Source organism: Myripristis murdjan, chromosome 24, assembly GCF_902150065.1.
Source record: "Myripristis murdjan chromosome 24, fMyrMur1.1, whole genome shotgun sequence".
Lineage (NCBI taxonomy): Eukaryota > Metazoa > Chordata > Actinopteri > Holocentriformes > Holocentridae > Myripristis > Myripristis murdjan.
In genome coordinates, this window is record NC_044003.1 from 4,555,813 (window position 1) to 4,627,901 (window position 72,089).

The 72,089-nt window shown below is 41.3% G+C and overlaps 2 protein-coding genes across 2 annotated transcripts; one reads left to right on the forward strand and one right to left on the reverse strand.

Annotated features, from left to right (window-relative positions):
• Window positions 1-339: 339 nt before the first annotated feature.
• xrn2 (5'-3' exoribonuclease 2) lies at window positions 340-49,536 on the forward strand. Its single transcript, XM_030047264.1, has 31 exons — window positions 340-547; window positions 878-1,005; window positions 2,221-2,332; window positions 3,155-3,266; window positions 3,593-3,651; window positions 4,927-5,016; window positions 5,782-5,854; window positions 6,617-6,667; window positions 6,926-7,083; window positions 8,437-8,511; window positions 8,905-9,038; window positions 9,783-9,840; window positions 11,087-11,194; window positions 11,364-11,408; window positions 11,786-11,929; window positions 12,192-12,236; window positions 13,770-13,864; window positions 17,924-18,059; window positions 25,302-25,409; window positions 26,801-26,890; window positions 27,175-27,247; window positions 27,695-27,778; window positions 28,550-28,647; window positions 30,886-30,965; window positions 31,139-31,195; window positions 33,391-33,459; window positions 34,629-34,757; window positions 37,992-38,119; window positions 44,779-44,839; window positions 47,014-47,218; window positions 49,292-49,536. Exons 1-31 carry the CDS (start codon window positions 473-475, stop codon window positions 49,352-49,354), a joined length of 2,943 nt encoding a protein of 980 aa, XP_029903124.1. The 5' UTR covers window positions 340-472; the 3' UTR covers window positions 49,355-49,536.
• Window positions 49,537-50,787: 1,251 nt separating this feature from the next.
• On the reverse strand, window positions 50,788-52,690 carry nkx2.4b (NK2 homeobox 4b). Its single transcript, XM_030047265.1, has 2 exons — window positions 52,252-52,690; window positions 50,788-51,569 (listed from the first exon to the last, which is right to left on the reverse strand). Exons 1-2 carry the CDS (start codon window positions 52,688-52,690, stop codon window positions 50,917-50,919), a joined length of 1,092 nt encoding a protein of 363 aa, XP_029903125.1. The 3' UTR covers window positions 50,788-50,916.
• Window positions 52,691-72,089: the final 19,399 nt, after the last annotated feature.

The following is a 72,089-nucleotide window of genomic DNA, read 5'->3' on the forward strand; positions in this document are numbered from 1 at the left end:
ATCAAACACCTGATGTGAATTTTGCCGTTAAACTCCTTGTTAGAGAACAGCAACTTGTGCAAAAAGTACTGAAACACTGAACAGTTGGACATGTGCATTCAAAAGTTTACAGAAGGTCACATTAAGTTCACCTGTAAAGGTTAGAATGCATTTTAGGTTCATCCGGAAATTTCACCCGAAAGCCGAATATCCCTAACTTTTTGTGAGTAGCGTATATGTACATTTGAACTATTTAAATGTATTAAAACTAAAAGTACCGTTTCCGACCGGAGGGGCGCTGTGGGCTGACGCGGCTGACCGAAAACCAGCGGAAACACACGACGTGACCCGGAAGTACACTCTGGCCAATGGCACAGCATGTAGCCAAATTTCCAGGGTAACCCACGACTCGTGTTTTAATTTAGCCGTTTTAAACGTTTCGTACGCGTTCACAGTTTTTTAAAAACTGATCATTTCCTGATCCGTGCCGGAGATGGGAGTCCCGGCGTTTTTCCGTTGGCTCAGTCGGAAGTATTCGTCAATTATTGTGCATTGTGTTGAAGAGCGGGTGAGTAACAGGCCTTCAAACAAGCTAACGCTCCGACGTTAGCCCGGCTAGCGTGCTAATGCTAACAGGGAGCGTTATGCAATATAGTTTTCTGAATTCGTCATGTTTTCGGTAGACAATCATGAAATTGTCACATTACATTGTTGTTGTTGTGTTTTTATCGTACAAAGGGCTTGGTGGTGTTTGCCGCTGAGTCGTGACGGTAGCGGGTCACGCGGTGTGGCGCACGGAGCCTCGGCTTGTAAACAAAGCGGCGTGGACACGGAGTCGGACACGAACATGTGCACAAAATACCGATTTTCTCTTTTATTTTTTTCCCCGTTTTCACAGTCCAAGGAATGCAATGGAGTCCGTATTCCTGTCGACACCAGCAAGCCGAACCCTAACGAGGTGGAGTTCGACAATTTGTACTTGGACATGAACGGGATCATCCATCCATGCACACACCCCGAAGACAAGTGAGTCCCCTTCCTGTTCGGTGTTGTTTTATCCTGGATTTTGTGTCTTTGTGTGGCAAAATGTGTTGAATTTTCTTGCCATAATTTGTAAGAAGTAAGAATTAAATTGCTGGTGAGGTTTCAGACTGTCATGCTTGTGCCGCACCGTTCTCCCCTGCCTGGAGAAAGGATTGTGCCAAACTCCATTTAAAAACCGAGCATTTAATGCGCCCCTCTTTAAGTCCACATTTCTACTAAAACTTAACTCACGGCCATGATTAACTCATTTTGGGCTTTCTTGTGATTTCGGCATATGTATGATCCACCAAAAAGTTTGTTTACAGTTTAAATTTTTGTTAACTGACCAAACCTGCTCACTACTGCCCATATGTTGATTGTTTTTGCGCTGCAATGTTGTAACCCTAGGAGTTCTGCTGTGTCTTATATTGAAAGTTGGTGATAAATTGAGCCCATTGCCACTTGGCTAATTGGACAAATGCCCAACTGAAGAGTAGCTTCTAATTAAAAAAAAAACTTTGAAAAAACAATTACTTTCTGCATATGTTGGAAGCAACAACCTTGTTTCCTGTTTGTCTAAAACCTAAAAGGGCTTAAATAGACCAATTAATTAAATATGGCCTATGCGGTCCCAAAATTTCAGTTCTAAAATTCTTAACTCCACTCAAATGAAATCTACAATATCAAAAGCATACCAAGCATGACACTTAGACACTTGACAGTGACTCTTTCCGTGATACTCCTTGCTGTGGGTGGTCCTGGGTGAGGGAGGGGAGGGGAGGTAGCTCGCTGCAGTGTCCGTCTATCCTTGGACACAGTAGTGAAACTACCAGTTTTCTTTTTTCTTTTCTTTTTCTTTGTAGTCCTTGTGCACAATATGAAACTTGTACCTTGCACTGTATAAATTCTGTACATGTCATGTTTACTTGTGGTTTCCCCACTAAAAAGCAGCTTTTGCAGCTTATTGGGGCCTTTTCCATTTCATATATATGGACTGTAGTGTAACACAACTATGTAACTGTATTATGTTGATGTTTCCCTCTATATATGAATAAAAACACATCGTATCGTATCGTATCGATGTTCTTTCCACATAAGCAAGAGTCCCTGGTTTAGGTTTACATAAATAATATTTGTGGCTTTGAACAGAAGCTTCACATTTGAGCATGCACTCCCTCTGCGCTCGCCTCGCTCTGAACACACATTTCTCATCCGCAGACCTGCACCCAAAAATGAGGATGAGATGATGGTTGCCATTTTTGAGTACATTGATCGTCTCTTCAATATCGTGCGGCCCAGGAGAGTCCTCTACATGGCCATCGATGGAGTGGTAAGCAAGCCTGCAAGCAGTGAACCTTTTATTGACAGAAAAGTACAGTTTTAGGACCTGGTGTATCTCCATAGGATGTGTTTTTTTTTTTTTTTTTTTCATCTACAAGCCACCTCATCTGATGTATGGCAGAATATACCAGCCATGTCAAATATTCTACATGTCAGGTAATATTTAAAGTGGATGGTTTTAAGAAGGGTAAAAAATAGCTCCTGACACAGAAGCTTGTGTATTTCTTTGAAGAAAGTCTGCTCACAGTTTTTTGGCTGGTGTTAATTCCCAGTGAAACCTAGTATCACTATGGAAAAATCTGAAGAATCATCCTTTGAAAGCAAGTTAACAGAGCCTGAAACAGCTCACAGTAAGACAGGTGGGAGACCGGAAAGCTGCTTCGCTTCTGACGCCTGAGGCAAATGTGTCCCGTTATTGTGACACAAAAATAAATCCAAAGCACCTTTCCATACTGTGAAGTTAGGTAGCCTTTATTTTATTTGCCTTATCATCATGAAAATCTATATCATGTTTTCAAAGGATTGTTAAGTTATTCCTGAGTTAATTGGATCTCTTTTTCCCTCATAATTTGCACTAAACAGGAATAGATTTTTACATGGCTCAGCATATCCAAGCAGTTCAAGTTCACTTATACATACAAGCCTGTTGCAAAGGACTCTACAGAGAATGAGCTTACATGGATCTAATCGAAACAAAGCTAATCAGAGCAGGGGATTTGTCTGGTTACTGTAGACAAGATGTGGTGTAAAAAAAAAAAAAACATGAAATACCACCGAGTGGAAGAAGACACCCTGTTTTACTCGTACCCAGGCTCCCCGCGCCAAAATGAACCAGCAGCGCTCCCGGCGGTTTCGTGCTTCCAAAGAAGGGGCAGAGCTGACCGAGGAGAAACAGAGGATGAGGGAGGAGATCATCCAGAGAGGTGTGTGTTGCTTTAAATCATCATCCATATTGACATGCACAGACCACAAAGCAACACTGCATGCAGTTTTTCCAGAAAATACAGAGACTGCATTAGGCCTCTGACATAGTGTGTGCATGAGCTTCACATCACATTGCACACACAACATACACTCTTTGGACTGGAGCTCACATGCAGTACAATAAAGACCAGTAGATTTTCTTCAGGATATCATTTAGTTAGAGATGAGATGACGCAGTATTGTTTTGCTTAAGTCATTTTGCATTTGGATGGTCATGTGTGCCTTTTTGTTTCTCTAAATGCGTATCATCCCTGACTGTTTCCAGGAGGTTATCTTCCACCAGAGGAGATTAAGGAGAGGTTTGACAGCAACTGCATCACTCCAGTAAGTAAAATCAACTTCAGGAAGCTGCTGTAAAATGCTTTATTCAGGTGACACTCCCTGAAAAAAATTGGTATTTCACCTGGAGGGGCGTGGTTTTGCAGGACGTAGCAGTGCACGTGCTCTAATTTTCATGATAACCTGCGTGCACCTTAGAAAAAAAATCCTGAGTTATGGTTTGATGAAAATGAGAAGTTGGGCTGTGTGGCAAAATATGGGCTAGTTTTAGTTTTAAATCTGGGAAAATTGGGTAAACTAGACTGAATAATACAATATGAGATCAGTTTGTTTGATGCATGTCAAGTATTTTTTGTTTTGTTTCGTTTTTGTTTTGTTTTGTTTTTTTTGTACTGTTTATTCCGAATATGCAAATAGTACAAATAATACAAGGCTTCCTGATTGCTACTAAACAAATTCTTTGCACAACATAATATAGAAATGAAAATTGAGGAAGCAAAATACTAATAAAAGAAAATACAGAAAATAAATGACATATTCGAAAAGGAGTGAGAAGAAGCATAGCTTATTAGCTCTCACCCCTTTGTCTAAATAAAAAATATATATATATATATATATATATATATATAGTATGAAGGCATACAGAGTATACTTTTCTTGTTTTCTTATAATTCGTATATTTGGTCTCGCATATATTCATGGAAACTGATAGTCTGCCTTATAAGTCCATAATTTTGTCCATTTAATGTGAATATATTTTTTAGTTGTGCATATTTTCCAGTATAACATTGTCATGCTTAATTTGAGAATTTATCAACAGTCAGGTAAAAGTCATTTGAAAAATCTGCAGGGAAGTCTGGTCATGTAGCAGAACAAGGAGCAAAAATCTGAGTGTATCTCTGTAGATTGATGATCACAAAACAAAAAAAAAAAAAATAATCTCTCTCTGCGATTACAGTTAGGCGTGATGCCTCCTGTGGGTTCAGTCTTGGGGTTAGGACAAAGGTTAGGTTAATAAACAATTTTTTAGGTTTTGCAAGCTTAAAGAAAAAGAGATGAAACGACACACACATCAGGGCACACCCCGGATCAAATACCAAGTTTTTACCAAGTCCAGTATTCAGGTGCAGCTGTGACTGTTTGACATGACTGCCACGACAGCCTCGTTCGTGATATATATATATATATATATATATTTTTTTTTTTTTACTTGTAGTTGTGAAAGAATTGGAGAGAATAGGATTCATGTTTAGATGTAAATGTTTAGACAACATTTCCCGGTGAAATGTCTTTGTCGTGACGCTTCCTTTTCTTTTCCAGGGAACAGAGTTCATGGACAACCTCGCACACTGTCTTCGTTACTACGTCGCAGACAGACTCAGCAACGACCCGGGGTGGAGGAACATCACAGTGAGTCGAGCTGTGCTCCTCCGGCTCTCAGAAACCCTTTAAATACTCAAAAATCTCCCGACAGAGACCCGCAGGACAGACGTTAATGTTCTCGGCAGACTGCATGATGTCTTTCACTGCAATTATATTGTTCTTTAAACCAAAGCGTAACACTCCTTACTTAAGCATTGCCATCAACGTTCAGGGAAATTGCACCATCATACAAGTAGAATCCACACACTGAGGGAGGCCTGTTTCATTGGACGCTTGTTTTCAGTGTGCAGTTTCTACTTTGTCCCCAGTGTTTGATAATTCTCTGCACCTGACTGAAGCCTATTTTTTTTTTTTTTTTTTAATTTATTTGCTTTATTTTTCTTTACCTTGGTGCATGGTGTCACATTCAGCGTACCATTTAGTCTAACAGCACGTCACTGTTTAGTTTGGCAAATGTGGGTAAAATGTGTCTGCTTTATTCTGATGTTAGTTTTCAAACATGATTTGCTGTGTTCATACGGGAGTGAGCGAGTTTCAAAATTAAAGTCTAAATCTGGCAATAAATCCTTCAATAAAGACAGTCACATGGTGTACAAAGTAGTTAACAAAATGGATTGGTAGACGCATGAATATGAAACCAGTTCCGGCTAAAAAAAAATATATATATTTTTGGATGTTAAATTTTTTTGTTTTACCGGTTTGTGGCCAAAAATGTAATTCCACACAGTGTCTGTGTTTCTCTGTGGAAAATGCCCACAGTCGTTGATTTGTTGTGTTTTCTGTTGTGTTCAGGTCTTCCTGTCTGACGCCAGCGTTCCCGGTGAAGGCGAGCACAAGATCATGGACTTCATCAGGAGACAGAGAGGTTCGCCTGTTCTACCCTGCAGTCACATACACATACAGATTAGTCTGTAATATGTGTTAGTGTAGTTCTGTCGCTCTAAACAAGGGCTGGCTACTGAACTTTGATGCTTTAATGGCACCAACCAAATTGCTTCAATACTACTGGGTATCGAAAGATGCCATGGTATCGAAATTTGGTACTGAATGTCATTCGGTGCCAAATTTCAATACCTCAGGAGTAATGCTCATCAGCATCAGTGAGCCAATCAGCATGCAGCGTTCTTGTACTAAGATCTATATAATAATGCTGGGGATTAGTTGTGTAACGTTACACATCATAGAGGCACGCAGGAAGAACACTACGTTACGCCCAGAGACGCCATAAAACTGATTTTCTAACAGGGTTTCATAAAATTGGTATCGAAAAAAATATTTTTCAGGGCCTGTTGGCGAATTCCAGGTATTGGCACAGAAAAATTCAGAATTCAGAGTGATAATCAGCCCTAATCTGAACTACAGACACAAAGATCCTGTAGCTGAACCTCAGAGACTTGAACCTGATCAGTTTTGTCACTGATTATGGATTTACTTTCATTCTCCTTGCAGCTTGAATTCACTCATGACATGTTTTCACTAGGAATGAAATTCTTGATTGAAACAGTCCCAGTTAACAAATTCTGGCTAATTCAAATCGAATGTTCCCGAAAAAGAAAAACCTGACCCTCGACACTAACTTTTGATGTTTTGTTCCATAGACTTACTGTGATTTATTGTTTTATTGCAGCTCAACCCAACCATGATCCCAACACACACCACTGTCTGTGTGGAGCTGATGGTAAGCCTTTCACCGCAACGCAAGACAAAAAAACCAAAAACTATGCACGATGAACTTGTATTTCTCACGCTGCTGCAAATTTCATACACGTCTCTGTTAATGTGCAAGATTTTTTTGTTTGAATGTTTTTTTTTCCTCCATTATTCACATGAAGCTGACCTCAGGATCCAGCACAGACTTTGTCTTGTTGTTTCACAACCAATTCAGCCTATTTGCTCTAAGATCTGTTTCTTTTCTCTCTGACTGGTTATTGATCAGCTGACCTGATCATGCTGGGCCTGGCCACCCACGAGCCGAACTTCACCATCATCAGAGAGGAGTTCAAACCCAACAAACCCAGACCGTGTGCGCTCTGCGGCCAGATGGGCCACGAGATCAAAGACTGTCAGGGAACGGCCCGAGAGAAGCAGGGAGAGGTGAGTCGGTTTGGTTAAACACCTGGGATTTCACTTTAATGCAGGGCTCGAGACTGCAACCAAGAATTCAGCCAGTGCAGCAAAATATTTTCTTCAGTGGCGCTGGTGTGACAGGAACAATCTGCCTTTAAAAAAAAAAATTATATATATATATATTATTGAATTATAATGATTTTCTGTTGCTTTATTTTGGCATTTCTGTGTCTGTCTGGCCTTTGCCTGTGTGTAAAGAGGAGACTGCTTTACTGTCTAGTCCATGGAAGTACAGTGGTTTACTCAGTGTGTGAACTATACCATGCCTTTCAGGGGAGCTCACTATCCATAATGACATACTACACACTAGAGTTCTCATCGGGCCTGAAAATTAAGACCCGACCCGACCCGGGCCCAACTGGGCCAGCCCAAGGCCCGGCCCGACCCGACTAATTAGCCGAACTTTAGGCCCGACAGCCTGATAAAGCCCCCCCAAAAAAATAAATAAAATCGCCAAATTCGCCATTATTTAGCAGCGCCGGCCGGCCGCGGCACCGGGGCACTATCAGTTGGCATCAGGCGAGCCGGCCGCCGCACCGGCCAGCATCAGGCAACTCACCTGTCAGATCCGGCAGACCTGACCGGGTGGGAGCGGTATCGGTGCTGCGGCCGGCCCGCCTGATGCCAACTGATGGTGCCGCGGCATGTGCGGGTCAATATTGTAGTCTAGAAAACTGGCGATTTTTTTTTTTCTCGTGCGCCCCCAAGTAGATTGCGCCCTGGGCAGTTGCACTGCCCATAGCAAAAACCGTCCCTGCTGCCGAGTCTGCCAGCACAGCGGGATACTGCTGCAACTCTCTCTCACTTGTTTGCGCTGCGCACGCACAGCTGGTTGTCTGTCTGTCACTGAAAGTTTAGCCTCCAAATCCAATCCAGTCTCTCACTCTCTCCACCAGTCACATAAAAATGAAACGTCATAATCAATAACAGAACACATAATTCTATTTTTTTATAAAAAAAAAAATCCCCCACAGAACCCGAAGCCCGACCCAACCCGCCCAATTCACGTAAATTTTAGGCCCGACCCGACCCGAAAATGTCGGGTCGGGTCGGGTTCGGGCAGAATATGAGAACTCTACTACACACACACACACACTCACTCTGCCTCCTGTAATATTCCTATAGTAATTCGTCAGTCGTGTTCTGTGCACAAATGCATGGAAATTAATTTGTCTGATGGAAAATTAACATTTTAGGCTAGCCGTTGCCCTTTTTTTGGTGCACCCAAATTATGTGCCGGTGTGCCTGAATGAATGACACACGTGCACTAAACGCCTTGAAGTAAAGTTAAGAGTGAACCGTTTGTTTTTCTCCTTTCAGCACGATCAGTTTGCAGACACGATGCCGGTCGCCGAGCAAGAGTTCATTTTCATCAGGCTCTGCGTTCTGCGGGAGGTACGGGATTGCAAATTTCATTCTAATTACACTTAACCTGTCATTCTTTGGCATTTTACAAATGTACAGTATGTCACACTGCTGTCTGGTGAGCAGTTTGTATTTATAGCATGTGATCTCATCAGTGCGTAATGTGTCCAAGAGGAATTGTTTTGAAGAGTTGCATAGGAATATAATAGAGAAACTAACTATTGATATAAAGTATGTTAAGAATTGCCATAAGTCTTTCTTTGTCGGCCTGCAATTACAGCATAATTATATATTTTGAATTAAATATCCATCTAAAGAGCCATTCTTCAACTGCAACAGCAATTGGAAAAGGTTCATGATTGAACCTGGACCTCAGAAATAAATTAAATGTAGAGGAACCACTTTCCTCCTCCTTGTCTTTAGTACCTGGAGAGAGAGCTGACCATGGCCAGCCTGCCGTTTCCCTTCGACTTCGAGCGGAGCGTCGACGACTGGGTCTTCATGTGCTTCTTCGTCGGCAACGACTTCCTGCCACACCTACCGTCCTTAGAAATCAGGTGAGCTCGGTTTCATCCTGGAAGTTTCATACCTGCCATAAATAACGTCAGTGGAGAAATTTATCTGTCAGTTAGTAATTCAGACTTCATCCTACTGCTTTACTGAACAACTTGACTTCATTAATTTAGTCATTTATTCATTCATTCAGCCAGTTTTTCCTTGTGCTGGTGTTTAACTTGCATACAGTTAATAAAAACAAACTATGATTATTAATTAATCTTAGATATGAAAGTTTGTTGCTCATATATAATTTTGTTTGTTTAAATTAATGTCATGTTTTATTGGTGATAAATTACCACATTTTGCACTAAAAAAACGATTGAAATCTCTTTCCATTCACTGTTTATTTGAAAAGAGATGGAAAAGTCCCTCAAAACACAGTAATTTTGCCTACAAATTCTGTACAAATCTGTTAATGGGGATGATAGAATATAATAAAGCAGTTGGCATTGTCATTCTGTTTTTTTGACCACTGGAACAGGCTTTTGACTGGTGGAGAGGCACTGACTTCTTTTATTCTATTATACAGTTTTTTAAAATAAAGAATAAAATAGGGCTCTAAATGTTGTTTGGTCCGCTGCCAGAGTAGCTGGCACGGCAGCCAAATTTTGCTGCCACAGCCAACGATAAAGCAGCTTTTTGGCTGGTGTCTGGTGTCAATTTCCCACCTCGATTATCATTTAAATCTGCACTGAATGAGTTGTCGTTTCATTATTCAGTTCTGTTGTTTCTGTGTCTTTCAGAGAGGGAGCAATAGATCGACTGGTCGGCATTTACAAAGATGTTGTACACAAAACTGGAGTAAGTAACTGTCCAAACCTAGAATATATAGGCTTTTATCTATATATACTGTATACTTCCCTGTCTGTTGTATGTCTTTTGTCTCTTTTAGAGTGCATATAAGATCCTTTTCTCCATCTAAAATGTATGTGTTGATGCATTCATGTGCATCAAGACAAATTACTATGCATTTGTCCATGATAGTTGAAGGAAAAATCCCCCCTAAAACACTAAATGTTGTGAAAAATGACTCTTTGTGATGCATTTTATATTCATGGTGTGATTCTATAGTTTGGTGTATGTTTATTCTGGCCAGTTGTAGCCAAGTTGATGTCAGCTCCAGTTGAGTTTGATGTCAGAAAATGTTTCAGCAATTTAAAACATTAATATTCAAAGTCTTTTGTTGTCCCTCACAGTCAAAGAATGAGGCCCTCTTTCTAGAGCCGCCATTTTATACCGATTTTCAACAGTCCTACAGGGAGAAATAGGTCAGAATGCAATGGTGTGTTTTGAGGAAATGCAGGAAGTCACTACCTGCAGTAGAGAGGGAGACGAGGCAGGAAGAGGGAAAGTGGGTTCACAAAAAAGTGAATTAGTGCCCTTGAGGGGTTCCCCAGGGATCCAATTTGGGACCTCTCTTATTCATTCCCTATGAGCTCCCATTAGACAAAATTTTATAAAAGAATGGAGTAGCCTACCGTAATTACACAGATGACACTCAGATCTACTTAACATCAACACCAGGCGTCTGTGGACCTGTTGATACACTCGTAATCCTGGACTCAGAGTTAAATTTCAGTAGCCACAACAAATCACTAAGTTAAAGTTCAGGTTTATTCAGAGCCCAGTATCACTGTTTGCATGACCTCATGAGATTATTACCATCTAAAAATATTGTTAGCTCAGAGGATTCATGTCCAAGCAAGACCTAGGAAGGCCTACTTGTGCCTTTGTTTCCAGAAACTAAGAAATACTCACTGGCTTGACTATAAAATGATGCTTCTTGCCTACAATCCCTCAGCGGTTTTGGGCCCAAATATATCTCTGACATGCTTGTGTCATGTGAACCTTCAAGTACTCTCACTGCAAGTACTGTATTTTTATTATTATGTAAAACACTTTAAATTGCCTGTGTATGAAATGTGCAGTATAAATAAAGCTGCCTTGGCTGGCCACTTCATCACAAAATATCAGAAGGTGAATTTTCCTTTAAATTGATGCCGCCTTTGAGTGTCATAAACCCGACCTGGCCTGTTTTCCTGCACAGGGTTATCTGACACAGAACGGCTTTGTCAACCTGGAGCGCGTTGAGATGATCATGCACGCTGTCGGCGTGGCCGAGGACAACATCTTCAAAAAACGCAAAGAGGATGACGTAAGTTTTTATCACGGCTAATTTAGCACAATTCATGCGACGAGGACCTTCTTTGTTCTTCATGCTTTTCATTTGCTGATATCTTACCCTCTATTTTTAACTGCCGTTTTTCAGTGACCAGTGGAGTGTTTGTTTTCAGTGGTTGAACGTTTTCATTTTTTCTTTTTAGGAAAACTTCAAGAGAAGAATGAAGGAGAAAAAGAAGAGAATGAAAGTGAGTAAAGCAAGAGGTGGATGTTGATAAGAGTGGACCAATGAAAACTCGCCATCAGTCATCTGGATTATGTCATCTGTTCCTGACCCGAACCCTCCAGCACTGTAGTATTTCAGTGTCAACAGGTTGCTTATTCCAGCTTAAACCTGATTAAGACTTTTAGCACACTGTGGGTAGTACCCAGATTACTTTGTAGATGGATAAATGAAGCCACTAATGCAAAGACATAACAAGTTACTGAGATTTAAAACACACACTGACCGATGACATCAGCACCTCACAATGCAAACCATAGAGTCTTCACATCAGTCAACATCCATATATTTGGTATTCAAAAGGATTTTTTTTGGTCATTATTTTTACCCTTGTGTCTGCAGGCAGAGCATCAGGCTCCGGCCTACCTGACCACAGGTCAGTTTGCCCCTCAGGCTCTGGGCGGCAGAGACCGACCTCAGCCCGTTCACAACGCTCGGCATCAGGCCTTCGACATGAGGATGCAGAGCAGAGACCATAACAACAGGGTGAGTCTGGACAGCTGTGGAAGAAACTGGAAATCGCGAGCAAATGTTTAGTAAATCGTCAAGCTTTACAGTTGTACTTGGTCGTAATGATCAGCTGACAGCATCTTAAACACTGATCAGGATCTTCAAATCCAGTCAAGCTGATAAGGTTTGGAGAAAGGAAGAAATTTGAGATGTAAAATGGCATTGAATCCATGCTACCGGATCACAGTCAGTGATGAAATTAATGAAACTGTCTGTGTTTTGTTTTTTTTCCCTGAAGGAGGCTGCACAGTCCCTGAAGGCCATGATGAGGAACGGCGGCAATGTAAGTTTGTGATGAAATGGAAGATGTTTATGGAAGAGTTTTACCTATTGTTGTTTTTTTTTGTCAACAAGACCAAAGTTCTATTTTTTGTTCAAACTTCATTTATCCAGGCAAGTCACTAAGAACAAAGTCATATTTACAGTGCCAGCCTGGCAAAGTGTTGTCTTAATTTTCCAAAACACTATTTAAAGACGGTCTTTATCTGAAATTTTTTGTTCAGTTTGTCTGAAATTTTAAGCATCTACTCTGCAAGAACAAAAACTTCAAAAATAGTTCTTCAAAAATAGCAGAAATTTACCGAACCAAAACAGTTTCCATGTTGGCTTCATGGGAATAAATCACTAGACTTTGCATGTGCTGATTAACTGATTTTTATTTCCATGTCTGTGGTAGTAGGTGATGGAAAAATGTGCCCATTGAGAAACGTGCAAGCTCACAGACAGACTGGGAACCTTGATCTGTCAGTTCCGATGTAGTTAATAAGTTAAAAACGCTTGTACCACAGGATATTTGTGCAATACACAGCTGTCTGTGCAGATTACACTTCACTAAATGTGACAAAAAGATGCAGGCACGTCTCTGTTCTGTGAAACACACAAGTCAAAAACACTTTGAAAGAAAAACACATTCAGTATGGATCGTCCATAAGAACATCAATCAACAGTGGCCTGCCATACATTTGCATATGACTGAGAAGTTTGACAAAGGCAGCGAGTGCGAGGAAGGTCTGCGGCATACAGTAGCCAAGGTAGTGAGTTTTACTCACAGATTAGTTTTCAACAGAAAACCCACGTGCAGAAAGATCTGCGCTTGTGCTTGATGGTGGTTAAACTATTTTAACCTTCACATTACTCAAACCAAACCAAAATAATACAGATTTAATAATTCCTCTGGTTGATTTTTGCAATGCAGGAAAGAATAAGACACACTTTTGGCTTTGATGCTTTTGAAACATTTATAAAATGGACAGAATTTCTATAGTGCCTCTCTAGTGTACTGACCACTCACAGCACTGTACAGTGTTTGCCTCACATTCACCCGTTCACACACACACTACACACACTCTAATGGCAGAGGCTGCCATGCCAGATGGCAAGTTGCCCATCAGGAGCGGTTAGGGGTTCAGTGTTTTGCTCAAAGACACTTCGACACTTTCTCTGGAGGAGCCGAGAATCGAACCAGGGACCTTTCAATCACCAGACGGCTGCTCAGCTTCCTGTGCCACGCCGCCCCTTAAAATTTTACCAAAGCACATGTACAACTTGAGATTCAGTCAGGATTTTGTAAGGATTTTGTACTTTCAGTGCCCACATGAAGTCACCTTTGGTTGTACATCAAAGTTATTTATACCGGAAGAAAAGCTCATTTCCCAAAACATGAAACATGAAAATCTTTGTTTTATGCAAAAGAACTGCTTTTAGTCTGGAACTCATCCTGATCCCAGAGAGTGAATGTTCTGCTATAGTTCCCCTCATGATGCCTATGTGTTTTCTTTCCCCTAACCCCTTCTTGTTTTTTTTTTTTTTCTTTCAGTCGTCTGCAGGGCCAAGCGACAGCTCCGACAGCAGGGGGGTGAAGAGGAAAGCAGAGGACAGCGACAGTGAGCCTGAGCCTGAAGACAACGTCAGGTAAACTGAATACACGCTTCATATTGGGTTTAATGTAAGCATGAACTTCCTGTCAGCCTGCTAGTGCTGATTACAAGCAGGACATGTGGGGGGTTTTAGTACAGTCCACAAAGTTTATTCTCTTCAAATAAAATTATCCATGGTGTAAAGGCTTCAGAAAAATAAGATTGTTGTGGTGAAAAAGTTTTCTCTGCGTCCTGGGGTACGATTTTAGAATGAAGTGAACTGGACTGACTAAAGGTAAAAAGAGCCTCAACCAGAACAGAGAGAAGACTCGGACTGGTTTGATCTGCTTGTTTGTGCAGAAACAAACTCATAGACAAACACAGAGCAACAAAGTCAATTTTATTATCCCCAAATGGAAGAAAAGCAAGTGTTTCAGGTCTCACAATAACAAATAAAAAATAAGAATTAAGCAGAGGCATGAACACAAATGCAAATAGTCGTCATCACATTGCAGACAGTCCACTGGAAGCTGTGGACACTGTTAATCTAGTAGCTGTTTTTCTGCGGGTCTAAAATATTAACTAAAACAGGTTGTATTTATTTTGCTTTGTATGAATCTGCCCTTATGTCTGCCGCTGGTCTGGAGGCAGTTATGAAGAGGGTGAGCAGGGTCATTAACAATCTGCTTAGCCTTTTCTTTTTAAAAAAAAAAACAAACTTCTGATTGCATCCAGTGACCCCGCTGCCACCCTCGCCTTGCGCTGCAGTTTTGATTCGGTCTTGATTGCACATGTTACTAAAAACACCAAACAGACCAGCCGGAGCAGAGCGCTCTGTGAAACAGTCTGGTCAAATTATTCTAAAAAACAATCAACATTTAAAAGTGTACAGTTTTCTTAAATTTCCAAATTCCAGATGCAGGCCAGAGTCGCATCATATTAGATTTACTCTAAATGCCAGCTGCCACCTGGAAAAAATAAAAACATTGATGTCAACCTCTCAGGGGGGAAAAAAATATAAATTCATCATTGCATCATTACACGTGGTACAGATGACGGTGTGTGTGTGTGTGTGTGTGTGTGTGTGTGTGTGTGTGTGTGTGTGAGTGAGGGAGGGAGGGAGGGAGGGAGGGAGGGACGGACGGGGTTGACAGTACCATTAAATCAGTGACAACAGCCATTACCAACCCCTCTGAAGTCTCATACAGTCTCAGCCACACAGAAAGACGCTCCACACACACACACAGATTAAAAGTGTAGGCCAAAGCAACTTTAGGATGTGTTGATGAACCCGGCGGTTCATTAACACACTGCACAGAGAGACTGGCTGCTCGGTTTATGCTTTGAAATGAGCTCGACAACCACACCAAACCGGGACTGACAGTCACTTCAGTCTCACGTGAATTAGAGGTGGGAGAAAAAAATCAATTTTTATATACATCGCGATGTGGACGTGGGGCGAACCGGCATCGATGCATTAATGTCAATAATCTATGCTTATAAAATGATAAAAAAGTGTATTAAAAGCAAGTGTTTGGAAACATTTTGGATATTTATGAAGAGGAAGGGACAAAAGAGCTGGATAAGAGCCAAACAGTGTGTAAGTTATGTCACACAACACTGAAATATTTTGGCAACACGAAATTACAGTAAATAACAGTAAATTAATTATTTAGTGTTCTTTTTAATCATAGTTCACTACAAAGACACCTTATTTTAGTTGTCGCACAGTAAAAAAAAACAAACAAATTGTCTGCCTGAAAAATGATGCAAAAAATGATTCAATGACAATCACAAAAATGTGCATCGAGATGCATCGATAATCACTTTATAATCGCATCGTTGCCCTCATAATCGTAATCGAATCGTGAGGTGGCCAAAGATTCCCAGCTCTAACGGGAATAATATCATGAGCGCCATGCTGACGTGTGATACCTGTGGTCGAGAAACGGCGTGAACTTCCAGTTACACAGTGATTCGGTGTTTTACGGTATGGTCGGCAGCCCTACATCTGCATGATATACATTTTGTGCCAGTAATTTAAACAAAAAAATGATATTCTGCTCAAAATGCCCAGGTTTAGTGAAGGGTGGCTCGATCCTTGTGGTGAGCTGGAAGTGTTTTCCTAGCATAGCAAAAAATCCACCAATGTCGGTTTTGGTCTCTCAGCAGATAATATTGTTTATGGTGAAATACATGATGATCACAGGGATTAGCGCCGCATCAATTTGATGTCTTGGAAGCAGGTTACCGGACTCATTATTTCCAAAGTTGACTCAAGAGTCGGCCGTTTCAACATGACATATCGATATAAGTTTATTACGGTGATGGAATACCGGTGTGAAGAAAGTTTGAAGTCTCTGAAAGTTCATTTTCATATCATAGTGGAATCAATGGCTGGATAAAAGGGAGTGAAAATGATATTGCGCTTCTAAAATACCACCGCTCGCTGTGGGAACAGATTAGCAGAAATGCAGAGATTAGGCTAAACAAGCAGAATCACCGGCACGGTCCTTGAAATTCCTACCAGGACCTGCCGTTGGTAGAAATGCATGCAGACACAGTTAATAAAATGTGAACGCTTGGAAACAAAAAAACAAAAAAACAAAAAAAACACAGCTCTACAGAAGCTGTTGAGTGATTGAAGCCGCTGTTAACCAACACACCTGGAGATCAGCGCTCATTAATGCCACTGTACCGCGGCACAAGCTGTTCGGCCCCCTCCTCCCCTCCGCAGGCGATTAATATGGAAAGGAGGAATATTCTTGCAAATTCCTCTGTGACGCACTCGCCAAAGCTGTTAAATCCATCGGGCTAAATTGGTATTCATGGAGGCTTTCCTCTCACAAGTCGGCGCTCCCCGCAGGCCGCTCCGAGGATTGACTAGACAGATGCTGGACGGCCTTGATTATGTGTGCAGCGTGGCATCGCCGTCGCAAATCTACCAAGAAGTCAAAGCCATTAAACTGCTCCCGGAGCGGTGGGGAAGTTTCTCACACGTTCGGCCCGTAGACGCAATAGAACGGCATCTTTTTTTAAAAAAAAAAAAAAAAACAGTTGTTTTTGAATGAGTAAATGTGTAATTTGGACACATTCATAAGCTTTTAGTTGACTCTCCCACCCGTGGTGATTTTACAGTGAGTGCAGCAGCAGAAAAGGCTTTAATCCCAAGATCAGCAACGTTATAAGCGACGGAAAATAAAGAGCACCAGCGTCAAAGCAGCAGCATCCAGACTGTAGGTGGAGGGAAAAAAATAATTTGTGTCCCTGGAGAGCTGATGTGTAATCCAGTGCTTGATAAAGAACTGAGAGCCGGGGCGATTTAATTATTTTTTTATTAAACACTCGAGGCGACCGGCTTAAACAATAAAGCAGAGGAGCATAGACAGCACTCAACTCGGCTGAATGAAGCCCTGATAATTTATGCAGTTGCAGCGGCAGCGTAGGCGCTCATCTGCGTTTACGGCGTTTCTGTGTTTCCAGCGTGCTCCGCCGCTCCGAGCAGGCTTTGTTCTGTGTGTTGCATTGTGGAGATAAAGCAGGGAGGTAAATGAACTTAACCAGACTAAAGAAATGAATACGATTTGCAAACATTTTGTCCTCCTTTGTGACAACAATGGAAACCCATTTTCATAAACTTCCATTGAGTTGCTGAGTTGATTTCAGCTCTCATTATCCTGTAGGAGTATTTAGGTGTTTTTTTTTTTTTGGGGAACCGAGCACACAAAGACTGAATTTTGCTGATTAGGTTTTAACAAGCTGCGGGCTGTAATGGAGACATCAGTGCACGATTTCCACTTTATTACATCTGATTATGAGTTAATGTTTCTCTTTCTTCCTTTCATTCGACAGCGTTAACTGAAAGAAAAACACTATTTGTCCCTTTCTTCTCTCGTGTGGTTAAGAAACACTGCGACTCCTTAAATAAAACTGGTTTAATATCAACGAATGCATGGATCTAAGTGTATTAAACAAACGATGGACTCACCATTGATGGGCTTTAATGTCAGCAGTTCAGGTTCTTAAATCAAAGCTGGCGGCTGCTGTGTTTGACCTGAAGATACAGATCAAACTTTTTCAGTATTGTACGGATAAAGTGGTGATTGTGCGGCAGGTTGTGGGAGGAGGGCTGGAAGCAGAGATACTACAAGACCAAGTTCGACGTGGACGTGACCGACGAGGATTTCAAGCGCAAGGTGGTCAAGTCGTACGTCGAGGGTCTCTGCTGGGTGCTGCGCTACTACTACCAGGTAAGAGCGATAAGCCGCACCGCCGGGTCGTAAACCCAACGATCTGATCACAGGTAAACGCATCGTGCCAGGATTGTAACGTATTTGTTCTGCAGCAAACTCACTGCGACGTTGTTTACCGAAATAAGATGACAAAAAGTCAAAGTCTTCATTTTGGAAATTGTGTTGATGATAGTGGAGTGGTGAAAGACAGAGGAGGAGTTTGTTTTACATTTTCTTGACATTCACTTCGATGCGTTGGCCCTCCACAGCTGGGAAATTGCTACCTTCCGCTACAAAAATGTAAATAATAGTAATACTGCTCATCCCAAAAGACAAGGAAAAAAAACAATTAAAATTGCAGTTGCCCATATATTATGATGTAAACATCCCCATGAGAGCTGCTGTTGAACTGGAACTGATCCTGGAACGAGTCCAGGAGTAAACTTCTGACGGCCCAAATTACCCAGATCCAACACATCTACAGAAAAAAAACAAAAACAAAAAAAACAAAACACCGGTTATAGTTTACAGACGCATTAATCAAGAGGAAACTGTGATGCATGTGGCACCTGTTTTTCCACACGGCGTGTCTGCAGCAGAGTGACACAGCAGGAACTGAAGCTCCATCGACGAGTAAAGAACTCTTGGCAGCTGATTTTGATTTCGTCTCAGTCTTTTGACTAAAATGCACATTAGTTTTAGTCAAATGCACACACAGATGATTTTATATGCACTTCAGTCTGAGCTACATGCGTTTTATGATACAGTGTTGGAACAGGACCCTGCACTCAGTGTTGCTTTACTCCTAATTCAACTGGTTTATAACGATTGTGGCCACCAGGGGGCATCAGTCTGAATGAACTACAGCCAAGATGCTCCTTTGGTTTATTGAAAACAGAAATGAGCATGTGGTTCTGACACTGAGATACAAACAGCAATAATGAGTAACAGTCTGTATATACTTTGTCAACAGACTGACATATGTATATATAGACTGTGGACATCTAATAGCGCTATATTAAATAGTGATATTACTGCAAATATAAAAAACAACATAAATAAAATCATAACTGTGGCAACATTTCTGGAATCTGTGTCCAAATATTAATTGGCAGTAATAATAAGTAATAGATAAGTAATAAATAAGCAAATGCAACAATGAAGCGTCACAACAAAACCTCTTTGGTTACAAAGCTACAGAATTCCCTCTTTCCTCCATTAAGGCTAGTGGCATGAAGTAGCTAGCAAGCATTAGACTCTGTGCAGTATGCATTCATACCAATGTTAGTATTGGAGCACAGCATAAGAGGAAACACTGGGCGGCGCTGTGCACAGAACGCGCAAACTAATAACCTACAGAGACAGAAAACAGGCAGTGATGAGCAGCTTCAACAGTAAACGAGCTACAGCATAGTCGAACATGATTTCTCTGCAATTAATTAATGCACTGCAGCATAATTAGGAGATAAAACTAGCCACAAATGTCGGGGTTACTTACTGACTGTTGCACACACACCCTCGACATAAACTGAGAATGTGCACAGCAGTACACACACTGCAGTCCTTCCACAGCTGCACTCTCAAACTTTTTACTGACTAAACGTCGGCCGTATTCCTCCGCAGACGGGGGGCCCTAGTGCGGCTCTGATTGGCTGCAGAGGTAGTCCAACGTCACAGCTCCACATCAGCAAACAAAACATTCTCTCTTTAGACAAAATAAATACAACGGCTGTTTTCCTTGTAACACTGCAAAATGCTCGACCCTCTTTCAACCAGTTCAGCCAATGACAGGGCAGCACACTGAATCTCAACCAATCACAGGGCGGTACATTGCGAGGTTATATTGTGACAGACGCACCAGAGGGGGGATTTTTTTGAACGTCTGACAGTCGACTAATAACACTTGCGTCTCGTCTTGTCCGTGAAAACCAAACATCCATGTTGTCGTAGTGGTTATTATCTATGATCTGTTTTTAGTCGTGGAAAAAAACGGTTGCTGATGATGTAGATGTTCGTCATCATCTTTGTTGAGGAAATCAACACTGGAGGGACGTCAGAGCACAGGTGTTTGCTCTGACACTGCGCTTTAGTCAGATCATTGTAAACTCAGTCAGACAAAGTTAACAGTACATACTAATCAACAGAAACATTTTACTGTGCATTTTGAAGTGTGCATTTTGAACTGTATCACCTCTTCCTATGGCATAACGGTAATACGGGAACACTGGTCGAAACTGGGCGATTTTACACCGGATTGGCTCAACTGCCTGGTCTCTGTGATGATAAAGGCCTTTATATCAGCTGAGTACTTTAACATGCAGACAAGAAACCCGATTCTTGAGAATAACCAGGTTAAGGTACCTTGCAGCGGTGATAAATTCAAAATACGTCGGCCACCGCGCTGCAGCCGGCGCCCCCGTCTGCCAGAGAGAGCGGCTCAGTCGGCCTCTTTACATAAACTCTGGGAAATCCCCCTTTTTCACCAGAGATAGTCAGCTGGCCACCTGAATAGACTGAATGAGCAGGTTTTTCCCTGATGGCATATTCCAAGATGACCATGCCAGGATCCATCGGGCTCAGATTCTGAAAGATGGGTTCAGGGAGCGTGAGACACATGCCCCGGCCACCACAGAGTCCAGACTTTAACCCAATCAGGAATCTTTGGGATGTGCTGGAGAAGACTTAACGCAGCGATCCGACTCCCATCATCATTACAAGATCTAGGCGAAAAATGAATGCAAACCTGGATGGAAATAAATACTGTGACATAATAAGCATAAGCTTATGGTGAATGTGTGCCGTAATCAAAGCTAAAGGCAGTCTAGCGAAATATTAGAGTGTGTGACTTTAAGGCTTTAAAAAAACACCGATATCCAGTTGTAAACACTCGGGGTCTCATAGCTGCTTTTCCTGCTGCACAGGAAGTGATGCGGTTTATGTTCCTGCTGTGTGTGGAAAAAACAGAAGAAGAGTTGGGTAGTTGGCATGAGCAGAAATTAGCCACCACGGCTAAAAAAAAAATAAACAAAGAAAAGTGAAATTCAAACTCCATATAAATAAATTTTAAAAAAGCCCCGCCTACACTGGTTGATTGACAGCTGATCTCTAAGTGCAGAGCAGAAACACCACTGTGATGCGAGCTTAGCAGCAAAGATGGGGATTGATTAAACGTAAGTGTTGCACAGATCTATCATCTATCAGAGGTTGCTGACAAAGACGCAGCGTCTGGTCTTCAACCGGCCCAAAACGGCACACGTCACCCCGCTGTTCGTATCCCTCCACCGCCCCCCAGGTGCTGCACACATGAAATAAAAAAAAAACCTTGACGCTCACTGACAAAACAGAAACTAAAACACACCCTGCCTGCCTCAAGTCCCTCTGGGATGACCACCACAACAGGGCCAGTGGTGGAAACCAAACTCCAGTTCGATCTGCAAGAAAAAGCTAAAGACTTTGATGAACACCTCTGGCACTCGGTCGACTGAAAATAGAATAAAGAATTTAAAAAAAGATAAAAAGTCACTGCCTGTTGGTGCGTACGCCCTATCAGCCCTGAGTTTAGCTTCATGACCCTGAACTCAAGTCATCTCCTGACCAATTTCAGGATAAAAACATCTAAATTAAATTATACCAAAGGTATCTCGTCATTTGGGGGCGTCCTGGTGGTGCAGCGTCCTGGGTTCGAATCTGAGCCCGGGGCCATTTGCTGCATGTCGTCCCCTCTCTCTCTCTCTCTTTGTCTGCTGTGGCCAGCAAATAAAGCAGAACTGGCCAGAAGAACCTTGTCGTTCGGACTCAGCTGTGGGCTGGATCTCATTGTGCCGCGTCCTCCGCTGAGAGAAGTCGCCCAGCTATCACACAACGTGGGTTTCTGACATGAATCGATCCATTCAGATGACGCAAACGAACTTTAGCAATGCATCCGATTATTCAGTGACCATGAATAATTTGTACACCTGAAATAAATAGCCAGTGATTGTGTTATTTAAAAAAAAAATGGTTGAAGGTTAATCTTAGTTGAAAAGTGGCTAAGTACAACTAAATATGCTGTGTGTCCGCTGGCCGGAAATGATTTTTTATAGGTTTTTTTTCTCTAGTTTTTCATGAATCACAACAATGCCATCAAACAGCGACAACACAAGGCGACGGGACGACACTTTACATCGCAGAGTGACGATGTGCTCACAAGTTCAGCCAAATATCAGCAGTAAAACATAATTTTGGAACGATAAGACATTTCTTTTGAAAGCTGATATCGGCTAACTGTCGGCATCAGACACTATCAGTCAGTCTAGAAAAATTATGTCAAATGTGCCCTCATTATGTCAGGGTTGGTCATTTCCATGCATAAAACATCAGCTGCAGACGGATGGGTGGACAAACAGACAGATTGATTGATAAAATTGTTGTGTATGATGCATTAAAATATCAGCCATGTCAACAGTCCCTCTACAGATCATGCCTGCAGCTTATTTGGAGCAACTTGCAATGAGCTTAACAGTAAAATAAGCTTCAGTTTCTAAATCAAAACCCCGTTGGAGCAGCCAGTAATGAAGAGAGCGAGCCACGGCACACAGACGATAGATGTGTTATTTATCCCTGTCGATTTCATTATTTGGAAAATGGCAGAAAGCCAGCTACGTGGAAAGTTCCTGCACCCTTGTCGCCTTTTTTTTTTTTTTTTTTTTTAAGATTTAAAATTTCCCGGTGACAGTGGATGGCTGCTCAGTTGTTTCGATTCGGAATATCTAAGATTTTTCATTGCAAAAAACAAACAAAAAAAAAAAAAAAAACGGTACTTTCACATTCTTAAACCCTGCGCCAAGGTGTTAGTCTCGTTTGACCGGTCATTTTCATAAACAGACCTCAGACAATTCCCATTTATTTAAAAAGAAGAAAAAGACAGAATAAACAATTAATTGATTATCAGTGTATTCATGTGAAAGACAGCAGCAAGGTTTTCCTCTATATTGAATGTCAAGGACTCCTCGTTGTTGAGTGCCTCAACGAGGGGAGGAAAAAAAAAAAAATCTCAGGCTCTGTCCAGCAGTCATCCATATCTCCTGCCATTGTTTGCAGTGTGATTATAGACTAAATCATTTTATTGTTGTAAAATATTGATCTTTTATCTTGAAATGAAATAATTAGGCGTCGGCCCTCTCCAGAAGAGCCTCTGCGTAGCGGGCGTGAGCCGCTGGGATTTGTCCGAGGTAATTGTGAGCTCTGTGTTATGCGGGCTGTGTGTTGACACCGCACGCTCCGCAATCGAAAGCCCGTCTCAGGGGGGCGTTCGGGATGAATTCATTAGCGGGCCCCTCGGCGGACGGGGACGTGTCTGGTCTCCGCTGCCACACATTCACGCTTGTGCCGCCGGCGAGCCGAGTTATGAGCACGCACACCTCGCCAAATGCTCGGGGAAGGAGAGGCGGTTTGCCCAAAGCCCAAAACACAAAAGGCGAGATTCACACTTTGTCGCTGAATTTGTTGGATTTGTAACCCCTGATGAAGGCGTTTCGTTTTGCCTGTGCACGTTAGAGAAACTGTTTTTTTTTTTTTTGTTTTTTGTTTTTTTGAGCTTCTGCTAATTTTATTTTTTAATACAAGTTCATGCATGTTGGTTGTGAGGCGAGGCAGCGGCCGTTTTGTCTTTCTTGTCTCGGTTATCATGCAGGACTGTGAGGTTTATCAGGTGTGTGATTTGAGATGTCTCAGTCACAAAGGAATCTCTCATCATAATTTATTAAAAAAAAAAAAAAAAAAAAAAAAAATCAGCGTATTCCCCCCTAAATGTCCTGTGCAATTATTTGAATGTGGGAATCCGGGCCTTTTCTACCTTTTATTATGGTAAAGTCCCATATTATCATTTGAATGAACATCTTTAATAATAGAGTGCTCGGCTTTAAAATGAGATTGGCTAAGATGTGAGGATTGTTGAATATATCAGAGGACCTCGTTTTCCCAGAGGTGCGTTGTGGGAAGTGAAGGTCGTCCTTTGGTGTGACTTTGAAAGCCGGGGCTTGTTTGCTTGGAAACGATAAGTGTTATAAATACAGGATTTGCAGGATTTCTCTCTCCCCCTCTCTCTCTCTCTCTCCTACATAAACATTTTAAAAATACAGACAAGGTAGGATGAATTTTCAAGTAGCCGGAGCTACTAAACAAGAACTGGAGAATATTTTTTTTGGTGTTCACATCACACTCTGGTTTGCGGTGCGTTTTTATTTTTGCTCCCGCATATTTAGTGAGCGTAGCAGCGAAGGCCGGAAATTAATTTGGACTTGTGACAGCCACCATGCTGCTACCAGGGAGTTTTTTTTTGTTTTTTTTTTTACACCCAGGCCTCCAGTTTTAAGCAGGCTGGAGATTTCTAAATGTCAGCCTCAGCCAGGTTAGTCTGCTGAGATTGTATTTTAAGCTTTGTGGCGCAGTGGAAGTTTTCAGAAAAAGGGCAAAGAGAGGATTTTTTTCTTTCCTCCATCAGTTGCCTCGTCTTCTTCCAGAGGGGTTTTGCGCCGTCCTTTTTGTCCTTCTGTTTGCTCGCCAGTTGGTAGCTCACTTCAGATCTGATATTTAATTTAATAAATACCCCCCGTACAACAGCAAATAGATACCAACCGCTGGTGAACATTGTTGTGTGGAAGGTAGCGCTGCCCCCTTGAAAGCTTACTCATCGAATCATCTGCCATACTGTCTGAGTCGATTGAGATTCTTTGAGTTGAAGGGACGCTTTAATTTGTTTAATCATTAATCCTCGACCTTCTTTTTTTTTTTTTTTTTTCTTTTTCAAAATAAAGATGCCGTAAGAGCTTCATTTAAACAGAAATACCTGTGCTTGGCCTTGTTATTCGGGCAAAACTGCACAGGATTACAGATTGGCTAGCAATTACAATCCACACAGCTGTCTTTATGAATTTTATGGACTCTAACTGCTCAGAAATATTTATGAATCTTTTGAGTTTGATTATGATTTCCTTATTAATGCGGTCTATTTAAACTCGTGCCAGTGCATTTTCTCATTGAAAGACTTTATATGAATTAAAAAATAAGAACAACACTGAGAAACTGAATCGCATTAAACAGCCAAGTTGTATCCAGCCGATGGCCAGGGCACTTTTATTATGAAGTTTTATTTGTTTCTAAAAATAAAGTTGGTTGCTAAAAGAAGAAGTAGCTCTTGCAGTTTTTTGGATGGGTTTCTTAGTTTTGTTGGACATCGAACGTCATAGTAAAGTCAGAAAATGGTGTGTTGTTGTTCGACAGGGCTGCGCTTCCTGGAAGTGGTACTTCCCTTTCCACTACGCCCCGTTCGCCTCCGACTTCAAAGACATCGTCGGCATGTTCAGCGAGTTCGAGAAGGGGACCAAGCCGGTAAGACGAGAGCAAATGTTCTCATCCTGTCCTGTCTTGTCCTCTCCTCTTCTTTTGTCCTCTGTCCTGGTCTTCTCCTCTCCTCATCATTGTTTTTTTTTTTTTTTTTTTACTGTTATTTTTATAGTATAGAAGCAGGACCAAGTTTATACAAATGAAAAGTATCTGGAGATTTTGTTTGAACTGTTCCCCTCTCACAATAGAGATGAGAACATCTTAAATGAATAATTCACCGCTGGAAAGATGTTTTCATTAAACCCTGCTGGAGTAGAAAAGCACAAATGTTTTTGAAACTGGCTCGTCATCGGTATCGGTCAGTATCAGCTGTAAAGTAAAATTTCAGTATCGGCCTGAAATGAAAATTTCTGCCGACATGACATGCCCAAACGTGAGATCTGTCAAAGGATTGTCTTAGGAAGAGAATCATCCAGGTCTGATTAAAGAAGCTGAATCTTACAGCTTTGTTTGAAAGAAATTGTTATATTAAAATAAATATAGTATGTTTTACATAATCTGAGTTAAAGTAATTTTCTTATCTTTCCCGGTGAATGTGTACATTTTGAAAAGCACTGCATCTGTCAGTGGGCCTTCACAATAAGAGCAGGCATAAAGAAATAGGCTATTAATTCCACTGCAGGAGATATTTGATGTTCTCTGCGTTTAGATAGAAAAACTTTGTGCATATGTCAGTATCAGCATTGACAGTCAGCCAAAAAGTGTTGGAAAATATCAGGATATTGGCCAAAAACCCAGTGTCGTGCATTCTTAGTGATATTGCCTTTGGCTCAGAAGGAAGAAAACCTACAACTACCAGAATGCACTGGGCAGAACGCACAGCTGGGTGATGAACTGGGGGAGTGTATGTGCTAAGCTAGTCTTGAACGGGCCACACACACACACACACACAAAAAGTGTATTTTACGTTTTCACACTGTAAAAAATAAGTGTAAATGTGTTCTTTACCCTGTGGGCCTGTCAGTGGGTGGGAATGGGGAATTCAGTTTGTCAGCATATTTGATGTATGGAGCTTCTCAGTGTTTGAGGGTTGACGACATGAATTCAAGCCAGATAGATTTGTTTTGTATATTTTATTCTTTCCGGATAAAAAAAAAACAAAAAACTTTGAAACTAGATTTTTTAAATGCGCAAGTATAATCTGTAGTTTGCTGGCAAATGAACAGAAAGCTCTGGTTGCAGGGAATATGGAGGCAAGGTAAACATTGTTCATTTGCATAATCTACTAATCTGGTTGAAAATCGGCAAAATATCCCCTTCAGTCACTTTGTTGGAAAGTCATTTTCTCTGCAGATCTCCCCTGTGCAGTAAACGCTGGCGGTGCTGCAGCTCAGGTGGATGTTCTCTCTGATCGTGTCTCTGCTTGCTGTGTGCAGTTCAAACCTCTGGAGCAGCTGATGGGCGTGTTTCCTGCTGCCAGCGGCAACTTCCTGCCCACCACGTGGAGGAACCTGATGACCAGCCCCGTGAGTTCAAATCATTCTCCAGGTCGCTGTGTGTGTGTGTGTGTGTGTGTGTGTGTCTGGAAAGCTCAAAGGGCTGTTGACACGATTCACAGGAAGCATCCTCATCTGGAAACTCTGGGAAACGCTGACAGACTGGATTTTAAAGTGGAAAAATCCTGTTGTTTTTTTGTTTTTTTCCACTTTGTTTCGATAAAACATAAGCTGCGCTCTCCTGCTTGTGCTCCATATTTTAGTTTTTCCTTTCTTGCTGAATTCTGTTAATTAAATGTCTCCTTTTGAAACAGGATTCCTCCATCATCGACTTCTACCCGGATGACTTTGCCATTGATCTCAACGGCAAGAAGTACGCTTGGCAAGGTGAGTCCCTGACTAACCTTTTTTTTTTTTTTTTAAAGCAGGGTGGGGTGTGTTTTTTTAATTGAAAGCATTGTTTTGATTCGTAGTTGTAGAAGCCCCGCCCCCTTGGCCCCAAACATAAGAGGATTGGTCGACTCCAGTAAAGTCTGCCAGCTGTTTAAATCACAATCCAGCTTTTCTTGTTACTACAAATTTGTCAAAATGATTAATTTCTGCTTATTTTGCTGTGACCAAGGAGCATTCAGGAGTTTTAAGTAAAGATTATGTTTTTACTTAAATGTTTTTTTTTTTTTTTATTTGCTTGATGTTGTCACTGCTCACCCTGTTGTTGACTGAGGGACGTTTACCTGTTATTACTTACTAACTGAAATTTGCTTTTAACAGGAAGATTAAATTGTTAATTTTAAAAAAAAAAAGTAAAAAGTACATGTCGTGTTCTGTTTGAAGGCGTGGCGTTGTTGCCCTTCGTGGATGAGCGTCGGCTGCGGGCGGCTCTGGATGATGTTTACCCAGACCTCACCTCCGAGGAAGGTAAACAGCACACACTGCACCAGGAGTGAAACTGCAGGAAAATTAACTTTTTTTTTTTCTGGTCTCGGCACAAACTTTTGGAACACAGATGCATGCTTTGATTTTTTGTTTGATTTTTAGTTGATCTGAAATGTAAAAACCGGCCTTTGACATCTAAAAAAAAAAAAAAAAAAAAAAAAACCACTCAAAAGTAGATTCTGCCTGCCGGTAGCCAAACATAAACAACTTATGTTTTTTTTATTTAAACAACAGAAAACAGAATGAGCTTCATACTGAGTCTTCAGAGTCTCTTTTTAATTGGAATATCAGTACACACACACTGCAGAGGGTTTAAAGCATGATGCATCTACAAAATAAATAAAAGACACAAGAAATAAAACTCAAGGCAAAAGTCATTTACAAATGATAAATAACGATGTTGGAGGCTACTGGTAATTATCTTTTTTTTTTTTTTGATTGTGCTAATCCTGTGTTTAAACTGTCACGATGGTACTGATATATTCACGCAGCTGCATCGTGTAGAAATGCAAAGAAAGCAAAAACCTTGGCGACACAGATCTTCTCTTAAGCAGAAGACACAAACTGAAAACCAGAAATATGTTGCATAATTAATGAATGGATAATTAAACTTCACGGCAGCCATAAAGTGTCTTAAGTTGGATACTGCAGTCACAGGCCCACTTGCTTTTTGTTTTTCTGACTTGTTCTCATCCATTTTTTCATCCGTTGGTGTTTAATTTGATCGCGGCTGCTGTTTTCTCTTTGCTCCAGTGAAAAGAAACAGCCTGGGAAGCGACGTGTTGTTTGTGGCGAGGTCCCACCCGCTCTGCGACTTCATCCAGGAGCTGTACCGGGCTCAATCTAACGAGGTAAGGGAGAAAAAAAAAAAAAAATTCGTAAACCCAGAACAGCTTGTGCGAACAGGCAGCGAGGGAGCTTCACCTGGTGCCGTGTGTGGCATTTTAAAATCAGGTGAATCATTGCATTCGTTTGGAGACATGACCGTAAAAAAAACAGGCGGTCAGAGAGCAGCCGGTCAGCAGGTGGGATTAGCCAGGAAATCTGCTGTGTTGCGTTACGGCACAGAACAGGAAGAGGGCGCTGTTTTTCCAGAGCAAACGGCTGTAGCGCTTTCAGAGTTTCTGGCAGCTTCTCTCAGATGATGGAAGGAGTGAAAAACCGATGGGAGAAATCACTTCCAACGCGTTGATCCGGTTCAGAGAGGGGGATGCGGCACAGGAAGTAGCAGGGCTGATGGGAAATGTAGTCTTAATGTGGAGAAACACGAGCACCGACAGCACTTGCTGCTGGGAGACAGAGGCTGACAGTCGACTGCACCGTCATCACGCTGGTTTACTGTAATTATACTGATGCAGTTACATTAGTCTGATGAAGATGAATTGTAATTTAAAATGCTAGAAACTGCACCTTTAAGCATCACTGTAAAATGTCTTAATTACTAGGGTTTATATTGGTACTTTAAAGGTTTTTGTCTTCACACACGCAGATTCAGCAGCTTCGGAAGTTAAAGGCCTGTGTCCAATAACTGTTAAATTTTTTTTTTTTTAAGTTTTTTTGAAAGCCGGGATCAGATTTGATGTGTTTCTTTCCAAAAAACCGTTCAAGCACCATCAAACAGAGACTGGCTGCTGCATCGCTCTGTTGCAGATGTGTTGCCATGCAGGTGTTGCGTGTGTTGGATTTGTGTTGATTAAACACGAGTGAAGTGAAAGCTGTTCTGCTCTGTGATGAGCAGGGTTAGCTCAATCCTTGAATTTCTAACTTCGATACAGCACTCAGGAAATCGATATTTGATACCATTTTAGTTACCACAAAGTCAAAAAACAGGCAAAAAATGGATTTCATCTGAGTCTGGAAGAGAAATAAAACACTTTTCAGACACAAAGATGTTTGGTGGTTAAATTAGGCTAATTTTAGAAATTCAAAGTGACTATTTGCATTTGTATATTAATAATTTGATATAGAGGGGAGTGTGTGTTGTCCAGCGCAACAGCATCTCTCTCTGTTTACTAGTGAATTGTGTTTGTCCAGTTGAGACCCGACTCAGCTGTTACTCAGGCAGACCTGGTAGTTTTAGGCAGATTAGCTGAATTACTTAATTTGTTAAACAAAAACACACTGGGTAACATTTAAAAAAACAACTTTGTACTTTCGGAGGTACATTCCTGAAAGTAAAAGTAGTAAATTATCATAAGTAAGCTGGATTAAATCTGAAACACTGCAGGTGTACATGCTGTTGGAAAGCAGTGTTGATACAGTTCAAGATGTTTAGTAAAGATATTTACTGAAATATTGATAACTTTTGCAACCCTTGTGATGACTTCAAGAGGAAAATACCGCATCACAAATGCATGTTGTAATAAAGGAACTGAAACAGGATTAGTTACAAGGCGGTGTCGTCCACCTCGGATATGATGCAGGTTCCTCCCTGACGGCAGCTACAGCAGAGAGGGAGGAAAACCCGGCATGACGTTTTATTTTCTTTGCACCGCTTACGTGTTCGTTTAATTCTTCAGTTGGGTTTGGATGAGCTGGTAAGCCTGTAGTTTCAGTGTCCCGATCACAGTCTAAAAATGCTGTTTCTGCCCTGATAAGGTAACAATTCGGAGAATAAGACTCAGTTATTGAAATTTTTTGGCCAAAAAAAATAATTTAATAAAAAAAAAAGAACATCAGCATGAAGTAAGTGCTTTTGGCAGTGTCAGTAAACTGATGGTTTTAGTCATTTATCAAGTAAAAACTCCAAAAATCTGATTCCAGCTTCACTAAAATCTAAGATTGTCCTCCGTTTCTCCGTTCATACGTATGTAAAGGGGGGCTGGTCAGACTGAGGAAGACATTTGAAGGCATCTGATCACTTCCCATGAGCATTTGTCATTATTTTTCCACTCCTTACAGATTAAATGATCAAAAAAAACTCAGTAGATGAACTAATGAAAGTTCATCAATAGATGAAAAATAAAAATTCCTTCATGCCGAAGCCACATGCATTAATTGCATCAGTTGAACCATCATGCCGGTGTGTTTGAGCTGTTTGTTTTTAAGGTGTGTGTTCAGTCGGGTCACCGCCCCGTCTCTCTCCTCAGGGCACTGAGTTCCCTGCAGAGCTGTGCCATGGAATCCAAGGTACATTAAATCTTGATGACGACCCTATTCTACCAGATAAGTAAGGAACGCCTGCTTTACTATCACTTTTGTACATTTTCTCCAAGTTCCCTTGTTTTGTTTTGATTTGTTTTTCTCTGAAATCCACATTAACCCTCGACAGAAAGCCTGCCCGGTCTGCAGACGCTCGACCTTTTCACTTATTTGTTTTTGTGCCATGTTTTATCTTTTCAGGACGGTGCCATCTCCCGTCCCAATGCTGCGGGATATTTCACAGAACAGCGCCGTAGGGTAAGGACCAGCCCGCATCTACATCACTGTAAAACAACAGAGGACATAAATGTAGAGGTTTAAACATTTTCTGTTTTTTTGAGCAGATTTTAGTGTTTCCCCTGGAATGTTTTTGGAATGTCATCCTGTTACTGTACATTTCCTGCTAATCCCTTGAAGACCGAGGAGATGTAGGATTCTGGGATTTGATGCACTAATTGATGACTCAGAACAATTCCACATTAACATAAGGTTTTGTCGTGCTTTAGAGGCCCACTGATATTAATGCCCATGTGTATATTCATTCTGGAGCGGCGCTGCACTGTTCCAGAATGAATATAGGAGAAACACTGGCTTTGTTCCAAACTGAGATATCAGAAGAATAGGTCAGTTGTAGGGATGGCGAAAATGGAAAATTTTCTTGGTCGACCACCGGGCCTCATTAATCGGTTTATTTCGGTTAACCGAGAATATTATTTTACTGTCTGTAAACCATAAAAGAATAACCGCAACAAATAGAAGCTAGCAGCGCTAGCACCGGCGCCATTGTCTTGCCCCAGACGCATACCACTACGTCCGCGACAAACAGAAGCTTGGCTCGTTTCTCCCGTAGATATCTATAATATCTATAATATAATTATAATATACTATAATTATTATCGATATCTATGGTTTCTCCGGTCTGTCTCTACCGAGCTGAGCTCTGTGCGTAATGACGTCATCGAAACCTGGCAGAGCGTCCCGTCGCCATGTTTACCGTATTAAACTGTATGTAAGCGCAAGAGCAACTTCTCCGCCTTCAGGAACAGTTGGAATTTTTCGATCGATAAAACCTTACGGTAGTTACGGTATTTACAATCTGACATGCGCATTTGTGTCGGCGATGACACGTCCGGACTAGAGTGCCTGTAGAGAGAGTGGCGACAACTCCGTTCACTCCAACGGTTCCGTTTTTTCACAGCAATGGCGGCGTAAGGAGACCCTCTCTCTACAGGCACTCTAGTTCAGGCTTAAAGGGTTTTTAACCGACAAGATTATTCGGTTAAAGTTCAAACGGTCAACAACCGGTCAAACGGCCACCGGTTAGTATCCCTAGTCAGCTGACAATGTAAACAAACAAAATGTGTCGGCGAGCTGAAGCGTTCAGATTTCCCTTCAGTGGAGCTGAGGGGCCGAGGCCGAGCCCAGAAACACCAGCCCACAGCGTGACCCCTCCTCCAGCAAACTGCACAGTCGGCACAATGCGCTCAGGCAGGGGACGTTCTCCTGGAGGCGGGGAACGTTCTCCTGGAGGCGGGGAGCGTTCTCCTGGAGGCAGGGAACGTTCTCCTGGCGTTCCCCAAACCCAGACTCGTCCATCAGACCGCCACATAGAGGAGCCTGATTGGTCGCTCCACAGAACACGTTTCCACCGCTCCAGTGGCTGTGGTGCTGCCCCCTGGTGGCCGAGTCGCTGTGGTTCCTAAACACTTCCACTTTGCAATAATCCCACTTCCAGCTGATGGTGGAATATCTAGGAGGGAAGAAAGTTGAGCAGCTGACTTGTTGCAGCGGTGGCTTCCTGTTCCATCACTATTCCAGCAGCACCTGAACTCAGTGAGCTCTTTAGAACCAGACGCTCTGTCACTGATGTGTGTAAAGGCAGACTGCATGGCTGCTGCTGGAGGTTACACACCTGTGGGGACGGGACTGAAGGAAACACCTGAACTCACTGATTAAGAGCTGTGGCCTGGTATTTCTGTACATATAGTTTATGTTGGAATTATTGAAAGCTGTACCACAGATGATGACATTTTTCCAAAAGTCTTATTTCATGGAATCAGTCTGGATGTCCTGTGATGTCTATTTAACAGTCAAGACAAAACTGATGTGAGACATTAGGAATATAAGGAGTTTAATTGTGAGGTTGTATTGTATCTACCTGTGTGTAAACCTTAAGTGAAAGCTGCCAGTGTGAATCAGGAGGACTTAAAATCTCAGTTGTAACTCTTCTAAGACACTGAAAACCTACCTGGATTAACACCTGGTGCGAGTACGGCCAACCCTCACCTGCAGCTCAAAACGGCATCAGAAAATAACTCTCGACTCGCGCTGAACGTCACGTCGCCGAGATCCATCGGTGTGAGAGCAGAAAGGGATTTTTCTCTTTTTGAAAGTGTAAATATAAGCTAATGTGACTCCTTTTCGCCAGCTGAAGATATTCCTGTCTTTTCCAGAGTGAAGTTCAAGGACCCGCAGTACACAGACGGCTACGTGTTCAAGGCCGTCATCCTCCCCGGAGCCAAGTGAGCGTTTTCTCTTTATCCGAGCTGCATTTCACGAGTTGTTCCGTTTGTCCTCGTTAACTTCCCCTCAGCCCTTGGTAATGCCTAACAACAGCCGCCGCGCGAAGGCCACTTGGAGATCAAAGGGGAAGCGAGCGGGAGGAGAAGGCGGGTCGGCGGGCGGGCGGGCGGGGGGGGGGGGGGGGGGGGGGGGGGGGGGGGGGGGGGGGGGGGGGGGGGGGGGTTTGAATGGAGCACACCTGTCCTTGTGTGCAGTCAGCGACGTTTTGTTGCCTTTTACAGGTAGAAAGGCCTTTAGAGTCAAAGAAGCCACGCCGTTACATCGTCTGCAGACTAACATGATAGATCAGCATGTGTTAATTTGACCTGTTGCATTTGAAAATTCTGTTTTCTGATCATTAAGTTATAATTATATTATTATTGTTGTTGCTATCATTATTATAATTATTATATTAACGTTCTAAGGGGAGATAAAGAACAGTAGGTGATGTGAAAGATGGGTTGAATATCTATAGGATTGCCATAATTATATGGATATTAGGTTTTTTTTTTACATACATGTGACATCATTTTCCAACATCAAGTTCACTTCAGTCGGGGAGTTTGTCTCTCTTGTCTGTTCTCTTGTCTTCCAGCGGATCTGTCAGTCAAGAAGAAAATGTGGTCAGAGAATTAAACATAACTGCAAATTTGGGTGTTTTTTTTTTTGTATGAAGGGTCGGGCTCTGATCTGTGTAATAAACTGAAACAGATACAGAGGAGAATAAGACAAAGCTAGACAGCAAGGCTCTGAGAGAGATTTCCTCTATAGCTTTAATTTTCTGTTATTTTATGATTATTAGTTAGTTTACGCCTCCTTATCCCTTCAAATAAAATACCGTTTCTATCCCAAACTGACATCCTATTGGTTACAAGTGGAAATACATTAAATCCAACAAAGTAAGAGCCTATTTCATTCTTGTTTTTCTTCAGTGACCAAACCTGGCAGCAAAATTTCATTGAGACAGATGCAGTGAATCTACATGTCTCATTTAGAGGGAATGGGATCCTCTGCTCTCCTGCAGTGCTGATTTATGCTGGAAAAAAAAAAGAAAAACAGTATATATACATAACAATTATGCATACTTGCATATTTCACATTTACTGTTTATGTGATATTTTTTCCTCAGGATCCCCTCTAAAGTCCTGAAACCGTCAGACTGGGAGAGGTCGGGCCAGGGGCCGTGGAGACCCCAGCTGGGCTTCAACCCCAACAGGCAGCAGGCTCACCTGAACCAGTCGGCCTTCAGGGCTCTGGGGTAAATATCTGTCACTGACACACACAATGTTACTGTCTAACCTGAGAATAACCAGCCTTTTTTCATGTAAAAACTCTACAAAATGAGACATGAAACATTTAAAGAGTATTACTTGCAGTTATTTTGAGCTCTGTTTGTCATCACATGAGATGAACGTTAATTAGATTATTTAACATGGGGTTACACAAATTAGGTCATGATGTATTTTGATATCAAAGTAGTGCTTTTGAGTATCGTGATATTTATTTCAGCCACATCGCCCAGTAAGTGAGCGCTTGAATGGATGCAAGAAGAATTAGGAACAAACTGGAAAATGTGGAAAACTCGCAGAAAAGGATTTGGTCTTATTTTTTTCTGACCAGGATGTCGCGGTGGATGAAGTTGATTTTAGAAAGAGCAACAACACACAAAATGTAGCCGGCCAATGAGAAAAGACCTGAGGCGTTCAGTAGCGTTTTCAACCCGAGCCCAATTAAAACAGGTTTACTTATTTCAGCGGAGAGCCTGTGAGTGTCATTACGACTGGCGGGTATCTGCAGTGTGAACACGCCACGTCTCTGATATTTGTGAGTCCGGAAAGCGACAAACTCTTGGAGAACAAACTCCTTGCTGTTTTTCAGCGAATGCAGAGGTCATCCGATAATAGCCATCCAGTCTGAGTTGACATCTCCTTCGTGAAATAATGCGTTAACCCTCACAGCGGTCAGTAAAGTGCCACAGCACACGCGGCCCTCCAGTTCAGACGATTGAATGGACTTTTTAACATCCATTCAACAAGAGTTTTTGACCTCCATGCAAATGTAGCCACCGGGACCACGCTGTATAGACAGATTGTTTAATGGGAGGAATAAAAGACATAGATCTATATACATATGAGGATTTAGAGATGAAAAGTTTACCTCAGCCGCCTTTCTCTTGTGTGGCAGCGTTTGAAGCTAGCTAAACTTTAAACTTTAAAATGTCAGTGTCACACGGCGGTGCGTTGTGCAAATCGTGACCTTTTGCATCGAGGATGTGAGCAGCAAAACTCTGAGATGTTTTGTGCTGTTAAAGTCCACCGAAATTCAGGTACATGAGCAGGTCTTTTTAATGAGTGGATGAAAAAATAAATAGGCCAAAAAAAAAAAAAAAAGAAAAACATCTAGAAACTCTCCAAACAGCTGCTGTTAAAAGGATTTGTGCTTACGTTGCATTGTGTGTTTTGTAGTATTAGCTCTTAGTCAGAGGTGGTTAAAAAATAATTACGCTTCATCTTCATTTGAGATCTGGAAAAGTACAGTATTTTGAAATAGAGGACGCGGAGGAAAATGTGTTTAAATGTTTGTATCCCCATTAACCAGCCGTGCTTGATTATGATCTAAGCTCTCTCTCCTCCACACGTCGATATTATCATTAAGGAATGCGAATAATTGAACATCTGGCTCAGTCTGACTAGCATGTTTGGGAATTAATTATGCACGGATTTGAAGAAACTAAATGTATTCCACTGCTTTTTTTTCATTTGTTTGTTTTCTTTTTTTTTTTTTTTTTCCTTCTAAACCAAGTCCTTAATTCAGTAATTCAGGCCGTTATTTGCCTGGATGGGGCCAAACAGGCAGGTGCTGGCAAACAGGAAAACCTGGGACGCACGAGTCATTTTAAGGAAGGGGTTTCCTCTTTGTTGCATTGATTCCAGATAAAATGACGACTTCTTGTCTTATTTCACCGCAGAGATAAAAGCTAGACCAATTTATCAACCAGCACTGGGCTTTTAGCAAATATCCAGTATCATCCGGTCGGCGGCGTCCTTCCGATCTGATGATCCTCTCTCCCTGAACGCAGCTGTAGAAAGACAGTCTGAAAAAAAAATCTGCCGTCAAGCCTTGTTTTCTCTGCACATGGTGATTGTGTCACTTGTGGCTCAGTGATGCTCATTTTAATTCAGTTATTCGTCTAAAGGCAGGCGTGTGCAGTTTTCCCTAAAGAGCTGTTAACCCCCCCCCCCCCCAAAAAAAATCTAATTTATCAGTTTCATTGTGTTTGTGATGGTCTACATGTTGTTTCAAAGGAGTAACATTTAACCAAATATAAAATAAGAAACTAAATACATCATGTTTTTGGGCATAAACATGGTCAAATTTGAATATCAGTGCCAAAAATACAGGAATATATCAGTATTGGCCTTCAGAAACCCATATTCTTTGAACCTGTTGGTTTTTTATTAAGATGTGTGGGGCTCAATTCATTGAGCAAGGCACTAACACTGCCAGGGTTTATGTTCATTTCCCCAATGCACTAACGTTTCTGGAGTCAGGGTTACTGGACTTCTGCGTCAAAATGCCACCGTGGCTATGCCAGAGTTTGTACTGGTTACACGATTAACCAGGATGCAGGTTGTCGCCTCTCCTCAACCGGCTGGACCTGAGGTGCAAATCTGCTCTGATGTTGGCAACTCATCCCCAAATTATTCAGACTCTGCAAGATGTCATTAATACAGTTGTCCCTCTCTATAATGCGGTTCACCTTTCGCAGCCTCGCAGTTTTGCAGATTTTTTTTAGTGCAATTTTGCATGCTTTTTTTTTTTTTTTTTTTTTTTACAGCACATTGTGTTCTGCGTCCTGATTGGCTAAGGGACTGTAGACCGTTGTCAATCAATCTCCTCCGTGCCGTGTCTCCTGTGCAGTACAGAATGCGTTCATTCTATAATACTGGACTTATTTTTCTACGAAGGTTTGAACTTTGAGAGTTTAAACAAGAGAGAAAAGTGAGAAAATGTTAATGCCTGTCTGAGAAAAGTGTATAAAGTGTGTAGTGAGGGGTTTTACAGCCTTAAAACATCTATAATAATTGAAAAAAATAAAGCTGACTACTTCGCGGATTTCGCCTATTGCGGGTTATTTTTAGAACGTAACTCCCGCGATAAACGAGGGACCACTGTATCCCCAAACATCGCTTTGCACGCCACCAGTGTGTGTTTATGTGAGCTTCTTTAGAGCAGAATGAAGAAACTCTGGCCTCTGCTGTCATGTGTTCAGTGTTCACAGATGAGATCAGTCGGTGAGCACTAAACATACTCGCCGCCGTAGAGATGACACGTCAACACAAAGCATAATTTGACCTTTACAGTGCTACTGGGTCCTCCCGTACTAAGTATTTGTACTGAGTGGCGGACATGTTAACCGAACGGCATGTTATTGTGTGGTATTTTGACCTGACATCACTGATTTTGTTGTTTTGCCGTCATCTTGTTGCAGTCACAGCCTGGGCAGACCTCAGCATGGCGGACATGGAGGACAGTACAGCAACACGCCGCCGCCGAGCAGCTACCAACAAGGAAACTACCGGCCGCCACACAGCGGCGGACACCAGCCACCTTTCCAGCGTAAGGAAACACACAAACACATCCTCGATTCAGTTAAACTGGATGGTAAATTTGCACAGACATGAGCTGGGATTGTCCAGTGATTTGAGCTTGTTCATGTGATTTTTATCTCTTGTTAAACTGCCGTGTTTTGTAATAGGATAAGGTAGGATTTTGTTGAAGACTAATCTTCTGACAGGTAATTTTTTGTAATTTCAGCAGGAGTTTGTTTTTTGACTGCCCTTTTCATCTGCAGAAGTATAAACTGTAAAAAACAATCATCAGTCGTTCAGAAAAGTCATTGTTTTGGTCATTTATCGAGTAAAACTGTCAAATGTCTTGGTTACAGCCAGGCTTTCCTCTGTTTCTTATCAGTATGATGAGTCTGCTGTTGGTTCAGACGAAGGAAGTCATTTTAAGACCCTATTCGCGCTGTTAAGTTGTGATGAGATTTTTTTTTTCATTATTTTTGACATTTGATAGGCAAAACAATCAAGAAATAATTAATACATGAGTCAGAATGTAAGAAATTTTTCACTGCAGCCCAAGTAAATGATTGGCTCCTGCATGCGGACAGCAAATTTCCTGTGAAAATGAGTTTCAGGAAACGTGGAGGGTTTTTTTTTTTTGTTTTGTTTTGTTTTGTTTTGTTTTTCACAGCTCATTCTGACGCACATGCTGCAGGGACAACAGGGCTTCATGCACAGTGCAGTGGGATGGTAAAGCACCATCAGACAGCCATAATCTGGAATATAATCTTTGGATGTTAAATTTATCATCTCTCCTATGAATCTAATTCGGGGCTCATTAAGGCAGAAAACAACTAATAAATTCAACAGCAGCTCCCAAATAGCCTTCTTCTGAGTTGAGTAGCAGTGCGAACGGTTGCTGGTTCACTTCCCACCCCAGCCACAGTGTCCAGGAGCAGCCGACGTGTCCTTGAGCAAGACGCCGAACCCGCCCTGTACAAGAGCATCAGCTGAAAGCCTAACAACGTAAACATAAAAAGATTTGTTTCTGCATGGAAGGATACTTTTATTAATTCGCACGGGGGAAATTGGGTACTTTGTATACCCAGCTGCCAAACTGCTTCTCTTTTTTTTTTTTTCTCCTTTTTTTAAGACGCAAATAATTGTGTTATACAATTAAATAGCTCCCCCTTTGTTCAGCGCATGAGGGATTTTTGAATGGCTCCTCACATATGGAGGGAGAGTTTCTGTTTCCCATCTCCTAATCACGGTCTCCTGTTCGGCCCCGGCCTCAGCCCCGCGGTCCTCTGACAGCACTCCTCCAGTTTGACTTTGATGTGCCAATTTGCAAGTAGATGAATAATCTCATCTGCCCACTGATAGCGTGCGGGGGAGTCGCGGCTATTCTGGTGCCACTTGATGCAAATGGGGGTTTTTGGCTTCTCCGGATTGCAGCAGCACCTCCCTTGGCCTCTGCTGCTCGTTCTTGATGTTAAACTTGCCAATTAGTGGTCGACGACATTCTTTTTTTTTTTTTTTTTTTAATCTCCCTTTATTTTTTTCCTGTGGAAATAGTTATTTTAATAAAAACGAATCAGGATAAACGTTCGGCGCCGCTCGTCTGTGATTGTGGGTCTGTTTCTTGCTACGGTGCCGTTTTTACATTTTATTTTTTTTGTTATCAGCTGAAGTGCCTGGAAGTGAAGATGTGTAATTGTTACAGTTGGCATTGATATCCTATTTGAATTTGGCTGATTTAGGGCGTTTTTTAAGTATAGTACCTATGACATTTTCCTCAAGCGACGAACAGCATCGTGCTATATTTAGGCCCCAAGTCATTTTATTCCTGTCAGTCGCTTCAACAGAAATAACCTATTGATTTTATTTATTTATTTTTTTTTTTTATTATTATTTTAACCAACCCAGCTCGCATAGCAGAGGCTTGACTGATCTTCATAGATGTTAAAAACCGGAATGATGCGGACGAATCGTAATATTGGCAACGCTAGGAACGTGATTAGCCAGACAAGTAGGCCTTATTCTGCACCAGGAGGCCAGAGGCTCGCTTTTGTCCAGATAACACTTTCTCAGGGCCGATCCTCTGCTTGGCCAGTAATCACCATGGGCTTTGCTCCACTGGGCTTTTGTTAAAGGGGGGGGTCCTGTTTGCTGATTAGCGTTGTGGGAGACCAGAGCTGGTAATGAGACTGTCGAGTGGCTCCGCTGGACACAGTGGCCCCCTCTGATAAAAGCATCCGGGAGGATCCCATTTGATTGGATGCGGTGCGATGCGGCCTGAAGAGGGTTGAAACCAAAGTTAACTTCCCCCTTTTGACGGCGCCGCTACCTCCTGCGGTGATGTGTCAACACACCGGCTCTGCAACACGCCGCGGGGCTTTGTTCACCGCAGCCGAACCAGCTGGTGTTTAATAACCGGCCCGCTGAGGCTCTGCTGGTGGCCATTATTGTCTTGACACGGACTGACACCAAATTTTAACCGGGGTAAGCAAAAGTAACGTTTTCATCCAACGGCCACAGTGGCTGATGGCCCTTAAAATCCCCCAGCCACTTTGAATATTTCACCAGCCAGACAGACTTTTTTTTATATATATATATATATTTCTGACTGAATAGTTGATTCCCTGCCAAAGTCAAACCGACTTCTTTGCCAAACTGACCAACTTGAATCAGGAGAAGTCAGATGAGACTTTTATCCTTGATGATTCTGTGTTTTGCCAAAAATGTCTTTGTTCGTTATTTTTTTTTTTTTTAAACATGAAAACATGAAGGCTACAATATTGAGGCATCTTATTTCCAGCAGACAAACAGCTGATTTATCCACATTTGGGTGGTGATTTTAATTCCCCATGCTGATTTTACCTCTGCTGCCTTCAGCTTTGATTCTCATCAGGCAGCATCAGGGACTTAAATGAGAATTTTCTGTTGTCATCAGGGTGGGGAATTAGTTCTAGCCGCTGTAGCCATGGTTCACGGGCTTTAATCTAATCTAAAAAAAAAAAATCATATTTGCTCGGTGAATTTGGAGTGCATCTCCTTCGGCTCGTGGATGAACAGGTTAGTTTCCTGCCCTGGTTACTGGCCCTCGGAGGTTGAGACATATAGTCGCTGAACTAATTGAAAAAGACGTTTAGTTGTGTGCCGCTGTTGTAATCCCGGCGTTAATACAGTGACTGGCGTGTGTTTAAAGGATTTAAAGCGTAATCCTTTGTTGGCTTTTGTCTCCCGCAGCCTGGCGGTCTATAGACTTTCAGATCATTGTTAATTAAGGAGATTGACAGGTGTCTTGCTCGTAATTCTCTCTTTTGAGTCATCGCTGGCGACGGGGAGAGGAGACGAGAGCGTCGTGGAGTTATTCGGAGCCCAACTGGGTGGTCCACTTAAAGTTTGTGGGTCGAGGAGGTAATCAAACACGAAAATCGAATGACAAAACAAAATGATAATGTGCTGACAGCAGTCTGCCTGCTTGCTGGTAATTGTGCGTTTACTACTTTTTGTGGTGGTCAGCCCTCAGTGATCACGTCGAAAACAAAAGAGAAATCAGTTCAGCTCCTCTCTGTCTCAGGCTTCAGTGCCAGAAACGTCTCTGTTAGCAAAATGAATGTTCAAACACTGCATTTTTTTTTTGTTACATTTTTGTCAGTCATGCATAAAACCATATTAAAATACACAAAGTTACACTGCACATCAAACTCATTCTGCTCACTAAACTTACTACTCTGCTTTATATTACCACTCTCAAAAATCTCACACACATGCTTTTTGTCCAGTGCTTCACAACACGCCGGCTCTTTCCTCGTTACGTTTATTTTTCAAAACCGCATTCACAGATTTACTTTTTTTTTATTCGTCTCAGTTCAACCCACATCTCAGTTTCTTACTTTGTATTTCATTCCTCTGTTCTCATCTCTCTCTGTCTCTCTCTCTTCCTCTCTCTCTTATTCTCTCTCATCATCATCTCTTCATAACATCCTTCACCTGTTTTCAGTCCTGCATTCCAGAAATACTTTGCTTCAAGCGATTTATTTATTTTTTTTGCTTTAAATTTGACAGAAGGACTTTTCAGGAAAGGCATGTTCAGTACCTGTTCCAGAGTTCGCTTTTTTTTTTTTTTTTTTTTTTACCTTCTGAAGCAAAAGGCTCCACGCTGCAAGCCCCTCCCCTAAACAGTGGCTCCGCCCCCGCAGAAATACTCAACTTTCCTCATCTAACAAACTTTCACATTTCACATTTCCTTCCAATATAAAGTCATTCACCAACTTCTTCACTTCCTTTTCCGTCCAGAAACAGGAATTACCATACACTGCAAGACATAGAATATTTATATTTTGGACAATAATAATCCATTAATTATTGTTCTTTTGATGTTACATCTCTTGTGTTTTCTCTTTCACACACACCCAGCATTTTTGTCACATCTTAAGCTATTTTAAATTTATATTCACGCCCCCAAATAATACAATAAACACTCAGGCTTTTTCACATTTACCTTTGCCTTTGCTGCCCTGCCGTACTCTTCCTCTGTTTTGTAACTTCATTTACAGTTTGTATATCTTCTACCATATTCCTAACTTCATTTACTGTTTGTATATACTTTAATTATAGAGTTGTATCATCTGCATACAGTGGAAGTTCACTCATTATACAGTCCTGTAAACTCTCATAATCAACTTCAGTTTCAGCTGTCCGCCTCCACGCCGGTGACTCCACTGATCACAAACACAGCGTGGCAGACAGCGGGCAGCCGTGACTGATTTGTCCTTTTATTTTGAAACTATTTGTCAACAATCCGTTTACTTTCACACTAAATTTCAGCAGTTCAAGACAGGCCGCTTCCAGGTGCATCTGTAACTACTGTGACTTGAATTAAATTGAGTTTCACCTCGTGTTTTATCATCCTTGATATCATGATTTGTGCTTAAAATTATTTAATTGAGGGCAAATCCCAGATTTGATGTGGTTAACTGGCGCAGATAGACTTGAATGCAAGGTTTTCTCTGTGGCTGAATATCCAGAGAAAGTGATACAAATCAGTTATGGGAAGTGATTGTGAGGATTAGTTTTTGGTGGCTTCTAATCGCATAAAGGATGGATCGCACGACAAGACACAAAAATAAATAAATTTCATGCGTTCATTCACACTCCTCCAACTTTTGAAACAGGAAAACTCGACTATCAACGGCCTTATTTAGAGATCTGTCTTCACTACATCACCTACTTCTCTTATACACTTTATCACTTCTTTACTGTTTGGATTTATGTTTGCTCTATTTTGTTTCGCAATCCTGTGTCCCATCTGTGGCATTCGGAGTCACTCCTTTCAACCTGTATGCTGACACTTTTACTATAATCTGGTCGTCTGTATTTTACAAGCTTATCGGTCTGTAGTTTTGTTGGCTAGATCTGTCGTAGCCTCCTTCTTCTTCTGATAAATCATATGATTCAATTCTCTAATCATCGTCTCCAAATCCCTCCTCTCCCCTTCTTCTTCCCTGTTCACCTCCAGCAGCATCTCCTCCATCTGCCTTTTTAAACAAGCCGTTTGTTTGATCTCTCCAAACTCCAGCACACACACTCACTCACGGTAAATTCAGGGGATTGAACACTGACTCGAAATTCCCAGCCTACAAAAATGCTGAAATTTAAACGCGTTGAATCGCTGCATGATTTTTTTTTTTCTTTCTTTTTTTTTTTTTTTTTTTTTTTTTTTGGAACAGGCAACTCCTATCCAGGTTTGTAAATGTCAGCTTTCTCCTGCCCAGGGTCTCTGCTCGGCACCCTTCACCCCACCCTGCGCTCAACCACTCAGCAGGCCTGCCCTCATAAACAAACAAGTCCGCGGCTCGCAGCTGGTCATTGCCTTGGCAACAGTGAATCTGGAAGAAGCCGTTCGCTCCTATTTTTTTCTTTTTCTTTTTTTTTTCTTTTTCTTTTTTTTTTTTTTTTTTTTAAGTGTGGCTTTGTGAAGGGCTTGCAGCGATGGAACCAGGGTACTTGAGGCATCCACAATGCTGCCGGCTGAATGCTTATTTCATTTTCTGAACAAGAAATGCAAATGTGGCGCTCTTTCTCTCTCTCTCTCTCTCTCTCTCTCTCTCTCTCACTCCCCCCCGCCCGCCCGCCCGCCACCGTCCCTGTTCCCCCTCTGGCGCCCACTGTGATTTGGTGTTTTGAAAGAGCTTAATTTTATCATGACAACTGATTCGTTCTGTATCCCAGTCAGAAATTAAATATTTGGGCTTTTTTTTTTGTATCGGAGGTTAAGGCTGAAATGAATTGGGTTAATTAGCATCCATGTTTAATGTCAAATCCTTCTGGTGTTGCCTGCAAACAATCAACCATGAGGATTTTTTTCAGGTTTCATCCACTGTTTAACGCTGGAAACCAGACCCAGTTGGTTTATTTCTCTGCTTGTTGTGATTTATTTTGAGGTTTATGCATTCAAAATGAATCCTATTGTGGCTCTCAGTGTTCAAACTTGCAGGCAAAAACGATGAAATGAATTGCTTGCAAAAACCTGTCCCGAGCACATTTGAAGCGTAGTCAAATGCAGTTCCTGTTTTGAGGGTAAAGTAGAGAGAGAAAGTGTGTGTTTTTTTTACGCACAGGACTCCGGTCTGTGCTGCTTAAAAAAGACTTCAAACTTAGCTCAGCAGAACCACTTCTGAAAATGTCGTCTTTTGTTCTCCGCAGATTCCAGGCAGAATAGTTTGCTGGGGGCGCCTCCCCACTTCAACCCGCCCCAATTTCCAAGGTGAGTCGCCTGTTTTGTCTGCTCTCTCTCTCTTTGTAAAAAATCTGCATTTCTGTCCACTTTTTCTTTTTTTGTTTTTTTTTTTTTTTGTTTAATTCCCTCTGTGGCTGTTGGGAAGTAAAGTTCCCAGTTAACATGAACAGGTTGGTTAATCAGGTACCGTGTTGATGTTGCATGTGGACATTTCCCATTGGAAACTCTAACAATTTACCTGAATTACCTGAAGTTAATCATTTACTAACACTGAAACAGGATTTAGTCAGTAACAACTGCTTTCATGTTGGCAACCAAGGACAAAGTCATATCACTTGATTTGATTTTGAGCTTTTATTTCCAAGTGGTTAATATTTCATTTTGGAATAAAACTCATAATACTCATCTTTTCTAACAAAAAAAATATATATATATTTTATAAAATCCTCAGTAGGTAGATTAATTTTTTGACTAATATTTGGAACAACTGAAATCAACATGTCAAGATCCTGGACTCTTTTTTTACTTTTTTCTTTTTTTTTTTCTTTTTTTTTGTCTTTTTTCTTTTTTTGTTGTTGTTGTCCGGTTATTCGTCACCATCTAAATCCTCCTGCACATTGCCAGTCTTTATACACGAGCCCGCCGCCTCTGTAGTTGGGAGGCTTGCCTATTGAATTAAGATTTTTTTTTTTTTCCCTTCCCCGGCACGCTAAAACAAATTTCTCTCGAGGAGGTTTGTGCAACTTAATGAGGCATCACTAATGCTGTTGGAAGCTGTATCATTTCTGCTCCGTGGCCGCAGAGTCCACACAGACCGGCTATTGATTCTGGCTCCAGACCTCTCCAAGTCCTAATCAGGTTCTCTGGTTCAACTTTTCAGGCCGTCCAGCCCCATTGTGGCTCTGTGTCACCTCAGGTCAGTAGTTATTAGTGGCGACTGAAAACAGTTTCTTTAACTACTTAGGACCGGACCAAATGAAATGCAGGAGGAACTTGGAGAGAGGGATTATGGATTCCAGCGCTCTGCTAAGTCCGGCGTTGGCCAGAATGTGACATGGTTCAGTAATGAGGGATGGGGCTGCTCCTCCACGTTTTTGTTTTTTTTTTTTTTCTTCTTCCTTCCTTTATTGTGGCCAATATGAAGAGACTTTAATATGGTGGGTTTACTCTCGGATCGGCACATTGTCCCGCGGCGGCTTGGAGGGCCGCGGCTCGTCGGCTGCCACAGAGGCAATGCGGTGGCCTCGTTTTCGGGGACGAGGGCAATCCGAGCCATATGTGAACTTTGAATATGGTTCATTTCATACTCCTGCGTTGTTTTTTCATGCGCAGCAATGCCAAGTCATCCCGCAAGAGTGGCCGTTTGGTCCCTTTGAGAGCTCGACCCCCTCGGTAAACGCCGGTCGATGGGGATTTTAGCGAGGTCAACTCAACCGCTGAGCCAATAGAAAATGGGCGAGGCCTGCTCCATTTTCTTTTCTGTTTTCTTTTTTTTTTTTTTTTCAGTCCAGCATGTTTTGATCTATTGCAAGGAATTCTTCAGGAACATGAGTTGCTCTAAACTAATTAGACAATAAAAAGTAAAACTTGAAATATTTCAGACTTGTTGCAGAGTCACAGATTTGATTTCTGCTGGTGCCACCCATCAAAACCTGTGTACCCTCGTGCTGCTTTAAGGCACGTTAGGTAACACTCTCCATACTTTTTTTTTTTTTTGAGTACTTACTCATACTAATTTGAGATTATTTCAAAACAAATCCTAACAACATGCTTTAATGTGCTTTTATTGCAGTGCATTAACCTGCCTGTTAACCTGGTAGATAAATCTCACCACAAACACTAAGAATGGAATTTGATAAAATTGTACCCCACATAGTACAGTGTTATTGTGTACTTTAAGTACTTTTCTACAGATTAATACACAAGTTACTAACTGGAGTGAACCCTCTGAAAGTGTTAGCAGATATTCATTGGATTTTTTTTCAGCTGTAGCAGTGCTTGTGTAGTAGGATTGCATCTGTTGTGCACATAAAGAGCTGAAATTTCACGACTCTCTCTCATTGGGTTCAGACAAAACCGTCACCTTAACTTCATGATGTACATCTAAAGTAACGGTACGGGGCGTTGTGACCCTGTTGGTGTCCCACACGGTGGAGTGAGGCCCTTGTTAACAAAAGCTGGTGGTTTTTTGGCGGCTGCAGGCAGCAGTACGGAGGCGGAGGCGGAGGCCACGGCTGGGATCGCAGCATGCAGTCGCAGCAGTCGGCCTACCAGCAAAACCTGAACCGCGGGCGGGGAGGGGGCGGGCCGGGCGGCTACCAGCAGCGCTACGACCACCGCAGGGACGACCGGCACGACCGTCACGACCGACACGATCGCAGGGACGACCGGGGACAGCAGCATCAGGTAAACACTTGGAGCACGTGGCCGCTCTCGGTTACACCGCATTCACAGGGCGAGCAGCTTTAGTCGATCAATCGCTCTGTCCTGAGCGGCTGTGGGCGGGGCCAGAGCGGCTGTGGGCGGGGCCAGAGCGGCTGTGGGTGGGGCCAGAGCCTCTGGTCACGTGTACATGCTGCTGCAGCTGAAATTCTTTCTTTTTTTGTGCTGCTGTGGTATTGCCTTTCATGTCGTGTCATTTTTTTACTTAACATGGCTCCTTAATGTAATTAGGCAGCTACAGTGAGAAAAATCCAACAGAACCCAACAAGTGAGCTCCAGGCCTTGTTTTTGATGTGTTCGTTCCTTTTATTATTTCCGTAAAAACTTGCAGAAAACTAGGAAGCTTTTAACCGCTAGAATCAGGGTTTTTTTTTTCGTTGTGCACCTGACAGAAAACTGTTGTTCATTAAAGAAAATCTCCTCAGCTGGGAAACGAGGAAGCACACGGTTTCGTCTGGCCACTGCTGCTGTTTTTGGTCGGTGGCTGCAGAAAGTTGAGCCAGGCCTCCTGAGTTTCCCCGCTCGCTCCGCTCTGCAGAAGATCAGTGAACCTCTGCTGACGTGTTGCTCACAGTGTGAACACGTCTGGGCTCTGCAGCTGCTTTCCTTGTTGTTCCTTCAAGCAGAGCCTAAAATATCAGCGTCCAACAGGGTCGAACTGATGTTTGTGTTTTGTTTGTTTATCATTATCGATATTTTGGGATTGAAACCGCCCTTCAGCCAGTATTTTCTACTGATATTGAATCATATTTCGCCAATTTCATGCCAAACAAGTGCAGTTATTCAGGGTTTGCCCCCATAATTTTCATCTTCCCAGCGCTGAAAAGCCTCTGAAAGCGTTTACACCATCAGAAAACACAAGCCTCCACTGAAACCCACAAAAACACAAGCTGAGGGCTGGCAGCTCTGCAAACAGCTCGTTCACTCAGAGCCTGGCTTACATCACTGCCTTTTAAATGAAATATAACATAATTGACCAATTATATAAATCAAAAGATACGAACAAAGTAAAAAATTCAGTTTCAGCCTGTTTTTCTGATATTTAATAAAAGCTCAGTCCCGGCACTCTGACCCTGGTGCATAATATCATTTGTAGTTGTGTCAGCAGAGTTTTTTTATGTCAGATGTCAGCAAATGAAATAAAGGATCTCCAGCGAGGAGTTATATAACATGAAAGTAAGTGGATGTTGTTCTGAGGCCTGGTGCAAACTCCTCTGGCCCCTCTGCTGTCAGGTGGAGACTGAAAGCAGCCGAGGACAGAGAAGGCCAGCGTCCACTCTTTATTTATTCATTTATTTATTTATTTATATATAAGACAGGGACTGACAGGGGGTTGAATTTAATACCCAAAATTTTAACTTCACATTTAATCGAATGAGTTCAGTCGGGCTTCCTCCACATGAGCGTGGGACAAACTTTCCAACGGCTTTTTGTTTTTGTTTTTATTCTGTTTCAAAGTGTGTGGTTTGATCAGTGTTAAATTTAATTTTATTTATCGATGATGAAGGCAGCACAAATATCTGAAAGAAAATAAAGTTTCCTCATTCATTAGTCATGAAATTCACTCAACACATCAGGGACCCTTAACCCCTCAGATCAAGCAGGAATAGAATCTCAATATCATTAAAGTGTTTGTTGTTGTTGTTTGTTTGTTTGTTTTCAGCAGCTTTACATGGATTGGATTCTAGTTCACATTTACTCACAACCTTCAAACACAGCAGTGCATCAGGCAGTTCATTACAATCAAATATTAAAATCTCTATTTGCCATTTGAATCATAAAAGAAACTGCACTGAGAAATGTTTTTTGAACAATTGAAAATAATTGCAATTGTGTTTTCAAATCACTTGTAAAGTTAATTATCTGATTTGATGAATTCCATTTAAAACATTTGCTCAGTGTTGGTGTAGTTTTGACTTGTTTTGTATTTCTCAAATGTCTAGAATATTCAAAATGATTTGTCAGAATGAAAAAAAAATCTGAAACTGTTTTCTCACCATTATTATTATTTGTTTGTTTTATTTTTTTGGCTTTCAGGGCTACAACTCTGGAAGAGGTTACCCTCTCCCCCCTCCTGCCAGAAGATATCATTGGAATTAAACTCAGATTGGACTTTGGGGGCCATTATTTTTAGGGGAGACATGCTTTTTTTTTCATCGATTGTCTACTTGTACAATTGTATCTTTCTTTACTTTTTATTCCCATGAAAAAAGTTCTTAATGTATTGTGATTTTTAAGATGAACGCCTGTAAATCTTGTGAAATACAAGTGAGTCAAGGAGATGTGTCACGGTTTGTTTATTTTTGAGAGATCTCTTCCAACTGCTTCATGTGTAAAACTGACACCCATGACGAATAAACAAAAAAAAAAAAAAAGAAGAAGAAGAAGAAGAGAAAGATATTTTGGATTATATTTCTACGATCGGGGAGCCTTCAGTAAAGGATGTTCTCGGGAATGAGTTCGATTCTCGCAGAAGTTAACGTCTAATTTGGATTATGATAAAAAGAAAATAAAGTTTCCTTAAATAATGCAGATTTCTCATCAAACTCAGTGGAGATACATTTTGATTTCCCTTTTCATTTTTAATTGTTATCATCCTGACTGCAGAAAACTGTAACTGTTAAATTCAAGTAACGGTTTTTCAATATTTCTCGCAGTTAATTCCTTAATTCCCCTATAATGGCGCACTAAGCCTTTAAAATTGTTTATATCTCATGTACGAAAAATGGATCATTTTACAGGTTCAAACCCGGCTTGTACACGATAAAATGGGCTCGTCACTCTAAATAAAAACTCAAATCTAAATTGAAAACAAACCAAAACTAATAAGACCAGCTTGCTACTAAAATACCAAAATGTCCAAAGCTGAAAATAACGTTTATTTGATATGCAAACAAAGTAAACTGTAACAAAGGCATTTGATGACTTAATTTCCGGGCACATGGTTCAGCCTGCCGTTTTAATTATATCTCATTTAATTATGGAACAAATAGCTGCCCGGTAGGCTATTTATGATAATTTTTTTATTATTAAAATCGGCCTATTGCTTGACTTTTCCCTCTTTTTCTACCTTCTCTCGGCGTCCCCACACCTCCAGGAGCTTTGTGGTGATAATGAGTCGACAAATGAACAGATCAGGCAGCAAATTCAATTCATATAAACCTACAATAATTTACTTTCCCGTGCAGAAAATAAAAAGGGAAGCATCGGAGTGGATTTGCAGGCTGTGTGGAGTCCTGGCTCTTCCTGAATATCGATCTAAGCGATCCGCTCACACAGAAATGAGATTTTTGTCCCAGTTTCTTCACCTGAAATGCAGCAGCAGTCACGTTTCTGTCACTTACAAAAGAAACTAACAAATATTTCGTTTCGATAGGGGGAAAATACAGTCGCTCGGAACATTAGGTTAGCAATATACAGTTCAGTCTCATGGATCTACAATATCTTACAGTTCGTGGTGCACCTGAACTTCTTGGCTCCAAACCGCTAAACCCCAGCGTCTGTGTTTGAGTCCCCGGGTGCGTCAGGCGTTCAAAATGCTGCAGCATGAATTGAACCGATTAAATTTCTGGTACCTCTCTCACTGTCCTCCGTATTCTTCCAAAATCCACTTGGAAAACAAAACAGCGCAGGCCTCATTCCGGCTGTTTTGATCCTTATTCCTACCAAGTTCTCCCGTACAGTAAATTGGAGCTGATCATGTTGTTGGTGTATTCAATGAGCGCCGCGTCCGTCTGCGTCATGTTGATCTGACCGTGTAGTCCCAGCGGCGGACTGGGAGACAAGTCCTCCAGCTCCTCCGTGGACGACAGCTGGCTCACCTGCTGGTTCTGGTGCTGGTGGGTCGCCATGGCCTCGCCCGAGCTGCCCTGCCGATTCCCGGGCGGGTTGGAGCCGCTTGAGTCGCTCCGGCAGCCCTTCCCGTCCTTGACGAGGACCGGAGACGCAGAGGAGGAGGAGCGGCGGGCCGATGCGCACAGGCCGCCGCCGCCGCCGTCCTGCTGCTGCTGCTGGGCCGCCTTGTCCTTGGCCTGCCGCTTCATCTTGTAGCGGTGGTTCTGGAACCAGATCTTGACCTGGGTCGGCGTGAGGTGGATCATGCCGGCCAGGTGCTCCCTCTCCGGGGCGGACAGGTACTTCTGCTGCTTGAAGCGCCGCTCCAGCTCGTAGACCTGCGCCTGGGAGAAAAGCACCCTGCGCTTCCTGCGAGGCGCGGCGTGCAGCGTCACCATGGACTTGGCGGAGTCCATGCCGGCGAGACTGCCCACCATCCCGGTCATGTTCATCCCAGTGGAAGGCCCCATGAATCTGGAAACTTACAAAATGAAATATAAATGAAAGATTTCGTTGAAAACAAGTCAGCTTGTCGCACTCAGTATCCCATGTGAGCGAGTAAGAAGGCCGAGCTGTATGATGCCCTTATAAAACCTAGCAGCAAAATTATAAATACGTCTCCAATAATTATCTTATTATTGTAATGTCGTTGGGAAATTCTAGTGGTAGGCCTTGATTTTAAAATAGCATAAACACCCCTTAAAACGTTATAAATTAAATGCTTTGAACGAAACGCAACTAAGAGAATAATATAGTGAGAACTCTCTAGATAAAAAATACCGTTATGTGAAATAAATTCACAATAAATTAGGCTAATTATGAATTACCTTAGACAGTAGGGCTGTATACGCTACAGCAATTATTAGAAGGCTATTACAGTAACAGCGAGGGAAAAATAAATGTACAATAAGCTCACTCTAAATGCAGTACCTCAAACAGTATGAACAATACAGAGACACGATGAAAATTAAATGATAAAGAAAAAAAGTTCAAAGTTACTGAACTCACAGGTAGTTAACAGAAGTTTACACACACACACACTATAAAGGCGTGCGTAAAAGCGGCAGGCCTGTAACGCACATCCTGACTCTTTCGCTCGGACTTTTCTTTAAACTTTTCTGCCAAGTGAATAAAAGCAAAACAAAAAGTTGACTGCCTCTTACTCGTGGGGTATCTGGGCTCCGGGTTGCTGTACCACGCCGCGGCCGCCCCTCCGCCCCTCACCGTCTCCTGGTAGGACGGCAGGTCTCCGACGTTCCCGATGCCGCCGTTGCAGAACCCGCCGACGGCCCCGGAGAACTGCGGCACCCCGTGCGGCATGTGATAGGGGCCGGCGTGGCCCAGGGTGGAAGAGGACGAGGATGAGGTGGAGGAAGAAGAGGAGAGGTGATGGTGATGGTGGTGGTGATGATGGTGCGGGTGCGGCTGCTGCTGCTGTTGCACGCCGGGCTGGGAGACCTGCGGCTGCCGGTACGCGCCCAGCGGAGCGCCGAGGTTCCCCGCCGCGGGATCCATGCCTCCAAACCTCCGGTAGCTCTCCTCCATCGGGCTCAAGATGTCTGTCACTGAGAAGGGAGTGGAGTGCTTTGGGCTCAAGGACATGGTTCGCCCCCCTTGCAGGTGGATGCGGCCCCCTGCTGCTGCCTCCGGCTTGCTGGTTTTGGTGGGTTTCCGCTGGTTCGGCTGGTTCTGGTTCCGCCTCCCTGCGGCGCGGCGCAGCAGAGCCTCGTTTCGTCCCTGGGAGAAGTCCAGCTGATCGGCTTGGGTTTGGAGAAGGAGATGAGTTGCCCTTATCCTGGGGTGTACTCAGACACAAACACATGGAGGGGCGGAGGGGCGGAGCAAGCAGCCACAGCAGCCAACAATGGCAATTGACATTACAGAGGTAATTGGAGAAAATGGTTTGGACCCGCTTTCTTCTTCTGCTTGGTTTACAAAGATGGCCAAGGCGAGATGCGCCTGGAGCTGTGAAGACATCAGATTCCTTTCAGATTAGATTAAATTAGATTAGATTAGTGTCCGGAAAGTGAGAAACTGTACATTTGTAAATGGAATGTAAAATATGAATGAATAATTTTGTGTGACTACTGATACCACATAGCTCTAATCATCAGCATCTGCTCATTAGTATTAGATGAATAACTTCACTGATCATTAGCATCGATTACATCAGTGTCAGGCCTGTTAGTTGGTCATTAGCAGCTACACTGGATGAACAGTAGTAACTCATGTTTGTCAGATTAGATATGTGGATGTTTTTTTGCTTTGTTTTGTTGTTTTTTGGAAAAGCTATTTCAAGCTGCATTCTGAATTCCTTGCAGGTTATAAGATAAATAAAAGTGTAAAGACACGACAGCTTATCAAAACATTGTTTTTATATATAATTTTTATATCTTTATAAGGGATGATTACAAGTTTTCATCAAAAGTTTATCACGTTATAAAGTGTCAGGCCTCGTATCGTGTGTCTGAGAGTCTTTTGCATCTGATGCCTGTTGTTTCGGGCTTTCCGTTGATTTGAAAATTATACGCATGGACTCGTTTGCGTGAGAAATAAATTATAGCCTTCAGATGTGTGCAGGTTTTATTCCCACAATACCAAAATAAACTGAAAACATTTATCTGACAGTCACTTTCAGAGCGTCTTTCTAATTCAGCAGATGTGTACATGGCAGTTTCATGGGAATACAAGTTTGGTGCAAACAGACTGGGCCTTTCATTTAAACATATAGCCTATATATTCTCTAAAACCGTTTTTACTCTGATCTTTTGGGACAGTCACGTCTTAGTTAGAGTTTCATGATGAATTAATGTTTTTTTTAAAGTGGCTTATATATTTCATTTATTTTCCTGCGCCATCCCGGAGTCATTTCAGCAAAGTTAAAATTAATTTTACACATGGAAAAAAAAAAAAAACATTTTCTGTAGCCTATATCTGTATTATTGTTGCTGTTATTCCTACGCTTGTGATGAACGCTTCATGGGGTTTTTATCCTCTATCACCATATCACTACGCCGGTAGCCACTTCATACAACCATTATTCTTACTTATTTGTATTTTTGTTTAATTATTATCCATTTATTATTCATTAAGTCTATGTCGTGTGTAGCCTATGTGTTTATTGTTCTCGGTCCAAATCCAAGGAAATCTGAAGAGAATAGTCTAAAAGTTTCCTTTTGCTTTGCAGCCAGTTTTTTTTTTTCACTATTTATATATGATTTTATTTAATCTCAGAGTAGATTATAATAATAAGAATAAGATGCTGTGTTTCATAATGCTGCTGTTTGTTAAGCGGCCCTGCAGCAGGTAATTGACTGTAATGACACAGCAGCGTCAGGTCCAGCCAATAGCCTGGTGACCCCTCAGCATCACGTCATGCCGCCTTATTGTTGTTGCAATGTGGGGATTAAAATGAGCTGCTCTCCTGGTCCTCAGGGTTTTTGTTTTTTTTTTTTACGTGCGAGATGTTCTGCTGAAGGACGGAGGGCAGGCTGCTGTCATCCCGGAGGATTTCACGCTCCCCGTGCGGGAACAGGAGCTGGGCTTGGTCGGCTGGTGGGCTCAGCTGAGCCGGAGGAGCTCCGGCAGCTCCGGCAGGTGTGGGCAAGGTAACGACGAGGCGAGATGCAGGACAAACACACCTGGAGCTCCTGTGGTATTCACACAGGGGCTCAAAGTGGGTCTGTGGAACTTTACAGTAGGCCTGTGTTACGTTAACCTCTGTGGTATCTCTATAATATTCCTTTATTATTCCTTTTAGGCACTAATCATGTGTCTATGGCACTCCTTAGTGAGTTAACAGTGACTTTACAGCACTTTATAATGCTTTGTATCCTTTATTATTCCTATGATAATTCCTATAGGGACTTATAGAGTGTAACTGGTATGTTATAGTGAGTTACAGTGGCTTTATAGTCTTTAAAGGTGTTTTTAATATCACTCCTGTGATATTACTGTAATATTACTGTAATAATCCTATAGGGACTTGACACAGTTCAGTGAGGTATAGAGCTTCTATTACATCTTCTGTAATATTCCTATAGGGGCTTAAAGTGTGTAGTTTGTACTCTGCAGTGAGGAATATGAACTAATGATGCTTAAAAAATTTTCTGTCTCCTGTGGCACCACTGTAATATTATTGTAATATTCCTGTGATATTCTGAAAGGGACATTGCCGTGTGTGTATGGTGCTTTAAGATGAAATACAGTGTTTCTTGTAGGACTTTAAGATTTTAATGTTTTGTATCCCCTTTAATATATAATATTTCTTTAGGAGTGTAAACTGTCAATTGCTAACCCTACAGTGAGTTCACAGTGACTTTAAAGCTCTTTGTGATGTTTGTTAATATTCCTATAGTGACTTAAAGTGACCTTATGGCGCTTCAAGCTGTTTTTTAAATCACTTTTGGCATCATTTTAATATTTACTCTCGTAGTCCAATAATATTCCTGTAGGGACTAGAATTATAATGACCTTAAAGCATCTCATGGTATTTTTAAAATTTCATTTCATCTTCCTTCAAAGACATATCTTGTGTTAGATTTGTTTTTATCTGCGGAGGTTTTTACTATTATATTCATATAGGGAGTTAAAGAGCATCTATGGAATTTAACAGTGAGTTAACATTGACCTTATAGCACATGATGATGTTCCTTTATCCAGTAATGTTGCCATGATATTCCTATAGGGGTACAGTCTTACCACCAGGACTCCATAGTGAGTTTATAGTGCTTTCTAATATTTTTAATATCATATCACAATAATATGCCTGTGGGAGCTTGAAATGTGTGCTGCACTAAAGTGATTTTTTATGGCCTTAATGTACTCTTTAAAAAAAAATCATATGGTATTGCTATAATATTTCTATAGCAACCTATTACCATATTAAAATAGAGGCTTATAATGTCCTATAGTACTGTACAGATTAGATTAGAATATTATTAATACTATATTTTAAGAATAGTCGTTTAACAGAGTTAAATCCCAGACAGTGTGGTAGTAACGTGGTTTATCCCTGTTTCTTTACAGAAGACAACACCCTTTAAAAAATAGAAAATAAACTGTTTTTGCTAAATGGTTAAATATTAATCCACTCAGGGAGGGTTAACTGAGCTCTCAGCAACGCTCGGACGCCACGAGCCTGAACCTCCATCGGTCCCCTTGGACCCGGGCGGGGGCCCAACCAGGATCCTTTTTTTTCCTCTGCCAGTTTGGTTTATTATAGCGAATGATATATTGTTTTGCCAGTGATGTAGTGGTTATTAAATAGAACTCCTGTCAGTCATCACAAACAAGATGAAGACACATTATTTATATTTGCAGAAAACCATGAATTTACCCTCCATCCCATTAAGAGCCACCGTCCACTTTAACATCACAGCAGCTTCAAACTACTAAATATTTCTATAGGTTTCTATCGGCCTGTAAAGCTGGGTGCACTCAGCTTTGACTTAAAAAAAAAATAAAAAATACACAGCTTAAACTGGGTTTTGTTTTATTTTTTCCAACAACAAATTTTAAGAATATAAATATGGTGCAATCATAACATCTGTCCAAAATAAGTTGAAACATTTCATTGTGATCCTTGCAGCAAAAGCCAAAAGTTTAAAAAAATAAGCTGATGAACAGATTGTGGTTTTCGAGACAAACACCTCCTCATATTAGATTATTACATCAAGGAAATTAGTTTAGTCATTTAGTCATTCATAGAAAACAAATGTGGCCAGATTTTTTTTTTCCAAAAAGAAAAAAAAAACATAATCTACAATCTAAACGTTCATCAATCGAGTAATTAAGACATAGGCCCACATTTAACATAATTACATAGTTGCACAAGGCCTGTGAACTGTGGTGTTTGTTTTGTGTGTTCATGATTTTAATTAAAATCTTTCGACTTTTAAAACGTCCCTCTATGACTTCTTCTAGACTACACTTTCTAAACAACCTGATAGACTGGCAAAATCATGCAAGGATATGAATAATATTTTCAACTACATAAATAACATTTTATTGATGACTTGTTGGTTTTGTGTTAAACACCAAAGTTATCAGCCTGGAAACTGTTCAGTTTTACATTTAGATAGATAGATTTAGAGCCAAAGAAGCTCTTGAAAATAATACTAATATTCTATTGTTGAAGCTGCCAGCTGGTATTTGATGTGTTTTTCAAGAACCATAAATGTATTCATTGTTTTCCCCCTGATTTCTGCTCGTATCAGGATGAAAAAGCTTCTGAAGCAGCATTTAGACGGTTAGGCGACACTACATTTTTCCACCGGAGGCCAGAATAATGACACAAAACATGCTGATGCATCCGTGTTTGAATGTCAGAATGTTTCATCAAAATCAGCTCCAACAAATAAATAAATGAATAATCAATCAATCAAACTGCAGTTTCGACCTGATGACATTTTCAGTAAATGGACAATATCAGCCCCAGACTTCAGAAACAAATCAGTAAATCTTACAGTAGATTTTAAAGGGATGCCTTCAGAGTTCTGCCAGAAGTGATGCAAAAAAGGACTGACATTATAAAGTCACAAAAGAGACAAAAATGAAGGGAAAAAAGCACAGCAGCCTCAAGTCATCATAAACTATACAAATAGAAAACAAATGGGATGTTATCCATCACAGCATTACTGTAAATCCCAGTAAAATATTCTTGGAACACCAGAGGAGATTTCAAAATAGCATCAAATACCATAAAGTTTAGAGATATAATTACATTATTCTACAGAAACATTACTGTGATGCACCAGGAGATGAAAGTATCTTAGAGTGCCGTCAAAAAATTTAATTGACAGTTTTGACTGAGTTTATGAAATGTTGCTGATAATAATGTTAAAGGGATATTACACAGATATCACAGCAAACTGTACATCCCTACAGGAATATTTCCGTAATGCCATCCGATACAAAAAATTTAATAACATACAGTTAACTGCAAAAAATGACTGAATGAATTCAGTGCTTGGTTCTACAAAAAAAACTTGTAAGCCCCTATTATATAATTATAGGAATATTATAGTGATATACCATGAGAAATACATATGTGAAAGGTCACTGTGAGGCAGAATCCATCATCACCAACTCAAACTGAGCTCGCTGGAGGAAGAAACTGGTTAACTGGTTGTTTTAAAGACAAAGTCTGTCATCCCTGAACCATCTCCTTTCTGCAGCGTGAAGGACAAACTTCCAAAACAGAACAAAGGAAAAAAAATCCATCAAAATCTGAGCTTTAAAAAACGAAACACCCGTTAATCAGTCGACCAACACAGCAAGGCTTAGGAACAAAAACAAACAGACAAACAGACAAAAAACATAAAATGATATAAATGGCATTAAAAGCAGAACACTGGTGTGATTTAATGTGTCAAGTGGTGTCACACCCTGAGAATGTACATCCCATAATGGACTATGGAGGTCGTAGATCAGGGGGAAAGAAATCAACCGTCTGCTGAGATTTTCTTTTGGATGAAATCGTATCAGTCAGCAAATTGTTAGCTCTGGCATCAGGCATGAAGAGAGAGAGAGAGAGAGAGAGAGAGAGAGAGAGAAAGGGGTGGGGGGTGGTGTGTGTGTGTGTGTGTGTGTGTGTGGTGGTGGTGGTGGGGGGGGGGGGTCATGTAAGTACCATGGGATTGAAATGTAGGCCTTTTAATGTGGCGGTTCAGCACATTAACCTCCTATGCATTTATCACGCTTCTAATAGTCTCTATTTAAAGGGGTGATGTACATTAAATTCCTGAGTCCATTTCATTTGTTTGCCGCTGTGTGTGTTTTTTTTTTTTTCTTATTCCCCTGAAAACTGGACCAAATATAGACAACGTTTCATGTTACAAGCTTGTATTTTGTTAAACTGTCTCACTTAATAAAGCATTACTGGAATCAACCCAGTAGGAGCTAACTCACCCTGAAGATCTGGCTTCTCAGCCACACCAGAGAGTTGGATCTATGTAGCTGAAGAAGACCAGGGTGGCTAATGTGAGCAGTGATGGTCACCACAGCTGAACAGACACAGAAAAGAGCGCCACCTATTGAAACTGAAACTACATGAAGGGAAAATTCAAGGGCAAAGACGTCACAGTACTGCCTACATGATTTTGAAAATTTTGAAGTAATGAAAATCTTCTCAGATAGGGTGTTTGAGACAAAACAGTATCTTTTACTGTTTGTTATTATTCCTAGTCATATACTGATCTGTCTTCATTCTGGGTTTGGATGTTGCTGATCGCAGCATGATGTTCATTTGCTCAGAGAATTGATGCAGATGCTCCTCTTAATCTCTTCATAAAACACTTTGTTAATACAAAACTGTTGTGATTGGCAGATTCTCCTCTGCCCAGTGGATCTCAGTTGTGGCATTCCTCAAGGGTCAGCCCTAGGCCCCTCACTGTTTTCCATTTACTGTCATTCGCAAGCATATACATTTTCATTGTTATGCAGATGACATGCAGCTTTATGTGACCCATAAGCCTAGGTAACTCATTAAGAATAGGTAACCTTAAATACTCCATTTAGATATTAAGAACCCTAAACGTTCTTCAACAAAATGATGAAAAGTTTGTGATTTTTCCAGGTCACATCTCAAACCTTTAGACATCGTATGAGCCTTAATGTTGCCTGAGATTGTTGAGATTTAGTTTTCTATTTGTCCCCAGATCCAAACTGAAAACTGAAGATAACCAGTCAGAGCCTCTTTTGCTTTGGAATTGTCTGTCTTCTTAAATGGAGATTTTTAGTGTCCCTTTATGGGCTAAAATTCTGTCTCTGGGGCTTTTCTACTGTGTTCTGGGAGAATAGATTTGATGTTTTCACCCAAAAATGCTCAAAATTGAACTCTGATAAAGTTCTGAGAATACTTGTGATGTTTTTTGCCAAGAAATGCTCAAAACCAAAGGATATTGAATATACTAAATTATAAAATGTCACCTTAAGACAACCTCAGTCTTCTGATATCTCCTGGGTATCTTCTCTATTTTATTGCTGCTTTTCTCCTTTGTAAATTGAACAAGGACACGGCCGAAAGCAACAAATCTGTGTTACAGATGCACTTAGGAATGCTGTCTGTATCAAAAAGTCGATGAAACTTCCCAGATATTGTTGACTGTGCCTCACTGTCTACCTCAAAACTTAAAGAATGTTTCCTCTTTCCTTAATTTGAGAGTACATTCTCAAATTCTATCATGATTCTGTCGAAGCAGCCACCTGTGGCAGAGGTATCGGCTCGCCTGTTTGACTGAGGCGGGGGGCGGGGGACACTTCATAGCTTAGTGCTCTATTTGTATGGATTTTTTTTTTTTTTCATTTACATTTCCTGCTTTGCTGTGTCCTTTCATTTTCTCTCCCGGTCTCTCATTCTCTCTCTGCTTCCCTCTCTAACTCTCTATCTCCCCTTCGTTTAATCCTCTGCTCTCTGGAGGAGCATTAGGCCAAGCAGCTGGGGCCCCTGAACGCCTCTTGAAAAGGCAGCCCACTCCAACCGGGGGGCTGGGGGTTGGTGGAGGGGGGCGCAGACCACCTGGCTCCTGAGCAGACTGGATTTCGGCAAAGTATAAAGCCACGGCCACAACTTCAGACTGGATGGGGGTTGGGGATCCTGTAAGGGCTTTCAGGTGACACAAGTCGGCCAAACTGGAGGTCCTCAAGTCCTGCGAACAGCCGACTGTGTTTCTGAATGTACGACATGTCCGAGTCGATGACGGCCAACAGACGTAGTTACTGTCTGTGCTGTTTCTGTGAAGGAGCTGATCATTTCATCACTGCTCCATCTGACTGGTTTCATGTTTGGGTAATATCATCTTGTTAGCTAATGAACCATAGCATCTGCCAACCATCACTTTCTGCGTTTACATGCACTTTTGTAATCAGGTTATTCGCCACGTACAGGCAGTTATCTAATTTCTCAAATGCCATTCAAACTAGAAAATTAGTTTCCGTCATCGGGGTTAGGGATAAAGAGAAAGCCGCTTGGCACAGGTAGATTTCTGCTGGAGAAACCTGATCACTGTCACCGTGGAAACCCTTACTCGCATTTCTGAACTTTTTTTTTTTTTTATTTGTGAGCATGAAAGGAAAAGGAAACTGACAAGATAAACACAAACACTTGGAGAGTAAAAACGTCTTGTTCTACGTGTTTGTTGAGGAATGCTTGATAAATCTATGGAAACATTAACTCTGATGAAAATATTTTTAAATGAAAACCACGTGTCACTGCCTGCCTCCATTTCCCAGGGCAGAGGGCCTCCTTTAACAAACATGTAGAGCAGAAAGTTTTTACACTGTGTGTTTATTGTGTTCAGCTTGTCACAAGTCAGAGTCACATTCTCACATATAAAAAGCTGTTTAGAAATGCGAGTGAGGGTTTCCATGGCCCAGGGATCAGGTTCCTCCAGCAAATATCGACCTGTGTTTACCAGAATTTTTCTTAATCACTTACCTCGGTTTTGGAAACAAGCTTTCTCATTTACATTGCCATTTGAGAAATGAAAATAATTGTCCAATGTTCTTTTTGCAGGTATCTCTCTTTCTCAGTGCAGAAAATATTATTTTGTGTGCTGAAGTCTCCGCTGGGTCACGCACTCTCTGAATACACACTGCAGAATGAATGGAACTGAATTCCAGAAGGCTGTACTTTATATTATATTACATTACATCACTCTTTTTGTCCAAAGCAACTCACAGTAACCTCAGTACATTTTCTCAACAGCTGTCAAACCAACCATATATCACAATTTCAATAAGCTAAGCCTTTTCTAATTTTTTTTTAATTTGTGTTTTTTATATATAATTGTAAATTATAATGCAATCAGTAGGAAATCTGATCTGCTATGATAGGTTAATGTTGGTGGGGTACAGGAGGGTCCAGGTCTGTCAAGAAGAGGTAAATTGTTAGTCTTGAAACCATTAAAAAAAAAGGTACAGTTCAGATGTTTTATGTAGAAAATCCTCACCTGGAGTTCGTTGTTCACCTTCCCTACAAAATTTAGGTTCCAGTCTATAATTTTGTCAGCCGTGTGCCTGTGATACCTGAAACCCCTGGAAAACTAACTGCAAGTTGTGTTAATTCTGTGTAGTGAAGCATTTTGAAATATTGCTTTTTCATCACACACCTCAGTGACGCCCCCTGTCTGTTCCGGGTGTGATTTATTGGATGGAAGACTTTTTTTTTTTTTTCCCTCACCATCTAAAAATTATTTTCTGACGTTTTATTAAAAGTGCTGACGGTGTTTGTCAGAAAAGCAGAGGTGTGTTTTGACCAACGGTGAGCGCAGAAAATTTCACAAAGCTGGTTTTCCATCTTCAAGTTGGCCTCTAAAATAAAACCAAAATATAATTTCAGACCCAGAGGTATCTCAAGTTATAAATGGTTTCCTCATTGATGAAATACATTTTTCAGCTGCAGTGGATCTGGGTCGTGTGAATTAAAGACATTTATTGTACAACACACAGGCCATGTAAATCAGGTTGTTTAGCCTTTATTCAAGATATTCATTTTTAAAAAGTCAAAAGCCATTATGAGTGAGACAGCTCCACTTATTTTCAATACAATTTATTTTATTTTATGAATTTTCAGAAACCATTCTCCAGAATATTTCAGTCATTTTTTGGTATCCATTTGGTTTTGGAGTGGAATAAAAAATAATCTCGCCCCAATTCTCAATTTTGTCACTTATTGTAACAAAAAGATTTGAATATTTATTGAAATATAGATTACATGTAATAACTACAGTGTAATTCCGCCATGAATAAGGACGCAATACAAATTTCTCTTAAGCAACTGTAATCATAGATAATACTTTTTTTTTTTTCAGCTTCATTGCACTGTTTGGTTGCTTCCATCGAATATCTTTCTCTGCTGATTTTCTTCTCCAGCACCTCATATGGAAAGTTCTGGGAGACTTTTTTCATCCAGATTATGACTTGCACACACACACACACACCTTTCCCCCCTGTATGACGAGCAAAAGAAAAGGCTCCGTGTTAGCAGGTCACAGTGCAGTGAAAAGGTCAGAGGTCACGCAGCCACAAGTGGTCTTCAGAAATCATCGGGTGTGCGTTCAAGGCAGCGGCTCTGCACGGGTCGCCACTGAACACCACACCACAGTGTTGCATTCTGGAAACACTGGAAAACACACCGGTTGTGTGCGTCAGTGGGGAAAAAACACCTACATTTTCAACACCAACATGGAAAAATAATCCATTAAAAGTAAAAGTCCTGCGTTCCTTCATGTTCCTTCAGTTTTCTCAGCGTAGCTCAGAGTGAAAAGTAAAAGTCATGGTGAAGAGCGGCTCTTCTCAGAGAGTTAAATTCTTGCTGCTTTAACCTGTAAGAAGTATTTTAATGTATTGATCTATTTTAATGCTCTAACTAACATGCAGCTCATGTGATGTTTTGCATGGAAAAGCTGCTTCTGCAAAGAAAGTCAGATAAACGTAAAAGTAGAAAGTCTCACTGGATGTCAAGTAAAGTGACAAAACATCAATATGTGACACACAAACACTTGCACTTGAAATGTACTTTTTTTTTTTTTTTTTTTTTTTTTGCATTCCACCTCTGGCAAGTATGTGTGTGTGTGTGTCCTGTCAGGTCAGGTCCAGGTGAAGAGCTCTCCACAGGCTGCGTGGGCGGTGGTAGTCGAGGCCGATGCTGAGCCGAGCGCACGGGGCCTCCAGAGCGCCACCATGAGGCCAGACCCCGAGCTGCACGGCTCCCTGTGACTTGGGCCCGGCAGAGGACAGGAATGCCTCGCTTGTTATTGATCAGCGAGTGTTTGTGTGTTAACTGTTGGTGAGCGAGGTCAGGAAATGACCATGGAAGCTTTTCACTCATGTAAGAAAAACAGCCAAATTGCAGTTGCAGGGTTTCCAGCTCTGTGACCTGAAGCTTTTAACCGGCAACAAAGAGGAAACAGGAGCGGCACGAGAAACGATTTTCTGCTCCTCAGGGAACTGCAATCGTCTGTATTGTCTGGGAGCCGGACTGGAAATTTTCTCCAACATGGACTGAACTCTCAGTAAATAACAGCAGGAGCAAACAATACAGGCAGACTGCACACAATTACAAAAAAAAAAAAAAAAAAAAGTTAAAATCAATAACACATCAGTTTATCACTGATAAATAAACAGTTCAACAGTAAATACAAACAGTTCAACAGTAATAAAACAGCAGTTCTTGAACAAAAAAAACAGCAGTCTTACAATAACACAAACAGTTCTAATAAAACGAATTAGTTCAAAAACCAATTTTACAATGACAAAAACAGTTCCACACTAAAAACAAAACAGTTCGACAATAAAAACCCAACAGTCTTACAATAAAACAAATAGTTCTACCATAAAAATGAATCAGTTAAAAAAAAAAAAAAAAAAACAGTTCCACAATGACACTTCTACAATAAAAACAATCGGTTGTATGACAAAAATAGTTCTACAATAAAAACATGCAACTCTACAACAAACATAAACAGTTCACACTGAAAGTAAATAGTTCTTCAATGAAAACCAGCAGTCTTACAATAAAGCGTATAGTTCTACAATAAACAGCAGTCTTGCAGTAAAACTAAGAGTTCTGCAATAAAACTAATTAGTTCAACAAAAGCAAACAGTCCTACAATGAAAAAATAGTTCTACAATCAAAACAGTTCTACAACGACAGTAAAAAAAACGGCAGTCTTAGAATAAAAACAAATAGATCTACAATGAAAAAATCAAGCAATCCACCAGTAAAAACAGTTCTACAATGACAAAAATAGTTCTATAATAAAAACAAGCAGTCTTACAATAAAACTAACAGTTCTGTGATAAATACGAATCAGTTCAACACAAACAAACACACTTCCACACTGGCAAAAAGGGTTGTGCAATGCAAAGCCGTTTAATTACATGAAACTGAGGATCAGCCGGTTGGCATGGTAACGTTAAGAGGCGCTGCAAAATGTTGTCTGAGATTTTGTTTTCATTTTGTTTTTGTTATCGTCACATTCCTTCAGTCAGGAAATTTTCCAGCTTCACTTTTTGGTCCGAGGCGACGAGGTGGCAGCTTGTCACCACGCAGGGGGATGGAGGCTCGACGTGGCGGGAGGCGGTTGCCATGGTTACCACGGTGCGTGCTGCCCCTGCTTCCCTCCGGCTGCCATGAGAGAGCAGAGCAGGGCGGCTGCTGTGGCTCAGACACCAGGCTTTTTTTTTTTTTTTTTTTAAAGTCTCTCCACCCGGGCTGCCTCTGGGTCGGCTCTGCCTCTTCACCTGCTGGACTCTCATCAGCATGATGGGGAGAGGAATGAGCAAAAAAAAAAAAAAAAAAAACAGCTTCTCTTCCCTTTGCTGAGAGTGACAGGCAGCAACCGGATGCTTTACCACAGCTGCAAACACCTGAGCCTCCAAAGTGAGTCGGCTCATGACCGACCACTGCAGCTTTTCACTGATGAAAGTCAAAAGCTACCTTTTCTTTTGCTCGTCACACAGGGGGAAATGTGTGTGTGTGTGTGTGTGTGTGTGTGTGTGTACAAGTCATAATCTGGATGAGAAAAGTCTCCTAGAACTTTCCATGTGATGTGCTGGAGAAGAAAATCAACAGAGAGAAAGATATCAGATAGAAGCAACCAAACAGTGCACTGAGGCTGAAAAACGTAATGTCCATTCAAGCTCTCACACTCAAGTGATGATTCAAAGGCTTTTATGAAGATAAACACTATTTCTATCTACATGCTCACTTTTCACATCCTCTGCCACTGTGTAAATGTGGTGGGAAAGAAAAAAATAAACTTTGTTCTCCGGATGGTGATCATCATGAAGCAAAACAAAAAGAAACTCATTTTATTTTGATCAAATATTTCCAGAAAAGTCTTAATATCTGTGTTTTGACTCTTCCTATAAGCCAGAGAGGCTCAGGCAGTTTTGGAAAATAACAGGGGGCCAGGGGCCGCTGGGTAATACGAGCCTTCACCGACTTCTTTCCTGTCAAAATCTGTAAATCCCAACAATCTGACCTGCTGAACAGACATACAGTCACCTCTTTCCTTCTTAACTCCCAGAAAACATTATATATATAAAATTAAATTACAAAAAATACTAGGAAATTGTCTCATAATTAGGAAGCACTTGGTTAAAAAAAAAAAAATCAGAAACCTAGCAATAAATAAATAATTAAATTAGAAATAAGGAATTTTGTAAAAAAAAAAAAAAAAAAAAAAAAAAAGAAAAGAAAAAGAAAAGAAAAAGAAAGAGAAAGAAAAAAGAAAAATTACTGAAATCATGATATAAAATTAGAAAAGAAAATCATAAAAATACATTTGAAATTATTTTGATTGGATGTGTAGAATTTAATTGCAAGAAAAGAGCAAAAGCATTCACACCATATATATAGTAACCTTTTAATTCACTGTTTAAATGTCTCTTCTGGCATTTATTCCTTATATTCCTTATTAGCGCATATCAAATCAGACAATGTGTGATATGATATGCATGTGTAAACAGAATAATTCAAAGAACTTGTAATTGACTTTTTTTCTTGTCTTTGTGTGTGTAATCAACTTGTGAATTTTTATAGTGATATCTGAAAGTAAATTTTGATCCCTTTCCCCTGTGTGTTAAAAACAGTGTTTTTTGGTAATATGTGGTCATAAATAGGTGATTTTCAAAACTTTCCACCAATGGGATTCCTTGGGACTTTTTCCCCTCACTCAGGACAAACTGAGGATACAAAATCAGTTGAGTTTGCTTCTCTTGCAGTTTGTCCTAGGTTGACCCCAATTTTGGCCTAAAATTACTGGACTATCCTGGTGGATTTAAATCTTGTTCCAGTTCAGTTCTTTGACCAGTTATTGTTTTTGCTGCCATGTGTTGATCCCAGTGCTCCCAGTGTTTTGACTTTCTCATTAAATGTTGTAGTTTTGTTGGATGAAACCTGCCTCGGCTCCTGCATTTGGCTCCAGCTGCATCAGTCACGTTTTTGCGTCGTCTAGGCGTCACGACTGGATGCACCATCAGGTCCAGAGTAACATTTGCACATGCGTGAACGTTCGCTTGTTAGCTAATCATTATGTCTATACAAATAAAGAAATAAATGCTATACTAAGTTTTATCATTATTATTATTATTATTATTATTATTATTACGTCATGTTAGCTAAAATACTTGGTTAAGGTAACATTAGGGTTAGATTAAGGTTAAGGTTAAGGTTAAAGTTAGGAAACTTCAGCTAGCAACGTTACCTAACGTGAAAAAATTCTCTGGTTTTTCTTAGACATGGATTTGGTCTCTCACAGGAAATTCTGTGTGTTTGACCCATTTGCCACCTCACCCAACTCCTTATCTGGACTCTGTCGCTCCCGGTATAGTCTGTCATGTCATCGCTCTTTCTTACAGCCGTCCACTTTTCACGCCTCAGCGACACACACCGTCACACTGCCAGGCTTTCCTCAGGTGGACTGGCGGCTCTGTCACACACTTTGCCTCGATACCAAGCTGCACAGTCACAGTGTGGTTCAGGTTTGGGTAAGGCTGAGGTTCAGGTTAGAGGACCTTTGTCGTCATGGTGACAATAATAAAGACGCAAAAACAACAAAACGCCTGCAAACGAAAGCCAGACTCACCTCATGATCTCTGGTCTCTGCGGTGAAAGTCCTGCGGGTCACAGTTAGGGTTACGATGCGATACCTCGCCTCACTTCACGACACACCACAGTGTTGTTTTTTACACAACCACTAGAGGGCGCTTAACTGCAAAATATGACTGTAAGTCATAATAAGCTGCTGTGCAAATGATTTATGGGGTCGCTGTTTGGTGGAGGACAGACTCACAGTTTTTCTTTAAATGTGAGAAACTCTGTGGCCTCAGACTTGCCTCAGAGCTTCGGTCAGGAGTGTGTTGGCTTTTCTGAACTCTGCTCCAAGGCCAGGCCACGGCTTCTGCATTTCTCAAATTCTTAACAGAGAGAAACACAATGGAAATATTCCTGAATCTGACACAAATTACACGCCCCTTTAAATGCTTGTGAAAACCTTACATAAACATTTCAACACAAGAATTCTGAGGTCGATCCAGCATCACTGACCTGACTTTTAAATACATCAAATTTATTATTTAGACTGGGTATTTATGTATTTGTTTTCCCCAAGCTCTCTGTTTTTTTTTTTTCTCATTTTTTTCTGGTTATGTTATCTCCTTTTTTTGTCCTTTTTTGTGGTTGTTTTGCACATTTGCTAATCACCTTTTCCCATGTTTTTGGACAAAATCAAGTGAATTTGTCTGACTTGAATTCAGTGTCGCTGATCTGACGTGTAACTTATCTGAAGTCTGCAACCCGACGATCTGTCTTCTCCTTTTGTGGCAGCCAGTTACAAACAAAAAGGACAAACTTCACACTTTCCATAACACAGGATCTTGAAGCAACACACCCTCTTGTACAAGTCTGCTCACCCTTTTTTAAAACTAGAAACCAGAGGACTGACTGCTGAGTTTGCGGTGTCATGTCAAATGTAAAATCAGTCGAGTCGCCAGACCAAAATGAGCTGTATCCTCCAGCATCTTCATATATAAGAGCTGCGATTAAACCTAAACTCTCATCTCTCTGCCACGAATCTAAAAAGTCGAGCTTTACATGCAAGTGGAGTCACAAATTCATGGCTCAGTTTTTCCGGTTTCCAGTTTTATGAGACGTTTGTTTCCCTTTAAACCTCCTGAGTTCACCTGTGGCTCAGAGAGAACATGAGCGATTCTTCAAATTGGGTGGCATTCCCCTTTATTGAAGCTATGCAAGTCTTCCCTTCTCAACGGTTGATTTATGGTTCATTTTTTGGTTTTGCTGTCCTTTCAGAATCAGAAATACTTTATCGATCCCTGAGGGGAAATCAGGTCATTTGCAGTTTTCTCAGATTCTCAAGAGAAGAATTAATTTTTAAGAAATAGAAAAAGAAATCAGAAATATGAAAATATGTGCCTTAAAATTTTGTTTAAAAACATGTGTACATTATGTCAACATTTTTTAAGTTAACACATAAGAGATGCATATATATTTGATTTAACTGTGTTGATAATATCATTAATGTTTAAGATGCTGGTGGAAGGTGATGTTGTAGAAACTCTCCAGGTTCAGTTTGGTTTAAACAAACAAACAAACAAACAAACAAAAAAACTCTGAAATAAACTGCAGAAAGTTTGAAGTATAAACCCAAGAACAATAAAAAAAATAACTATTCAGTAATTTATTTTCAACAAAACAAATTATTAAATTTACCTGTTACTGAAGGGCAAATACATTCTTCATCATTCTCTCTCTCTCTCTCTCTCTCTCTCTCTCTCTCTCTCTCTCTCTCTCTCTCTCTCTCTCTGTCCCCCCATTTTTGTGTGTGTGTGTGTGTGTGGGTGTGTGGGTGTGTGTGAGTGTGTGCGTCTTTCATTAAGGTTTTGCTGCCACCTTGTGGTTGGATGGTGCAGAGCCGCATGGAGGACTTGACACGTTGGTGAGTTTGAATGTCAGTCATCAAACAGAAAAAACAACATAGTAACTCAGACCTCGCGCTCCCAGCTGCCTGCACATGAGTTAAAATATAAAAAGAAAAAAGAAATGAATGAAAGGGAAAATAGAAAGCACAGATACAGACAAGAACATGACAGAGAGAGAAAATAAAAGAAAATCACAAATACAGAGAAAATACAAAGAATGAGAGATGAACTGAGATGACATCACCCGGAGAGAGAGACACTGAGAGAAAAACAGATCAGATAGACGGATGAATAAATAAATAAATAAATAAATAAAATCAGATAAAAATAGACAGAAAAGAGAAGGACAGAAAATTGCAGGGACATTTTGAGACAGGAGAGGAAAAAAACAGCGTTGGAATAAAAAAAAAAGCTGTTTTCTTGTTTTTGGGAGGGTTTGTTCTATCTGTCCAGGTGACAAACACAAAGCTGCTATCTCTTCTTCATCATCATCTCTTCATCCTCCTCCTCCTCCTCCTCCTCCTCCTCCTCCAGCGGAGCAGCTGCCTGCGGTCCAACATGTCCACATAATAACATGATAACCGGGTCAAGACCTTGACACAAAACATCCTCCCTCCTCTGGGATGAGCTGACCCCACCTGACCCCCCCTCCCCTAGAGCCCTAAACAAACACACACACACACACACACACACTGAAGCAGGGCAGCTGAACCCTGATCACCCCACCTCCCTCCCCGCCACACACACACACACACACACACACAGCCGCACAATAAAACGAGAGGGGGCTCTTTCTTTCTCTCTTTTGTCAAAACACTAGTAAATAGGTTGTGTGAGTGAAAGAGGGGAATCCCATGAGTCTCTGCAAACTTGCCGGACAATACGGCAGCGCTAATCCTGTAACACACGTTAAACCGTTACTTTAAGAAAGAAGAAAATACACCACATCATCCCTGACCACTTCAACCACAGAGCTGTCCCAACAGGAATATTACAGACGATTATTAAGAAAACTAGACTTTGTAAAGTTTCTGAAGAAACTTTGATGTGCTTGCCACCCTTGCGTCCGCCTGGCCATGCGCTAAACCACCAGCCCTATGCTGTTTGAAGGTTGTTTGGTGTTGTTTGAGAGCTAGAAGGCAGCTACTGTGGTCCGGTTATTGTCCAAGCAGTTGTGATCATCTTTTGAGTGATCACTAGCATGTCTCTGGGCAGCTACTCTGGTATAGTGGGTGGCTGCTAAGGTGCTGATAGGTGGTTGCTAAGGTGTTCCTGATGGTTGCTAAGGCCTTGCTAGGCGGTTGCTATGGTGTTCCCGGTGGTTGCTAGGGCGTTGTTAGGTGGTTGCTATGGTATTCTGGGCGGTTGCTAGGGTGTTGCTAGGCAGTTGCTATGGTGTTCCTGATGGTTGCTAGGGTGTTGCTAACCCGTTGCTATGGTGTTCTGGGTGGTTGCTAGGGCGTTGCTAGGTGGTTGCTATGGTATTCTGGGTGGTTGCTAGGGTGTTTCTATGGTGTTCCTGATGGTTGCTAGGGTGTTGCTAGGCAGTTGCTATGGTGTTTGGGGTGGTTGCTAAGGCGTTGCTAGGTGGTTGCTATGGTAGTTAGGGTGGTTGCTATGGGGTTGCTAGGGTGTTTGGGGTCCTTGCTATTGACTTCCATTAGTGTTTGGGGTCAGTGCTGGGATGCATTGGCTGCACTGCTAGTGGCCCTTGAGACAGAACAGGAGAGATACAGAGCCGCGTGTGTATCTCTGAGTCAGTGAGAGGGGACTTAATTTCTAGCTACCTCTCCGAAAGTTCCGCCATTAGTGTGTATTGCGTCCGAAATTTCGGCTTCAAACTGGAATTGCGGAAAAACGGAAAGTCGGAGCGGCTTGAAAATCGACACACCCCTTCTTCTCCACAAGACACACGTTTTTCGTATTTGGTGCGTGGATGCAGGTCAAAAGCTCTGCGTGCTGGAGCATTCCGAAGTTTTCGCCCATTCATTCGGATGGGCCAAATTTTCCACAAAAATCGGAATTTTGAGAATTCCGTAAGTTGGATTCCTTATAAAAGTAATAGCACACTATTCCCGATCGGGCCGCACATTTTGATATTTCATTGTGTGGGCCTAAAACGAAAGCTGTAGGAGGAGTAGCGCGCCGAAAAATTTGCAGAATAATAATAATAATAATCAGAAGAAATATGCAAGATAATAAGATGTGTTGCCTTTTCAAGGCAAGCACATAATAACTATACCAAACAGTATGAGAGGGTCTCACACACACATACACACACACATACACACGCACAGGTTGAATCACAGAAAAAAAAAAAAAAATTACAGGAATGTCATAGTGATACCATAGAGGATAACACAGTACAAACCCCTATAGCAATATTACAGGAATATTACACTGATAAATAATGTTATAAAGACCACTGCTGAGCACCACAGGAATATTACAGGAATTATTGGAATCCTATAGCAGATGCATTATCTATTATGGATTAAAAATGTATTATAGGAAAATTCTGTAATATACCACAGAAGACACAAATGAAAGTATA

Excerpts from the sequence above, each read along its gene's own strand:
- xrn2 (XM_030047264.1), top strand. The coding sequence starts at position 473 with ATGGGAGTCCCGGCGTTTTTCCGTTGGCTCAGTCGGAAGTATTCGTCA. Across the intron at positions 9,841-11,086 it reads ATGTTGTACACAAAACTGGA|GGTTATCTGACACAGAACGG; the intron begins GTAAGTAACTGT and ends TTTCCTGCACAG. Across the intron at positions 25,410-26,800 it reads TCGAGAAGGGGACCAAGCCG|TTCAAACCTCTGGAGCAGCT; the intron begins GTAAGACGAGAG and ends TGCTGTGTGCAG.
- nkx2.4b (XM_030047265.1), bottom strand. The coding sequence starts at position 52,690 with ATGTCCTTGAGCCCAAAGCACTCCACTCCCTTCTCAGTGACAGACATC. Across the intron at positions 51,570-52,251 it reads GGAGCCCAGATACCCCACGA|TTTCCAGATTCATGGGGCCT; the intron begins GTAAGAGGCAGT and ends TCATTTTGTAAG.